General features: G+C 38.8%; 1 protein-coding gene across 1 annotated transcript; it reads right to left on the bottom strand.

Moving 5' to 3' along the window:
* Positions 1-24,754: 24,754 nt before the first annotated feature.
* PCSK1 (proprotein convertase subtilisin/kexin type 1) lies at positions 24,755-66,999 on the bottom strand. The gene is made up of 14 exons (XM_084802656.1): positions 66,586-66,999; positions 63,417-63,521; positions 59,796-59,906; positions 57,323-57,469; positions 56,151-56,227; positions 51,489-51,577; positions 47,728-47,900; positions 46,196-46,408; positions 43,433-43,533; positions 35,505-35,738; positions 34,400-34,557; positions 33,245-33,378; positions 30,487-30,648; positions 24,755-28,003 (listed from the first exon to the last, which is right to left on the bottom strand). The coding sequence occupies exons 1-14, from the start codon at positions 66,763-66,765 to the stop codon at positions 27,626-27,628; spliced, it is 2,262 nt and encodes a 753-aa protein (XP_084658782.1). The 5' UTR covers positions 66,766-66,999; the 3' UTR covers positions 24,755-27,625.
* Between the last annotated feature and the right edge of the window lie 5,090 nt (positions 67,000-72,089).

Below are 72,089 nucleotides of genomic sequence, written 5' to 3'. Positions count from 1 at the left end.
AATAGGATCATTAGGAGTAAGCGAGATGGCTTAATGGTTAAGAACATAAGTTGGTCTTGCTGGGGATCTGAGTTCAGTTCCCAGCACCCACATCAGGTAGATCACAGCAACCTGTAACTCCAGCTCCAAGGGATCTGTTGTTCTGTTCTGGCCTCTGCAGTGACTGCACACTCATCTTGAAAATCAAGCCAAAATATTTCATTAATTATTTCTTCTCAGTTTTTTTTGAGATTAATATAATTACACCATTTATTTATCCCTTTTCTTTCTTTTCGCCAAACTCTCCCATATTCCTTTCCTGGCTCTCTTTCTTCAACTCATGGCCTCTTTTCTTTAATTGTTGTCATTCATATATATATATGAATATATATATTTATATATAATATACATATGGATACATACAGACAGATATACACACACATCTATTTCCCCTAAATACGTAAGTACAACCTGTTCGATCTGTATAATGTTAATTGTATGTGTGTTTTCAGGGCTGACTGTTTGATATTGGATAACCAGTTAGCGTGCTCTTCCCTGGGAAAGATGAATTCACTCACTCTCAGCATCACTTATTTGCCTATATGCAAGGTTGAGGCTTCCTGGGCTTGCCAGGTTCACAAAAGCATTGTCTACTGTTGTCTATGTTCAGCCTGTGTATAGGAAGCCATGTGGATGACTTTATGGGTATAGCTTCTGCCATTCCTAGTAGACACGATGTCACAGCACATTTCCTGTTCCTCTGGCTCTTGTAATCTTTCTACCCATCTGTTCTACAATGTTTCCTGAGCCTTAGATGCAGAAGTTATACTATAAGTATAATCCCATGGGCCTGGGCTCCACAATTCTGCATTTTAATTGGTTTCACCTTTCCATCAATTAAAAAAGTAGGTATGAACTGAATGGGATATTATTTATCCTTAAAATGAAGAAAATTCTGGCTTTTGTAACAGCACGGGTGAATGCGTAGATAGAATGCTAAGTCAAAGAAGTAGGGTACAGAAATACAAACAGTGTGCAGCCTCCCTTTTGTGTAGAATGTCACAGGTGTAGGGAATAGAAAATGGTTCCCAGAGACCAGAAGAAAAAATGTGAGGCGGGGATGTGTGTCAAAGGGTACAAAGTTTCAGTTATTTACAAGAAATAAATTATTTATAGGGGTCTCTTTACTCTCTCATCTTTCTTCTTTCAGTATCCCTTTCTTTTCTCATTTCTTCACCTTTTCATTCTTTCATCCTCCTTTCTCTCAGTCTCTCCTCTATGTGTGTCATTTACAAATGTAACCGAGACATTTGAAATGAACTTTAATAAGCTCATTCACTGTGAAAAAGACATTTCCTACTTTCTTATTTTGCATTAATGTATATGGTGGCAAAGGGCAAACATCTATCAATAAGAGAGTCGATCAAGCAATACACTTTAAATAGTAATTGTTCATGAATTATAAATGTGCAATTAGGAACAACTTACAAGTATCCATGGCATTGATTTTGGAGATAAATGTACTATGACCAGTTATTCACCCTGCATGGCTCAATGGGAAGAAGTAGATTAGCAGCCACGGCTGAGCAGCTAAAAATAAACAGAACCAAAGAACAGCTACCACAGAAACTGGCCTGCATACTAATTCTCGAGGAGAGGATTGAGGGTTAACAGAAAAACCACAACGAGTTAGACTTTGCTGTGCTGTTTTTATTTGATATTTCATTTGCTTATTTTTATTATTTTGAGATAGGCTTTTACACTCAAAATCTTCTTGCCCTGACCTCCCAAAGGTAGGGGTAATAGTAATGTCTACACCCTCCCTATATTGAAGATTTAACTTATTTTTAAATGAACATTCTTTTGTCTTCTGGGGAACATATTTACATTTAGATGTTGGATTCTGTGGTTTAAGTTAAATTTTTTTTTTTTCTTAATCAATCTTGGGAGTTTCTATCTGGGTGTCAGGATTAACAGATGGCTCTTAAAACAGTCTGGCCCTCCTGCTAACCACTTCTTAAACAGGATCATCTCTGATAAGTGTCACCTCTTGGTTTTTATCTAATAATAATAACATGAATTTTATCGAAAGAAAACACAATATTGCTCAATACTGAAAACTTCCCAATATAGCAGTAATCAAAAAACATCAGTGACCCTGGAAATCCCAGCATCTTGTGTCTACAAAGCCAAAGCTACTTTTTATTTAATTTATTTTCAGGTACTAAAAGAAGCCTTTATTAAAATATTAAATGAAGGTACAATTGAATAACGAACTGACGCTTCCAGTGGTGGCTGTTCTTCTGGCTTCCTAACAGCACTCCCTACCCCTTTTCAATTGTAAATGGAGGGTATCTTTTGTCATCAACAAAAGTTGCAAAGTATAATGAAGAGTGGGAAAAAATGTCATAAAAGCAAATGGAAGAAAGCACAGAGGTGGACAATTCAGCTACAACATTCTTGAAGAGATGCCAAAAATCTTTATCGACTAAGGGGAGCTACAGAAGGGAATGTGAAATCTCTTATCACAGAAAGGAAGGCTTCGTATTTTCCCGTGGAGATGTCACTGGTCCAGAGTAGCCATCACCAGAGGAAGGTAAAGAATAGAGTTTACTAGAAGGAGGCCTGGGTGAAAGCCGAGACAGTTATGAGTGAGATGAAGGGAAACGATTGTTTGCTGTTCTGCAGTAGCCTCCTAAGGCAAGACAAGGCTGGTTGCAGACTGGACACCTGAAGGTCCCTGAGGGCTCCACAGGAGACACCACCAGTACATAAAAGATTGACACCTATGTGCTGACTCAGATAACAAATGGAGGACCAACCTCTTACCATTGCAGTCATTTGTGTACTGTTCACATGTAGTGAACATGCAGGACACATTGTGCACTGTTCACAAATCAGAGGAAATGTTCACCTCACAATACCAGATTGTATGCTCTGCTCCTAACCCTGTGCTAGAAACAGACAAAGGCAGAGAGAGGGCTTAACATTATTTCTTCAAAATGCAGTCATCAATTGCTGGTTAAGCAAACTGATTTAAAAGTTAGAAAGCTCAGGGTTTGAATGCCCATTCTCCTAATTACCAGTGTTATACACATTAAAAAAATTTATCCATATTACGTCCCGATTGACAGCCCTTGGCTCACATCTTCCCGATACCACACTTCCTTTTTCTGCCATAGTCCCCTCTCCTAGATCTCAAATAGGGAGGCCTCCCCCTGTAGTCTGACCATACCCTATCAGGTCTCATAGCATAGCCTGCATCCCCTTCCTCTGCATGTACACTGTGCCTACCTGTCAAGGGCAACTGATGAAATTGCAGGCACCAGAGTTCTTGTCAGAGGCAGTCCCCACTTTTCTTCTCCCCCATGGTGAATGAGCTGTCCATCCACTGCATCTAAAGAGGGTGTCTAGGTTCCCCCCATGCATTGTCCTTGATTGGTGCATCAGTCTCTGCAGCCCCACCCTGGGTCCAGATCCACATGCCTTGATGGTCTCCTTGTGGAACTCCGGGTCCTTTTACCCCCCAATCCTCCATGCCCACCCTACACTCTTCCCTACCACTGGCACTGCTCCATCTGTCCCTATGCCCCCTGGGTGGAGTCTCTCAGAGAACATCTATGTTGGGCTAATATCCACTTATAAGTGAGTCCATACCATTTGTCTCTTTCTAGGTCTGTGTTACCTCACTCAGGATGAGTGTCTCTAGTTCCATTCATTTGCCTACAAATTTCATGATTTCCTTGTTTTTGATAGCTGAGTAATATTCCATTATGTAAAGGTACCAGAATTTCTGTATCCATTGGTTGAGGAACATCTAGGTTGTTTCCAGATTCTGACTAGTTGAGCAAATGTCTTTGTGTGGTGGAACATCTTTCGGGTATATGCCCAGGAGTGGTATTGCTGGGTCTTGAGATAAAGCTATTGCCAGTTTTCTGAGAAAGGGCCAGATTGATTTCCAAAGTGGTTCTACAATTTTGCACTCCCACCGGGAATGCAAGAGTGTTCCCCTTTAGCATGTGCTACCACTTGAGTGTTTGATCTTTGCCTTTCTGATAGGGTAAGATGGAATCTCAAACACCTTTTCATTTGCATTTCACTGATGACTAGGGACATTGAGCATTTCTTTAAGTGTTTCTCTGCCATTCAGTATTCCTCTGGTGACAATTCTCTGTATAGTTCTATAGCTCATTTTTTTTTTAAATTGGATCATTTGGTTTGTTAGTGTCTAATTTCTTGAGTTCTCTATATATTTTGGATATTAGCTCTCTGTCAGATATAGGGCTGGTGATAATCTTTCCCAATCTGTGGGCTGTTGTTTTGCTTTGTTGACTGTGTCCTTTGCCTTAAAGAAGATTTTAAGTTTCATGGGGTCCTATTTATTAATTGTTGATCTTAGAACCGGAGCTATTGGTGTTATATTCAGGAAGTTGTCTCCTGTGCCAATGAGTTCACGGCTCTTCCCCCCTTTTCTTCTAATAGATTTAGTGTGTTTGGTTTTATGTTGAGGTCTTTAATCCACTTGGACTTGAGTTCTGTGCAGAGTGATTAATATGGATCTATTTGCATTTTGCTACATGTAGACATCCAGTTAGACAAGCACCATTTGTCAAAGATGTTGTTTTGGCTTCTTTGTTGAAGATCAAGTGTCCTTAGATATATGGATTTATTTCTGGGTCTTCAATTTGATTCCATTGACCCACCAGCCTGTTTCTATGTCAGAACCAAATAGTTTTTATTACTGTTGCTATATATAAAAACTTGACATCAGAGATCAAGATACCTCCACAAAATCTTTTATTGCACACGATTGTCTTAGCTATTCAGGGTTTTCTGTTTTTCCATATGAAGTTGAGAATTAATCTGTCAAAGTACATAAAGAATTGTATTGATATTTTGATTGGAATTGCATTGAATCTTTAGATTACTTTTGGTAAGATGGCCATTTTTACTATATTGATCCTCTCACTCCAGGAGTATGAGCTATCTTTTCATCTTCTGATTTCTTTTTCAATTTCTTTCTTCAGACACTTGAAGTTTTTTTTCATACAATCTTTTACTGGTTTGGTTAGAGTGACAGCAAGATAATTTGGTTTTTGTTTTTCTGTGACTACTGTGATTTCTTAGATGTTTTGTGTTAGGAATATTTTAGATTTGACATTTTCTTTGATGGTCACATTAAATTCTTCCATTGTATCTTCCATGCCTGAGAATCTTTCCTCCATCTCTTGTACTCTCATAACAATGCTTAACTTTGTAATTCCTGTCTTCTTCCCTAAGTCTCTCTAGGATTTCCTTAGTTTGTGATTTTTTTTTCATTACCTTCATTTCCATCTTCAGATCTTAAACCATTTTATTGTTTTCTTTCATCTGATTTTTTGCATTTTCCTGAATTTTATTCAATGATTTATTCATTTCTTCTCTATAGGTCTCTGTCATGGATTCTTTAAGGGCCTCAATCTGTTTGACTCTATCTTCTTGTTTTCCTTTATGGATTTTTATTCATTTCCTCTGTTATCATTTTTCATGAGGATATATTTGAGATCATCTTCTTGTGCTTTTGTTATATTAGAGAGTCTAGGGCTGATTGCTATAGGCTAACTGGGATCTGAAGATGCTATATTATTTTGGATTTTGTTGTGTTTTTACGCTGACCTTTAGCCAGCTGGCTGTCTCTGGCATTGTGTGGTATTTTCTGGTGCCCTTCACTGGCCTTTGAGGATAGTTCATAGGACAATAGTATGAGACCCAGTGTCTACAGGAAGCAGGGGAACATTTCCATTGATCAGCCAGACCTGAGGTCAGATCCACCTGTGTCCCACACTACGTGGTCCTCTTTGGGCTAGGAGATCCATACACTGGAGTTTTGTGGCCAACAGCTCAGTCTGAGACACTAAGGACAGTGAGTTGCTTGATGGCATGTGGCTACGTGCTGGAGACAGTGCGCAGGCCTGCAGGGGCCGGGGAACTTTCCTGTGGATTAGTCAGGTGAACTGAGGCCAGACCCAACCGTGTTCCAGACCATGTGGTCCCCTGTCACCTGGGAAACACCAGCACTAGTTTTCTGGAGCCCATAGACGTTTGGTACTTCAGTACCTGTGAGGTTACCGCTGTCCTGTTCATCAGACACAGTCTGCGACTGGTGCTGCCATCTTGGATCTCCCAAAGCTGCTTTTCAATGACTCCTGACATGATCTGCCTTTCACACCACAGGTGAAAAAGCTGTCATTCTGCCATGAGCAAGGGCCAGGGCTGTGACTCTAAGCTTTTGTAGTGTTCACTGGAAAAGTCCATGCTGCATTGGTAGCTAGGAAATAGCTTGATAACTTTTAAGAACCTTTAGTAAAACAATAAAGATAAAAATTTAGCTGTGAATCTGTGCTTTTTAAATTAGGTGAAAAAAAAATGAGAAGCTTGCATAATGCACTTTTCCTGCAAGCCAAATGACATGGTTGTCTTTGGGAAAAGCATTTGTAGTTACTTGACATGAAGATTGGGGGCTTTCTTCATGACACACAACTTTACTATTATGAAATGGGTGAACTATGATTACTCTCCCTGGGTATTTAGCAGAAATATTTTTGAAAACGAATAAAATGTGCCTGCCACCTTAAAGAAAAAAAAAAAGAATTTGTTGCTAATGGTAGAATTTAGAATTTCAGATTTGATCTTTTAAGTAAAGTAAATATTTAGAAATTCATTTCTATTTCTACGTTTATGAGCTTGAATTTCACGACTTTTAACGACCTTTTAAGAATTTGGGGATGGAACTGACTAATATGATTAAAAGACTTTCTGTGGTGGATTGTGTAAATATATCTGGTAATATGTGTAACTCAGTGTCTGAGTGTTCTCTAAGTAACAGTGTGTGATGCTACAAAACAATGAATGGATATCTTCTCTAAGACAGGCCAACGGGCTGTGGTAAAAGAGAGCACAGATGTTCCTCGTTTTGGTCTTAGAATCTATTTTGTACCTTTGAAGACATAGAACTTGACTCCTAGTGTGGGGTCAAAGAATACCTAGACTATATTTCTTCCTTTTTCAACTATACTTATGTTTGATATATATATATATATATATATATATATATATATATATATATATATATATACACACACCAAAATATTGCTATGTAGCAGGCAGATGGCTGAATTGTGTAGCAGAGCCCAGATTTATTTTGCTAACCCAAAACTAAAAGAGATTTTCAAAGTACGTAAAAACAATATTTTTCTCACTAACATTTTATTTGAGAAATAAAGTTATTTTTACATAATTATTTTGATATAAACTTGATTGATTACAGTAATCAAATAATTGTTTAACAAATAAATATTTAGTGTTTTCAATTCTACTTTAATCACAAAATTCAAATAAACAAAGCCTGCTTGTAAAAAAGGCTTGTTATCCTAAATAGTTACATTGAGTATGAAGAGATCATAGGTCCAAACATTTTAGGAACTATTGTCTTAGCAAATTACTTTTAGGTAATTTTACATGTGGACATTATAGGCCATGCCATGCAAGTTAAAGCATTTAATAATAGATTAGAGTGCCTTACAGATTTTAATGTAAAGCTTAGTTATATAAATAAATAATGGGTTAAGAGATTGCAGAGAAAATAGTTTTAGGCACTTCCTGGACACTTGATTCATGCACTTGGCAATGCACTTGGTTGCTAATATGAAACAGTGACCACAGCTCTCAGTATCTCAGGGAGGTTGTTTATTTTGCCTTATGACATAGGCTTTTGATCTCAAATACTAGTCATCTATCTGGCTTCCTTATGTTTAATACATCTGGCATATGGCTTGTTTTTCATTCAACCTTTTATTATGTTACTTTATCAAGTCACTTTGAAATCAGCCTGAGGAAAAAAAAAATCAGCAGGCTACAATTGTTTTAAGTGCATCTTTGTCAAAGACCATAAAATTATATAATATTCTATGAGTCAGGGCTTCATCTGATGATATCTAATGTAGATGTCATAAAATTATAGTGGGGCATAGCTGAATCTATTAGTAGCTGACATCCAACATAAAGGCAGGTAAGGGGAAACGGATACTATGTCTCCACTAGATAATAAACAATTGGATGACAATAGAGAAAGAAACTTTCATGCCTCTTTGTTGATGTTGCTCATTTCCTCTTCTGAGCTTTTAATCTCTCTCCTCATTTTATTCTTCCTCCCTGGCACTCAGGTCTCTCAGCTGGAATTTGATAAGATTTAAGGGTCCTGTCCTTGCTTTGAAAGTATCTGTCTCATGTCTCATGCACTCTCACCTACTGACTGTATGACTTTGACCAAGTGAATCCAACATTTTCCTTGCTATAAAATGGGGGCAGTAGTAAGTAGATCTACATGACTAATGGAGAATAAGTGACACACTTCACATGCTGGTTCTGCATTCTGCTTACTCCCTATAAACCTTCTATTAAAATCACCGTTGATATTTATACACATTAACCACGGGAAATATATATATTAATTAATTCAATAAACACAATTACAAATTATAAATCAAAGCCCACCTTGGCTTGCCTCTGGAATGTATGCTCAGAGCCAATACCTGTATTGAATCGCTGGGAAGAAATGTTCAAATTACTGACTCATGCTACTTGAAAAGGGTGAATTTCGCTTTTCAGTTTCTAACTTAGAGAGCAAATTGTAGCTTTCTGTGTTAAGCTACCCAAGGGCTAAGCAAACATTTTATAAAGGTTTGTTGTGGATTCACCTTTTTATAAAAGATACTTTGTTTTTCCTTATGATATAGTAATTAACTTGAGATATATTACTAGAGGTGCTTGCCATCCACAGAGACAAGTATCAAATAGTGGTGTGTATGTGTGTGATTGAACCTCTAATAAATAATAGATGGTAATATAAATCATAGGTTCTCACCTAATCTCATCCAGTGGTCAGAAAGGCTTTTGCAAACAATGGTTTGTAAGCTGAGTTGTCAAAGACACATAAAAAAGAATTAACTAGGAGAATATAGAGTAAGAGCATGTAGGAAGAACAGTATGTCCCCAATTTTAGAGTTCCCTACTTAGAGTAGCTAGAAAATATTAATGTGCTAACCCCAAAATGAGTGAGTCAGCAAAAAGGCATGAACTGCAGCCAGAATTAGGGGTAAATTCTCCAGGGCTTCTAACTCAGGTGAATCATTTTGGTCTGACTCTAAGTTCAGTGGATTTTCAAAAAAAGAGTGATATCATGAGATATACAGTTTGATGACATCAGAGGATGAAAGGCGATCCGTCCACAGTAGTGATGCAGAAGACACAGTGTGAGCCAAATGATAGCTTTGATGATGGAGAAGTTGGCAGGCTTGAGTTCATCACTGAGGACAGAGAAGAGAAGGAGAAAGTTACAGGTTTTGTGGTCCCTGAAACATGAAATTAGGGATCTCTTTCAGAAGTGGTTGTTTTATTCAGTGAATTCCCCTTATAGCTGTCAAAATTCTTGACATCACATATAGTCACATGGTGACAGAGACAGGGAGAAGAATTGTTTTCCTGTCTGTACCTCACACTGAATGAGCAGCATCTCTTTTGGGTGTGAGGAACTTGGGGGAAAAAAAGGCAATCTTTTGTAATTCTGTGTCTCAATGACTGTAGTACTGACAAAACATTTCAAGAAGTGTTTCATTATCTGCAAGACAAGAGACCCTCTAATCCTTGTTCTAGTTAATTCTTGTCAGACGAGATACATCTGAAATCATAATTATGCTAATGTAACAGCAATAAATCAAGGCTGTCCTAAACAAATTGGGACGATAGCCACTGTGCTATGAATTTGTGATAGTGTTGCCTCTCTCCCTCTCCCCCCACCCCTCACTCACTCAGAAAATGAGGTCCTTCTCGCTTCTTCGTTCCTGGTGACTCTGGCTCACTTTCCTTGTTGACTACAGCTGGCACCTGCTTTCTGTCAACTGGTGCTGCACCATTTCTTATTGAGGCAAAGGATTGGCAGAAGCAGCAATATTCCAGAAATAATCAGGCGTGTGGTGATTGGAAGCCATACTCACTCTTTAGGATATAGACTCAAGGCAGGGAGTGAGTAGCTGCAGATAATGTCTCAGGATGAGAGAATGTTTGCCCAAGCAGATGGAAAAATAATGCTGTGTAGAGACATTCTTAGAGAGGAACTCTCATCTCAAATATTCGTAGTGAACACCAGTTTATGAAATGCACTTCTGAGAACTTCCATGATGGAATCAAAACAAGCAAGCACAACACAAGCAAGAGACCCAAAACAACAACACAAAACAGCAAAAACAAAATCAAAGATTTTTTTCCCATTGCACAAGACCATAAAATACGTTATGCACTTAAAGATAAGTCACATGCTCATTACTGGACAATATTGAAGAATAGCCTTTGGAAAAAAATATCAAGCATCAAGGCAGAAAGTTCAAAGAATGAGAAAGTAATCCTCAAGGAGTTCGTATGACTTGGCAGTCCTGGGTATGGGCTGCACACAAATTCAGAGTGAAATTGTTCTGGTTTACTTCTCTGCTGCTGTGGCAAGCATCATCATGAAAAGCAACTTGGGGAGAAAAAGTTTATTTTGGCTTACAGGTCATTATAGTTCATTATGAAATGATGCAAAGACATGAACTCAAGGCAGGAGCTTGACGAAGAAATCAAGAAGGAATGCAGCTGACTGGCCCATGCCCACTAGCTTGCTCAGGTAGCTTTTGTATATATCCCGGGACCATCCACTTGGCATATATCACCCACAGTGGGCAGTATCCTCCTAAGTCAGCAGTCAAGAAAACGCTTTAGCGGTACACCCACAGGCCACTCTGATGGAAGTTACAGGACATATGCTTTTCTTTCAGTTTTACTGGAATTTATAACTTTTGAATTAACGAAACAGGACAGTCTACCTAGTTGTTTTGAAAACATGAGATTTTTTTTTTATTAAGACAAAATGGAGAGATAAAGTTCAAAAGCAAAAAGATGGAGTCAGAGAGCTGTGTGGTCCATTCTAGATGAGTTAATCTTCCTCAGTTTCTGTACTTATAAAACACTTGCAAAATAATAAAAACATTTTAAATGTTATAACTTATTCTCAGGAGATAATGTACAATCATTATGAAAATGTGAAATTTGCATGTTTAGAACATGGCAAATATTTTATAGTAAAAGTTATTTTATTATGATTTTAAATGGTAGAAAAGAATGATAACTTTAAATTGCCTTATTCTAACTTGACTGTCATTATATAAATGTCTTCTAAATTACACGTGAGACCCCATGCCTTGCTACTGAGAGGCATATCCTGGGGGATGGGTGGGGAAGGCAGTTAGAACTACTGACAGCCACATTAAAATCACAGCTTACCATCCCTGTGGCCTTGAACTGACCAGAATACTTCCCACACCATAATTTTATACTGTACAGACTAGGAATGATGCTGCTTGTCTCATACTTGTTTTACACTTCTTGTTTGAACTCAACATAGTTAAGAACCTGTTGCTCTCTATGTTTATTAATGATCTATAATCTTTAATGTTTGAAAATGGTATTGTGACTCTTCCACAAAAGTAATCAAGCATAATATAAAATTAAGCAGATTATTTCCTTTCTTTGTTATCTTCTTTCTCCTCACTGGTTGCTTCTAGCTTTCCTTGGTCTTGGGAATTTAGCTGTACCTTCCCACACCTTTCATTACTTATAATTAAACAGTTTCCAGGTAGTCCTGGGGCCACAGTGGAATAACAATTTCTAAGACAATATCATACTAGTCGCCAGAAATATTTTACAGTATTTACATTTTCCAATTGATTCTGACATTTATTTTTGAGTTTGAAAAGGGATTGACCAGTTTATTAATGAGCAATTTCAGGAAATATGACTGAACTCTCCAATAACTAGAGAGACAAGATAGGTAATGTAAATAAATAATGCAATTTTGGTCCAGCTGCGGAGGATTGTATGTGAGAACAGTGATCATTCCAATAGCATTTGTTACTTACATATGGAATTATCAATTTCTCAGTTGCAGTGAATTTTCCACACAGAATAGCAAGACTGTCATTTCCCAAAGATGTCATAAATTTCTATTCTTATTTTTTCATTAAGTATTTTTATTTTTCACACATAGATTTATATTATTACACACATACATACGATAAACTACCTACAGCAAGAAAAACCATAACACAATCAGGAATGATATAAATGTCATATTCTTAGTGTTTTGGCTATTCGTATTTGGCAACCTTGAACAAAGCATCTTTCCTATCTTCGTGAGTCTAAAATTCTGAATGTAAATCAATATCTATCATATTTCATTATTATCAACTTAAAATATTTGTTGATGACCAATCTCTGCCAACACAGGGTAATAAGTCCTGAATAGTTTCTGCCTCACAAATATACTGTCTGATATATTGGGCCCAAAGGCTGAAGATGATGCTCTAACGTTACAGAGTTTGAGTGACTGTTCAGGCAGCAAACTGTCTCTGTCATCTTCTCATTTGGAAATCTACTAACTTGCTCTCCCAGTATACCTATGAATCAAGTTTATTCAATACTTCTCAAGTCTCTGAAGGGGTTGAAGACCAGATAGTTTAGTTTACAATTAAGCTTAGTTAAGATGTTTTTAGGTCCAGATAGATGTTTTAAGTTAATAATGATGAGATATGACAGATATTGATTCTGACATTTTATCCTTTGTTGGATTTAGAGAATGGAATTATCACTCTATTAGTGAGTCAACCAAAACAATGCGTGTATGAAAATGCCACAGTGAAACCTATTTATTTATGTGCTGATAAAAAACAAATAGAAAGCATGTTAAACTTTTATATGTTGGCTTATTTTTAGCCCTCTAAGTCCAGTTAGTGCTGCCCACATCAGTGCGAGATCATCAGCAGGAGTATGGGATGCCTCCCCATGGTTCTAATGAAGGAAACAGTCTCTTCCCAAGCAGCCAACATTACCACAGCTCTGCAGCTAGGGGTTGGAGCTTATGCATTTTTAACTGGCTTCTTTGTGTACAGATCTTGTCTCAGTGACCACATGTGTTATGATTACATGTATTCAATAAACATGACACGTTCAAACAAAAGCACTTTAGAGCACTCTTTTCTATGCTCTGGTTCATTCTTGCTGCCCCTGCTCCCATGATGTTCTCTGAGCCTGAGGAGGAGGATATTGATAGAGATGTTCCACCTGTGGCAGAGCACTCATAGTCAATTCTTTTCAGTACTTTGAACAGTAACACATCTTTACATTAACCACTATCTGCTATGATTAACTACTTCTCTGTCTGAGGTTAGTAGCAGCACAAATCTATGCATGTCAACACAAACATTTAGAGGGCAGTTTGACAACATGATTGTTTAGAAAGACAAGATTAATAACTACTCCCTTAGGGTCTATGACTTCGCTAGTATGGGTTTTGACCATATTTGTAGTATGAGAAATGAGTTACCCAGTGGAGTATGCTTTAAATCTAATCAAGAAAATAGTTGACTACACTATACATCAATACTGTAGCATGTTGAGTCAAGCACTTGATGAGACCATTGATGTCTTTCTTCTCTAGTAGCCTGCCCAAAGTACCTCCTAGCACAATGAAAACTACCCAACCGGGAGAGTTTTCTAGTCAGTTCAACATTAATCTTTGGTGATCTGCACCCAAAATATGTGATATCTTCAGAATCATCTAGTTATGGTGGGAAACCAAAAGCAACTGCAATAGTTTATATTGCTTTAGGTGCCAATGGAGCTTCTCTGAGCAATAACTCAAAGGGAGGTGATCCATGCTTGGCACCTAGATTTTCTTTTAATAACTTATATTTTCTAGGAGGTGGAGTTCAGCAAATGGGGGATACTTCTACTCAAACTCAATTTTAAAACTTTATACTTTTAATTAGATTATAAACTGGTGCAGTTTCACAAGCCTTCTTCATGCATCATTAATTTTGGGTAACTTATGCTTTATCCTGTCCCTTCTTGAACCTTTAGCTCCCATTATTCTCTCTTTATTCCCCCATGGTTTTTATATCACATCTGTTCTACTATCCGTTCCTATATTTTTTTCAACTTGGCTTGCAAGAGTTGTCAAATAACTTCCTTGTGTACATTTCATTTTCTTTTAAAGAAAGATTTGTTTATGTTGTTTGAGTGGGTGTGCACTCACACATGTGTGTGCAGGGGCCATGTGAGGTCATAAGGAGAGTCAGATTCCTTGGAAGTTTGTGAGCTACCTGATGTAGGTGCTGGGTTAAATTCTCATGCCCTTATTTAACAGTGAAAACTCAAATGTTGAGCCATCTCTTCAACCCCGTACCTTATGAAACTTCAGTTTCACATCCCTGTTTACTACTCTACTACCTGCTGGAACCCTTCTGCCCCATATTCCTGGTCTCTACCTTTACTTTACTTATGTTCTACTCTCCTGTTATGCCAAATGCATCACTCTGCCAATACCTGTTTCTAGTTTCCTACCTTCCACATTTACTCTATGTTAAATACATAAAACGAAATATTTGAAGCCAGACTTTCATATGAGAAAGAACATGAGGCACTTAATTTCAGGGGCCTTGGTGACCTCACTCAGTATATTTTTTTCCAATTCTACCTGAAAATGCCATGATTTCAGTTTTCATTTCAGTTGGTTAACATCCCATTGTCTATATGTATGATATTTTCACTATCCATTTATGAGTTAACAGACATCTAAGTTGATGGAAAATAAAATTCTAAAGAGTAAGGAACATGCTTGCATACTTTATTTCATTTTTACACAGAATCTTGTGTACTGCAATTTTATTTTGATACTTATTATAGAGAAATTTTATTTAAGCTGTGAGAAATATTTTGACTAGGTCTGTGTGTGCGTGAGTGGATGATCTTTTTAAAGCCCTGTCAATTTTTTTATTGTACAGACTTCTGTATTGTAAAGTTTGTATGATAATAATGTGTTCATGCATAATTTCTTTAGCTTTATAAAATCAAGTCATCACTTAAAAGGATAGGTATCCTTTTGGATAGAATAGTGGCCCAAATGTTAGGGATATAACCACACACTTTATGTTGGATCAAGGCCCATCTCATGGGAGAAATATACATCTGGTACTGAAAATATTATCAAGAACCCAAGATTGGGGATCTTCCAATGAAGCATCTACGTCATTTCCTTACCCTCAAGATTCAGAACCATTGTGGAAAAGAGGGTATAAAGATTATAAGATCCAGATGTTGCATGAGAGTAGAGTGAAACAGAACATCACAGAAACTCTGTACCTGTGAACTCACAGCCTTGGAAGTAAACCTACCATTGTTTTGCTAGATAGGCATAATAGTATCAGACATCCTTTAAGTTCATATTTCTCTACTGAAATGAAGTGCAACTCTTAGACATCATCAGAAAAGTTTCTTTATGGAGTAGATTTGACTAATTAGAAACTCACAAATGGCTGATGTGCACAGAGTAAGTTTGTACATTGCTTGGCCATAAATGAAACATCTACCACCAAACCAAATAACCCAATTGAAAAATGGGGCTTAGAACTAAACAGAGCATTCTCAACAGAGGAATATCAAATGGCTGAGAAACACTTAAAGAAATGCTCAACCTCCTTAGTCATCAGGGAAATGCAAATCAAAACAACTCTGAGATTCCATCTTACACCCATCAGAATGGCTAAGATCAAAAATTCAAGTGACACCACATGCTGGCGAGGATGTGGGGAGAGAGGAACACTCCTTCATTGCTGGTGGGAATGCAAACTAGTACAGCCACTTTGGAAATCTATCTGGTGCTATCTCAGAAAAATGGGAATAGGGCTTCCTCAAGACCCAGGTATTGTACTCCTTGGAATATACCCAGAAGATGCTCCAGCACACAGCAAGAAAATTTGCTTAACCATGTTCATAGCAGCCTTATTCATAATAGCCAGAACATGGAAACAGCCTAAGTGTCCCTCAATAGAAGAATGGATAAAGAAACTGTGGTACATATACACTATGGAATACTATTCAGCTATTAAAAACAAGGAATTCCCGAAATTTGTGGATAAATGGATTGAGCTAGAAATGATCATAATAAGTGAGTTAACCCAGAAGCAGAAAGACTCAAATGGTATATACTCACTTATATCTGCATATTAGCCCAAGGGGCATGTCCCACGAACGCCTTCACTTACCAGGAAACTGAGACAGAGGGGAGGACATTCTGTTGGGACTCTAGATGAGAGAAGCATGGGAGAATGGCAAAGTAGAAGGATCCAGAGGGTCCTAGAAACCTACAAGTAGAACATTATGATAGGCAGATTTGGGCTCAGGGGTCCCGCTCAAACTAAGGCACCAGCCAAGGACAATACAGGCAGTAAACCTTAAACCCCTACCCAGATCTAGCCAATGGACAGAACACTCTCCACAGTAGAATGGGATATTACTTTCTCACATACTCTGGTGCCTCACCTTTGACCATGTCCCCTGGACGGGGAGACCTGGTGGCACTCAGAGGAAGGACAGCAGGTTACCAAGAAGAGACTTGATACCCTATGAACATATACAGGGGGAGGTAATCCCCCTCAGGAACAGTCATAGGGGAGGGGAATAAGGGGAAAATGGGAGGGAGGGAAGAATGGGAGGATACAAGGGATGCCAATATGTTCCAGGCTCTTCCCCACTTTTTCTTGTAAGTGACTTAGTGTCTCTGGTTTTATGTTGAGGTCTTTAATCCACTTGGATTTGAGTTTTGTACAAGGTGACAAATATGGGTCCAGTTGCATTTTTTTACACATAGACATCCAGTTAGACCAGCACCATTTGTTGAATAGGCTATCTCTTTTCCATTGAGTGGATTTGGCTTCTTTGTCAAAAATCAAGTGACCATATGTGTGTGGATTCATATCTGGGTCTTCGATTCGATTCCACTGATCAACCAGCCTGTTGCTGTGCCAGTACCATGCTGTTTTAATTACTATGGCTTTATAGTACAGTTTGAGATCAGGTATGGAGACTCCTCCGGAGCACCTTTTATTGTACAAGATTGTTTTAGCTATTCTGGGTTTTTTGTTTTTCCGTATGAAGTTCAGAATTGAACTTTCAATGTCTTTAAAAAATTGTGTAGGTATTTTGATAGGGATGGCATTGAATCTGTAGATTGCTTTTGGTAGGACGGCCATTTTTATTATGTTAATTCTCCTGATCCATGAGCAAGGCAGATCATTCCATCTTTTCATGTCATCTTCAATCTCTTTCTTTAGAGTTTTGAAATTTTTTTCAAACAAGTCCTTCACTTGCTTAGTTAGAGTGACTCCTAAGTACTTTATATTGCTTGTGGCTAATGTGAAGGGTGTAGTTTTCCTAATTTCTTTCTTTGCAAGCTTGTCATTTGTGTATAGGAAAGCTACAGGCTGTTTTTAGTTAATTTTGTATCCAGCCAATTTGCTAAAGGTGTTTATCAGCTGTAGGAGTTCTCTGTTGAAATTTTGAGGGTCATTTATGTAGACTATCATATCTTCTGCAAATAGGGATAATTTGACTTCCTCCTTTCCCATTTGAATACCCTTGATCTCCTTTTGTTGTCTTAATGCTCTGGCTAGAACTTCGAGTACTATATTGAAGAGATATGGAGAGAGTGGGCAGCCTTGCCTTGTTCCTGATTTTAGAGGAATTTCCTTGAGTATCTCACCATTTACTTTGATTTTGACTATTGGTTTCCTATATATAGCCTTTATTATGTTGAGGAAAGTGCCTTGTATTCCCGATCTCTCTAAAACTTTAAACATGAATGGGTGTTGGATTTTATCAAATGCTTTCTCTGCATCTAAAGAGATGATCATGTGGTTTTTTATTTTCAGTTTGTTTATGTGGTGGATTGCATTGATGGATTTTTGTATATTAAACCATCCCTGCATGCCTGGAATGAAGCCTACTTGGTCATGATGAATGATATCTTTGATGTGCTCTTGTATTCATTTTGCAAGTATTTTATTTAGTATTTTTGCATCGATGTTCATCAGAGAAATTGGTCTGAAATTCTCTTTCTTTGTTGAGTCTTTGTTAGGTTTAGGTATCAATGAGACTATGGCCTCATAGAATGAGTTTGGTAATGTTTCATCCCTTTCTATCTTTTGGAGTAGCTTGAAGAGTATCGGTATTAGCTCGCCCTTGAAGGTCTGGTAGAATTCTGCACGGAAACCATCTGGACCTGGGCTTTTTTTGGTTGGGAGACTATCAATGATTACTTCAATTTCTGTAGGGGAAATGGGACTATTTAGCTTGTTTATCTGTTCTTCACTCAACTTTGGCAAGTGAAACTGATCAAGAAAATCGTCCATTTCCCTTAGATTTTCAAATTTTGTGGCATATATGCCTTCAAAGTAGGATCTTATGATTCTTTGTATTTCTTCAGTGTCTGTTGTTATGTCTCCCTTTTCATTTCTGATTTTGTTGATTTCAATACTGTCTCTCTGCCTTTTAGTTAGTTTGGCTAATGGTCTGTCTATCTTTGTTGACTTTCTCAAAGAACCAGCTCTTGGTTTTGTTGATTCTTTGGACTGTTTTCTTAGTTTCTAATTTGTTAATTTCACCCCTGAGTTTGATTATTTCCAGACGTCTACTCCTTTTGGGTGTTTCTGCTTCTTTTTTTTCTAGGGCTTCTAGTTGTGTCATTAAGGTGCTTATTTGCGATGCTTCCAATTTTTTTTTTAAAGGCACTTAGTGCTATGAATTATCCTCTTAGCACTGCTTTCAATGTATCCCACAAATTTGGGTATGTTGTTCCTTCATTTTCATTGAATTTCAGAAACTCCTTGATTTCTTTCTTTATTTCTTCCCTGACCCAGGTGTCATTTAGCAGAGAGTTGTTTAGTTTCCACATACGTGTAGGCTTTTTGTTATTTCCATTGTTGTTGAATTGCAGCCTAAGCCCATGATGATCTGATAGGATACAAGGTATTATTTCAATCCTCTTGTATCTGTTGAGGCTTTCTTTGTGAACTACAATGTGATGTGATCAATTTTGGAGAAGGTTCCATGGGGTGCAGAGAAGAAGGTATATTCTTTCTTGTTTGGGTGAAAGGTTCTATAGATATCTGTTAGATCCATTTGACCCATGGCATTGGTTAATGATGTTATTTCTCGGCTTAGTTTCTGTTTCAATGACTTGTCCTTCAGTGAGAGTGGGGTGTTGAAGTCTCCCACTATTATTGTGTGGGGATCGATGTGTGGTTTAAGCCTTTTTAGCAGATCTTTTACAAATGCGGGTGCCCTTGTATTGAGAGCATAGATGTTCAGAATTGTGATATCATCTTGGTTGACTTTACCTTTGATGAGTATGAAGTGTCCATCCTCATCCCTTTTGATTAATCTTGGTTGAAAGTCTATTTTGTTCGATATTAAAATGGCTACGCCTGCTTGCTTCTTGTGACCATTTGCTTGGAATATTTTTTTCCAACCTTTTATCCTGAGGTAATGCCTATCATTATGGATGAGATGTGTTTCTTGAATGCAGAAGAATGTTGGATCCTGTTTATGTACCCATTCAGTTAGTCTGTGTCTTTTTATTGGAGAATTGAGACCATTGATGTTGAAAGATATTAATGACCAGTTACTATTAAGAGTCTTAATTTTGATGTTGGTTCCAGTCGAGCGTTTGTGTAGTTGTGCTTTTGCCATGGTATAGTTATCTATTTTCTGAGTAGTTTTGATTGTAGCTTGACCCTTTGGGATGGATTTTTCCTTCTAGTAGCTTCTGTAAAGCTGGATTTGTGGATAGGTACTGTTTGAATTTGGTTTTGTCATGGAATATTTTGTTTTCTCCATCAATGGTTATTGATAGTTTTGCTGGGTAAAGTAGTCTGGCCTGGCATCTGTGGTCTCTTAGGATTTGCAGGATCTCTGTCCAGGCCCTTCTGGCTTTGATGGTCTCTGCTGAGAAGTTGGGTGTAATTCTGATAGGTTTGCCATTAAATGTTATTTGGCCCTTTTCCCTTGCAGCTTTTAATATTTTTTCTTTGTTCTGCATGTTTTGTGTTTTGATTATTATGTGACGGGCAGTTTTTCTTTTCTGGTCAATTCTATTTGGTGTTCTGTATGCCTCTTGTATGTTTATAGGCATCTCTTTCTTTAGATTGGGGAAATTCTCTTCTATGATTTTGTTGAGAATAGTTTCTGGGCCTTGGAGTCTGATATCTTCTCTTTCTTCAATGCCTATTATCCTCAGATTTCTTCTTTTCATGGTGTCCTTAATTTCTTGGATGTTTTGTGTCAGGAGTTTTCCAGATTTGGCATTTTCTTTAATGGTTGCTTCAAGATATGTTATTGTATCTTCTAGACTTGAGATCCGTTCTTCCATCTCTTGGATTCTGTTAGAAAATCTCAGCACTGTGTCATTCGCCTTCTTCTCTGAGGCCTCACGTTCTCGTTTTTCTTTTGTCTGTGTGTTTATCATTGAATTCATTTTCATCTTCATATCTTGAACAGATTTTTTTATTTCTTTCATCTGGTTGTTTACATTTTCCTGAAAATTTTCCAGTTCCACTCTATGTGTTTCTTTTATGTCTCGCACCTGCTTCGCTGCTTCTTCCTGCATCTGATTTCGAATTTTATTTGTTTCCTCCATTATCATCCTCATTACCAGGGATTTGAAGTCATTTTATTGTGTTTCCATTGTATTTGAGTTCTCTGGGTTGTTTTCTTTGGGATAGCGGGAAACTGGAGACGCCATGTTGTTTTGGGGTTTTTTGCGTATGCTTTTACGCTGTCCTTTAGACATCTTGCCGTCTCTGTTTTTGTTGAGTAACTTCCAGAGTTGGGTGGAGGGAGTCTGATGATAGATTCACTTGTTTTCTCACGATTTCCGTAGGCTTGAAGCCCTGATACTTCACTGGTGTGGATGTCAGGAGGTTAGCCCTGTCGTTTTGGGCTCTCACAGCCAGTCATCCTCAGCTCCCCTTTGCTGTGGGTCTTGCAATCGTTCTGGGTCTCTGAATGAGTGTTTGATCAGGCCAAGGTATCCACAGCCTTTTGGGTTCCCTGCCAAGTCCAGCCAGGGATACTGGGCCTGAACCATGTGTCGAGCTCAGCTAGTTTCTCAGGACCTGAACCGTCTGCCACAGCAGGAGAACTGTGACTGCACTGAGCAAGCGCCTAGGGTGGAAGTGAGCGCTCCACCCAGCCTGTGTCACAGCAGGGAAACTGCGACTGCACTGAGCAAGCGCCTAAGGTGGAACTGAGCGCTCCACCCAGCCTGCGTCACAGCAGGGAAACTGCGACTGCAGTGAGCAAGCACCTAGGGTGGAACTGAATGCTCCGCCCAGCTTGTGTCACAGCAGGAGAACTGCGTCTGCGCTGAGCAAGCACCTAGGGTGGAACTGAGCGCTCTGCCCAGCTTGCATCACAGCAGGGAAACCGTAGGTCAATCTCACTCCAGTGGATGGCCCTACACTCAGAAGTACAAAAACAATACAAATTAAAGTTGATGAATTACTAAATTAAAAAACAATGAGGATACAAATTTGAAAGACTAGAAAATAGAGGCAGATCTAAGAGGAATGAATAAAAATATTTTAATTACATCCTAAGTAAAGTGTACTTATGTGAACTTACTACTTTTATTTAGTTAAGTTGGCGTAATGTCAAACTGTCTTTGTAAATATCTATTATACTCATAAGCAAATACTACTTTCAGCCTTAATGAGAATCCTCTTTCTGCAGTGAATACAAAGACTCATTCAATGAGTTGAGCAATAAGGGACAGCTGAGTTCTCAGTCACAGGTATCACCCAACATAAGGCTCAGGGAATGTTTAGGACAGAAACAATGTGAGAGCTAAAAATAGAGAGGAACGTCATCTCCTACGCATGATACAGCCGATGGGATGTTGAACTTACAGCAGCTGCCATTAGTGTCACTGGGTATGCACAAGACTGGCCTTGCCAGAAATCAGTTATCAGCTCATGAGGTCCTATCCATCCCTGAGGAATTACTGGTTACTGAAAAATTCTGGAGAGGGGAAGGCATTACCTTCACCAAGCTCCAATAGATAATTTAAAAAAAAATGGTCACAGACATCCCTGGTTAAATTCAGTCGACAATGAAACAAAACAAAAAGTTATGAAAGTCAAGAATTTAAGGGGAGGAAGGAACATTGATGGAGATGGGAGATAAACATCAAATAATGAATTCAATTAATAAAAATAACCTAAAAACTTCTTTTAAGCTATAGTTCATATTCAGATCACTGTTCAATACCCTGCTGGGCACGTAAGGAAAAACAAAATGTTTTGTGGCATTCCAGAAAAATTGTCTAGGAGTTGTATATGTGGTAGAGAAACAATGTAAGTAGTCTCTACCTGGAAAAAGGCATGAATTGATTCATATAAAGTATATACAGTCACTTCACTTCCTTGTCTATGCATTGATAAAGAATAATGCTTACATATTGTCTTTAGATAACAACATATGGAAAATATGTACAATTCCAAGCAAAACCTCAAGGTTAGCACACATTACTTGAAAATTTTTACACCAGAATTTTCTCCCTGCCAAAGCTTGTGTTTCCTGTAAATGTTGGGATCTTGGTCTCTGTCAATCACAGTTTATCCCTTTACCCTAAGATTGTAGCAAAATTCTGACAGAAGTTAATGGAAATGCTAAGGCATTGGATAACAGGGTGGTTGGGCCTGAGTTTGTTCTGAGTTTTGCCACTGCCAGCATCAGCTGAAATATCTGTTCCAGCCTTCCATGTGTTCTATGTGTCTACACGCCTTCTAATCACATTTCCATGTTACTTTGAAGTATGTGTGAGTCACCTCTGCTATATGCTATTACATTATAAGTAAACAGCTTATACAGACCATTACCTGGAGTTCTATTTCATGAAAAACCTAGCTAGGATTTGTCTCTCTTTTTTTTAAATTTATTTTTTTATTGATAGTATTTTCATCTTTATTGTAGTAATTAAAATCACTTTCTATTTTCCCGTCAGTTATTTTCTGTGAACAAGATTTATTTTCAAATTGGATATCAATAAAAATATATAGAAATCTAAAACACAAAATACACTTGACTTTATCTTTCACTTTACATTCCACAGAAGCGACACCACATGCTGGTGAGGATGTAGGGAGAGAGGAACACTCCTTCATTGCTGGTGGGAATGCAAACTAGTACAGCCACTTTGGAAATCTATCTGGTGCTATCTCAGAAAAATGGGAATAGGGCTTCCTCAAGACCCAGCTATTCCACTCCTTGGAATATACCCAGAAGATGCTCCAGCACACAACAAGGATTTGTCTCTTTTAATGATAACATTAAAGTAGTGTTGGAGTCTCTGTTTAGCCATGATATCAGCATGGAAGGACAGGCATATAATTTAATATCGGCTTTTTTCACGTCTCAGGATATGGATTCAACTTGACATGGCTGCAGCCTTCTGAATGTTAATGATCATACTGGAGTAATTTGACCTGTTTTCCTGAATAGTTTTCCTCAAATTATAAATATCTGAGACCACTAAAATGGTATGGGGTGCTTCACATATTTGCTCCAGGGATATGTTTGATGTTTTCTTATTAATCTAAGATAAATCAGGTACTTTCAAGCTAGGACAAAGCAACATCTTTCTTAGGCGCTACAGTCTTCACAAGGTTAATTCAATAGTTGTGAAATTGACATTCAAAAAGGAACAAAGATTATTAACAGATGAAAATAAGAAAATCATGTAGTATAAGTTATTTATCATCTATATAATGTGATATATATATATATATATATATATATATATAATATGAAATACACAAAGGTAATATTAAAGACATCCATAAGAGCAGCACTTAGGAGGATGAGGCAGCTGGATTATTATTTCCAGGCCATATTGAAGTATGTAGATTGACAGACTCTGTGGAGAGTACAGAATACATTGATAGTTGAAACAACACATTTCAAAACAGAGAGCATCATGGGAAGTGAAATAACTAAAATAGAAAGACATATTGCAATGACCTCATTTATAAGCAGAATGTTTACAAAGAGTGCAGCAGTGGGTATAAGAGAAGAAAGGGGATTGGAAACAAGGAGATGGAAACAGATGAAAGGGAACCGAGTTGCAGCCATGGAGGACGACCAACTGAACAAGTGCTGTCACATAATGAACAGCATGAGGGCTACAGCCAGCATCACCCTACCTCCTGCTGCTAATTTGATCCTGTAATAAACCATGAGGTGATGACTAACTGATTGAGCTGATAGTTAATTTATTTCACCATAGTAGTAATTTTTTTTCTGTATTTGTATGTGTTAGAACATCATGTTAGTATCATAAATAGAAAACACACAGGCCTTTTGCCCACCCTAGTCTGGAGTAGGAGGACAAAGCCCAGTTAGAAAAGTCCTGATGGAATAATTGAAATATTATTTTAGTTCAAATAATGATCTCTTAGGAACAGAAAGTTGGTCGTCAGGGAAAATGCATCCTAAGGGACACTGGAGGCTCCATAAAGACACAGCTTAGAAGAAGTTGCCACCCACTGTTTGGCTGCTTGACTTTGGCCTATATACTGAACTGTCACAAATGATTTCTCTAAGGCTGTGGGTCTTTTTTATTTTTGCCTGAAATATTCCTGTTCACATAGGTACTTAATTGGCCTCTAGGAAAGCCCAGGTTTCCTAAAAAAATGAGTTAATCAACATTTTAATACAAACCTTCTATTTTTCTAAAGTCCATTTGAAAAATACACTGAAAGAAAGGGAGAACCTGATTTGGTTGGAAACATGAGCTTTTCTTTTTTGACTTAGCGAGGAACCATTTATTCTTCTGATTTTATTTACATAATCTCGTTAATACATCAAGTGTGTAATATACGTGTTCCATTAAGAATTCTAAGACCACATTAAAACTTTAGATTCAGGTCAACATTGTATTGAGATATTAGATAAACAGAACTTTTAGTATCACAACATATATATAACTATATATATCTAACTATATATATATATATGCACTTTTCCATTCACACAAGGACATGTCTTTCAAAACTATTTTATTGGCTGAAACATTGTTATTCTCATGAAAGCTTTTGGTTCTTTAATATAATTTATTATGCATTTTAAAATTCTGTTTGATAAAAGCATTGGTACATTATAAATACCTGTAAAGAAAATATAGCTTAAAATTCCAAGGGAAATATTATATAATTATCTTTTTTTTAAACATTTTCACAAAAATCCACATAGGCACTAAGAAAGACTGACAAAAATATTTTTTTTATGTCTAGACAATATATACTCCAGGTTGGGAATATTCAAGCATGGTATTGTCTAAATATTAAAGCTTATCCAAGTGAACCTTTGGCTGGTTGGGGTTGGTTGGGGTTCTTATACTATTAGAAAGGGCTGAAGAAAATCTCCGTAACTTAGTATAAGGACTAGGAAAGGATAGGGTTGGCCTCTTTCCTTTTTTAATCACTGACTATCAATTATTAATCTCATTATCTCGATCTTTTTTAATTAGCTGAAATTTAAGGTAATAACTCTTATGTCCTTCCAGTTATAATGTGCTACAACAGAAATTTTTCATTTAAATCTTACAGCCAATTCAATGAAAAAACCTTCAAGGATAGAGGGCTACTACATACCTTCAAGTTATCATGGGCAAAAACTCTAGAGAGATCTTGTTATATAAAGATCCAAATGAGGAAACAGGAGGTGAAAATTTGGCCTACTCACCACATTCAAATCAAAAGAAAGTGAGCTGCTTTCTGAACTGGTTCAATGCTAGCAGTGGCTGTAGGGTGCTCAGACAAATTTGAAAACAGAAACTAAGTTAAAGAACGCAGGCAAACAGTTAACTAGAGTCTATATTGGCATATTAAGAGAAGGAAGGAAGCAGGGGTCTCCAGTTAATGAGTAGTACAAATGTTCATCCAGGTGAGATAAGATTAAGTGCTCATGTTAAGTGAGACTTCAGAGATATTTTTAGGGTCAGAAGTACCCGTTTTACTTATAAATGCAACAAACTAACTAGGTCTTAGCAAACTCAATTATCAGTGGCAGAGCCTGCCTGGAAATAATTGCGGGAAATCATTTTTTTCCTAATGCATTTACACTTTATACAGACTCATTTTGTACGGGAGTGGGAAAATTACATGCATAGAAAGACAAACATCACATTTTCCCTTATATATGGAATCTGGATTAAATGAAACGACATGCAATTGGAAGCAGGAGCTCCTGTGAAGAGCCAGAAGACAAGCAGGGAGAGACAGAAAAGAGGCTAATGCTGAGTGGACATTGCATCAGTCCATGAAATACATTCATGAGAATGTCAATATAAAACCTTACCTTCTACAACTAACGGATATAAATTAAAAAGGCACAAATGCCTATTGGATGCTGAGTAATAACAGATAGGATGGCTATTGTTAAAAACAAAAAACAAAAAAAACAAAAAAACAGGCCAAGGAAGGCTGGACTGTGAATGTTACTTGGAAGGTGTTACCTGTAGCTAGCTGTTGTGATGTAGATGGGTCTGAAAAATCAGATTTTATGTGAGTTCTCACATTTTTTCAACAGTTCTTAACAAGTTTTATACATTTTGCATAACTTACGAAAAGGACAGATAGGACTCGAGTGCTGCCCACCTTTTTTTTCTGATTTGAAACATGGACGCAATTGGTAAGAATTTGAATACTGTACCTCTGAGACTAGAGGAGACCCTGTGGTGTCCAGAGATGAACACTCATTTACAGAGAGCGAGAAGAATCTGGCCTAGAAACCGGACTTGCGAAAAGTATTGCTGCTTCTCTCCTTCATGAACATTTCCTCTGTTTTACATTTTGTTCTCTGTATTTTGAGTGGCTGCTTGTTACTAAACAAAACCATGACTAGGGATTTGCCAAACCTCAAGCATAATTTTGTTCTGAGAAAATGGTATGAATTGGTTCTTTGGGTTTGGAGTTTGTAGCCCAGAAAGGAAATATACAAAGCAAAAGAGGAAATAGAAGTCCAAGACATATGTAGCACGAGCCACCAGCCACCTTTGGATTCCCAGAGACCTTTACAAGGTACACCAATCAAAATGACTATTCTATGACTATTCTAGCTAATATAAGATCTGTTTCTAGATTTAAATAATGCATTTTATTCCAGCCCCTCCAAAATGGTCAGATTATCAGGCTCAGCGTGAACAATACATGGTTCAGAAAGGCCTAAGCCTTGTGAACTTTTTCATTAGATAACGTTATAAATGCTTCCTTGTGATCAAAATTCAAAGAAGTCCACTGCAAACATAGGTAAGACCAAAACCACTTTTGTAGATTACTTTTCTAAATTAAGATGGATCTCACATTCTTCTGCTGTTCTTATGAAGTATGAAATGAGGAGGCTGAAGGAGCCATTTTATTGGGACAAAAGGCCGTATGCCAGCAGTGATTTTGGAAAGTAATTGCTTCGCTTGTAAAGACAAGGAAGACATATTCTCAAACACAAAGACCCATTCTTGAAGTTGGCTTGCCTTTTGGGACTCACCCAAAGGGAATGGTTTGAGGAGAGAACAGAGAAGTACATGAAGGACATTATAAGCATAGGAACCAGTGACACAAGTTCAGACCTAGGAACATCTAAGGGAAGGAAGGGCATAAAGATTTCCAACTCGGGCCACACACCTATTTTAATTTTCCTCATTCAGGATGTCCACAAGAGCTTGCAGCAGCCTGTCATCTCTATGCTTATAAGGTTTTGTATTATAGAAAACATCAACATAATCGCTGTACAGACTGTCCTCAGAGTTTTCCAGCTGGGAGGGTTTGTTGAGCTTTTCCAGTGCTTCGTAGAAACTTTGGTAAGGGATGCTGAGCTTTGCACTTGTAGACTTCTTTGGTGGTTGCTTTGAAGGTGCGCTCTTGCTGAAAGCACTCTGTAGGAGCCGTAGCATGGCTTCGGAAGGTGCTCCGTGTACCTTCTCATCCATTCTGCCCTCTACCCTGCTGCTGCTGGAGCTTTGGGGCAGCAGGGGATTGTCATCCGGGCTCTTTTGTGTGGGCTGCTCCTGAAATACAAAATGCCACCGACAAAGGGAGAAAGCTCATTATTTATTGCTTAGGAAAGCTGTTTCAGCTCTAATACCGTCCTACTACAGGTCCCTTGAGAAGCAATTGGAAGAGGAGAGAAAACACGAGGCTTGGGGTTATAAGGGTTTGTATTTCCCGTATAACTATCCCACCTTCGGATTCACTTTTGGCAGCTTTTTTAGTTTCTCAGAATTCCAGCTATCATGAAGAAATCTGAACACTTCCGTTTCTGGTGGTTTTGAAGACGGAGACTATGCAAGTATGGATTCAGTGTGCTGTTCTCCTTTGCTTTAAAGCCTGACACAACGGAATCCACTTGGAGAAGTGAAATTAAATATTTAACCACTCACTCATAAGGCATCATTTGGTTTCTGTGTGCAAAAGCTGCTGACTAGAGGATCCTTGCTCCGATTAAAAGCTTAATTCTGAAAAGCCCCTAGGGGAAAGAGGTCATGGGCCAAGGACTGGAGGACCTGAGAAGTGGCTCATTGTTAACCCGTATGGAAATATAGTTGTTCTCTAGAATTTTCTGTGATACCAAGTTCTACGGATGCTCAAGTCCTTTGCATGGAATGGAAGGCATTACTGAATGACCTACACACTTCCTCTAGGATACAATATCGTCTATAGACCATCTATAGTACTTAACACAATTTCAATACTTGCTATAGTACATAATTTAAGGGGGTAGTATATTTGTTTATTAGGTACAGGGAATATAGAATAGGTACATGAAAGTAAGTCTGTACATGTTCAGTACAGAGGCAGTTATTTCAAATATTCTTGATCCATTCTTAGTTGACTACAAGGATTTAGAACCCACCATATGGTAATGATCATATTTGAATACTTTAACAAAGAAAAGTTCTGTTAATACCTTTTGAAAGGAACCTTGAAGAAACATTCACAATATGAACTCTACTCAGGTACTATAGAGAAATGGCTCGACTCTGGCTAGTAGAATACAAACAAAACTAATTTATAAGTTCTTCATGTAAATATCATGTTTTGAAATTTCGTAAAACATCTAGCATTGAGATTTCCCACTAAGGACAGATCATTACAGACATCCTAAAATCCTTCCTACAACTGAGGCACTATGCTAGATGCTGGTGTGTGGGGAGACAGATGCACTTTCTTCAGGATTTTTGAGAAGGACAAAGCCAGTAATAGCTCCTAGACCCAGGATCACAATTGGTCTATGTTGGCTACCCTTTAAACTTTCTGAAAGAAACTGATTTCATAGCTCCTCTTAATATTGACATCCACTAAGTGCCAATTACTAAACAGAAATTGGTAAGAAGAGGCATACATAATTTTACCTAACCTTGGACTCCTTTCTTTAAATATCCTCCCAATCTAGGTTATAAATATTACAGTTAAATGAGATAAAATTGAACATTCCTAAAGTATAACTGCATTACAATATAAGACCATAATATATGTGTGTGTGTGTGTGTGTGTGTGTGACTATGTAAATGACAGCTTAATTTACAATATGCTGTCATCCATAAATAAAATTCCATGTTTGGAAATTTATCAACTTTAATTAATAAACTCAATATTTTAAGAACAAAAGAAAAAAAAAACCAAAAGTTCATCCAGTTGGAAGCCAATAAGATTTTCTCTCCTAAGCCCCTTGTCTTAAGCATATATGCAATCTTTCCTTCTTAAAAATTAGATGCATCTTGACTCACTCATTTCCTACTACTGTTAAAAAGAGAATATATACCTGGGTGGAATGGGGAGCGTGAGGACAGACGAGAAAAGATAAACTGTGGGCAGGAGCATCTCTGTGACAAGCTGGAGACCTAAGTCAGAGTAGGCTCCTGGAAGGATATGAGGGTGACTCTAGCTGAGACTGAAGAGGACTCCCCTTATCTAAACAAGATTCTAGTAGAGTAAGGGGAACACCAAGCCACCCACAAAAAACTTCCATCCCAAATGTACCCAGCCTACAAGATGTGAAGTGTTAAAGATAGAGCAGATATAGCAGAGATTGAGGGACGGTCCAACTAATGCCTAGGTCAACTCAAGACCCACCCCATGGGAAAGAGCCAACCCCTGACACAATTATTGATACTCTGTGATGCTTTCAGACAGGAACCTAGCAGAGTTGTCCTCTGAGAGGCTCCATCCAGCACTGCTTCAAAACAGATGCTGAGAACTGTCTCTGATATGGACTCTCTTGCCAGCTTTTTGATCACCTCCCCTTGGGAGTACTGCCTTTTCAGGCTACAGGGGGAGAGGACGTGCTCAGCCCTGATGTGACTTGATGAGCTGGGGTAGATGGGAAAGGGGGGCCTCTTTTCTGAGGGATAGGGCTGTGGCCATGGGAGGGAGGGCAGGGCTGGGAGAAGAGGAGGTGTGGGGCTATGATCAAGGATATAAAGTGAATAAACAAATAGAGAGAAAATTTCAGAAAAAGGAGAAAATGTGCCAAGAACAGAGCTACACAGACCTCTATAACATTCACCATCTTCTCCACTCCTCTCCTGTCATTCTGGACAGTATTGTAGGACGTGTACACACGAGGCTGCCTCATGTGCTCTGGCTGAGAAGAAGTCCCATGCAAAATCAACTTCCAGTTCACAATCCTTCCTTCATTTTGCATTCTTCCAGACTGGTTAAAACAAGAATAAAATATATTTTAGTTGGTGTTTCAAATATAAAACAAACTCATTAAAATTATCAAAAGACTCTCATGGTTAAAATCTAATTTTAAGGCACTATGCCTTCCCTCTTCAAAGATTTATTTTAAAAGGAATGATTAAATACACTCTTCTCATAAAAACTAGTACTATGTAAGCACAACAGCTTAAGATACTGATTTATTGCCTCACAATCAAGTGTCTAGTTTAAAAAGCAGAGTTCTGTATGTAAATGTATTTTGTCACGTTGATTCTGTTTTTGAAAAGCTGATTGTCTCCAAATCTAAAGCTGTGAAGTCAAACTGTATAGATTTGATATGAGGTGCATGTGTTTGGTAAATAGAATTGCTTAGTTTCTTGCAGCTGAAATTCGGCTAAAGAAATGAGGAAGGTCTGGAGAGGTGGCTCAGTGGGTAAGAGTGATGGCTACTCTTCCAGAGTATCCAGGTTCAAGGTCCGTCACCCACATGATAGTCCACATGGAGTCCTCTGTAACTCCAGGTCCAGGGAATCCAATGGCCTCTTATGACCTCTTATGGGTACCAAGCACAAATGTGATACACGTACATAAATACCTACATGCAGGTAGACAGAACACCCACACACATACAATACCTGTTTGTTTGTTTTTTTTTAAGAATTGAGGACAAGTTCAAGAATAGCATTAATACCCCTACCCAGATCTAGCCAATGGTCAGAACATTCTCCACAGTTGAGTGGAGAGTGGGATATGACTTTCTCACATACTCTGGTGCCTTACATTTGACCATGTCCCCTGAAGGGGGAGACCTGGTGGCACTCATAGGAAGGACAACAGGTTACCAAGAAGAGACTTGATACCCTATGAGCATATACAGGGGGAGGTAATCCCCCTCAGGAACAGTCTTAGGGGAGGGGAATAAGGGGAAAATGGGAGGGAGGGAAGAATGGAAGGATATAAGGGATGAGATAACCATTGAGATGTAACAAGAATAAATTAATAAAAAAGAAAAAGAAAAAAAGAATAGCATTAATATGTAAAAAATGCTACTTTCTTCCTATTTCAACAGGACTCACTTCAGTCTTCATTTTCTAAAGTGTAATCACTCTGTCAGCCAATCAGTCAATTAATCAATCAGTTATTTTTGTGTGTACATGTGAGCATGCACATGTGTGGAGGGCAGGCATAAGTCGTGTGAGTTGATTCTTTCCTTCTACCATGTGGTGTCCAGGGATCAAACTCAAGTAGTCAGGCTCAGGTTGAAGGCAAGTGTTCTTACTCACTGAGCCACCTTACTGACCCTAGTTCAATGGTCTGTAGAGGCAAGCTATTCTTAGAAAAAAAGTAGAAGATATATAATTTGCATTAATTGGCATCTTTAGAAGTTTAAAGTCATTTATTTTTAAATTTTATCTAGAAAGCTGGGAGGTGGTGGTGTATGATTTTAATCCTAGCACTCAGGAGGCAGAGCTAGACAGATCTCTTGATTTTCAGGCCAGCCTTGTCTCCAGCAATGCTACACAGAGAAACCCTGTCTCAAAACAACAGTGACAAAAATTATCTAAGCAACAAGATCTGCACTGCTGGTCCTTACACTTTTCTCTCAGAACTCAGAGGTGGAGCACCATTCACCTACATCCCAGCCCTCAGAGAAAGCAGGGATAAGTTGCACAAACAAAGAACTCAGCTACTTGGCTTCATGTCATATACAATCCTGCCACTTTGTCCTTGTGACATTGTTATTTAAAGCATGTAAAGAGTGTTAGAACAGATGCATTGTCTGAAATACTGGGAACCAGAACCACTTTACACTTCTAAATGCTTCTGGCCTTAAGAATATTTATACCGGCTCTGCCGGCTGAGCAACCCTACTCTCCAAACAAGTCTGGGATGCTTTAAAATTCTAACATTTTTGAGTATCATTTGAGCTCTAGAAAAAAAATAAAAATAAAAACAGTATTTTTGTGTGACTGAAAGTAGAAAGGAGATATTAAATAAGATGTTTTGCTTACTGGGGAACCAGAATGAGAATGGTAAGTAAGGATGCTTTCCAGCGAGTCTAGTAAAGTATCTTAGCAAAGCCAGCCTCACACCTGGATGTCTTTATGAATATGGATGCTTCCAGGGATGGCAGGTCACATGGGTGGCTGCATTAGGCTTAGGGACTTTATTAGTATACCTTTCTCCTCCATTACAGCATGGCTGAATTTGCTAGTCTCCTAAAATTATTGCCTATAGAAGCAAGTATGCTGGGCAACACTATACTTTTACCTTTCTTCAGCTAAAAACGGATCAGATCAAGCTCATTAGGACACAACTAGCAGTGGAGTGTGGTGGCGCACGCCTGTAATCCCAGCACTCGGGGAGACAGAGGCAGGCTGATCTCTGTGAGTTCAAGGCCAGCCTGGTCTACAAAAGGAGTCCAGGAAATTCAAGGTTACACAGAAAAATTCTGTCTGGAAAGACAAATGAATAAACGGCAACAAAATTTAAAAAAGGGACATAACTAACAATGTCGTCAACATTTTAAAGTAGTTCCAAGAGTTTGAAAATGAACTTGGTTTCTTTGTCTTCCTATTTATGCTTACCATGTCTGCAATTTTCAGCGTCCAAGTGCCTATAGGATTCTCTCCCCATGTATGAACAGACATGAAGTCCCAATTCTTAAAGCCATTGGGGGATGTATCCCGCTCTCTTTCAGCCAACAGTACAGTGCTGGTTCCTATTGTCACACAACAAACATAAGTTAGTGAATCTCTTAACCTTGGCAGTCTGATCATTGGATTCATTCTAGCATATAATAACTGGAAATGAAAGATGATATTAAGAGAGTTATAGTCTGTCAATGGGAGGGGGTGAAAATCTCAATAGCATTTCTTTAAAAAAAAAAAAGTCCAAGGCATTGAGAAAGTATAACTCTGCAATCAACAGAACCTACTCCAAAGCTCCTAGACTTCATATGCTAGAGAGAGATTATAAAGTTAGTCAACTGAATCTTAGCAAAATATTTTGTAGGACATTTTATTATATTTATATTTACTTATTTTTGTGTGTATGGTCTTGCACTCATGTGCGTGAACATGTGTGCCCCATGGTACATGTGTGGAGTGAAGAGGACAACTTGTGAATTTGTGGGAGTCTGTTATCTCTTTCTGTCACTTGGTCCTGGGGAAGGAACTCAGGCCATCAGGCTTAACAGAAGATGTCTTTACCTGCTGCTTATCTTACCGGCCTGTCAACACACTTAAATATATTAGGACAACTTCTGGTTGGATTGTGTGGTTTATGGCTCAACAGTCCTAAATCCATCCTAACCAGGACTCTCTCAGGAAAAAGGGCAAAAGTCTCTACTAACATATATCCTTATGCACACGGCTGTGAAGATGTAATCATCATTCTCAATGTTACGGTTCACAATTTCTAAGTTTCCAATCATTTCCTTCAATGTTCCAGACATATCTATAAGTTTCGATAATTATTCAAAAACAGTTTCACCACCGTCAAAGGGAAGTGGGTGCTCAGTCTTTAACCTGAGGAAATGAACATAGTTGCAAAGTAGGTGATTTCAGAAAAGCTAATTAGTTAGCATCATTTGAGCAGGTCACAGCCTTTGTCTACCTAGGGACTAGTGGAACGAGTAGGAAAAAGAAACTATCGTCAGTGAAGAGATCATGTCTTAAAGACTTGATAATGCCTCAGAGAAGACTTAGTTTTATGATTGTTGATTGGTTGTTGGAGTTTACCGGCAGCAGAAGTGAGCGTCACATGAAGGTCTCCTCTACGAGAATATTCTATTGTTGCTTCAAATTGCACATGTTCCAGGGACTTGATAGCATTTTCTTGTCCTTCACAAGCTCTTGTTGGAATTTCAACAATCACTTCTCCATTAGCTTTCAAGGCCCTACATACATTAGAGAAGCAGAATTTAAAAAAATGTTACCTCCCCTGCCATCTGCCTGCCTGCCTGCCTGTCTGTCTATCTGTCTGTCTGTCTGTCTGTCTGTGACAGCTGCAAAGGTACATGGATATCTCAGATAGGGAGTCAGCAAGGCTTATTATGAGTAGAATTCAATTCATAATTATCTATAGATGAATTATTGCATAAGAAACAAAAATATATAAGTGTGATTCTATTTTCTGCAGAACCAAATTCAGACAGGTTTGTCTTCAATCCAACAACAGTGGTCCTTGACAAAGATGCCAATACAATCCACCTGCACAAGGCCTTCCTGAGCCATGCTCCCTGGCTTTCCAGGCTCTGGGATTTTGTGTGAGTGGGTTTTCTCATTATTATGATTGCCTTGGTAAAAACAAAATAACCATTATAGCAGATTTGGCCTCCGTGACCATGTATAATGAGCCAGAGATAATCCATAAAGGGCCCTACTCAGAAGAAAAGTCATCCATGACACAGCACTGAGGCTTGAAGTAAGGCTCCTTTGGAGGTAAGCTTTAGTTAGATAATACTAGTTAGCAAGTACTGAATTACATCAATGATGAAATGCAATTTGAAAAGAAACTCAAAATTTTTTATTTCAGAATAGATATTAAAAATAATTGTTGATAGCTCATGGTTTGAGGTCTTAGTGGTATACAAAACAATGGTTCTTCTTAGGCTTAATGTTACATTTTAGGTTGTCTGCAAGGAGGAAATGCAAAGCGAACATAACTGACAGATCTTTGTTTTTTTTTTTTTATTACTCCCCATAGATAAATAGTCAAAGAGAACACTATTAGAGTCTATCCCTATCCAAGAGCAAGTGTATAAGGAAAACTTAAGTGACAACAACACCCTAATGAAGATGTACTTTGGGCACAAAATGATTTAAAATTCTGGAAGAGACTTACCTAGGCTCAAAGTTATTGTCTTTCACAACACATTCTTTCTTCTCTGGAACACTGCTCCAGCTCCTAGGATCAGCCAAATCCACGAGAGCTTTGGCATTTAGCAAGCCAAATCCAAATCGACTGTTCACCATCAAGCCTGCTCCATTCTTTTTCCAACCTGGGTTATTGGCCAATGGGTCATACTCAGAGGTCCAGACAACCAGATGCTGCATATCTCGCCAGGTGAGATTTGGGCTAGAGGGAAAGTGACCCAAAGTATCTTTTAGGAACAAAATGAAGGATTCTTCTAAAATCAAGTGCTAAAAATAAGCATCTCCTTTTAGGGATTTTAAGTGTCCTTTGTTAACATACCTTCTATGTCTTAATGCTGTGTTCTTTGGTTTAGAACTTATAACACAACATTAAAAATTCTCACCTAAAGCATGTAAGTTAAATGCTTACTATTGGTAAAAATCAGCATCAGCACCGTGGAAGTGTGAAAGTTTGTTCCTGATTCTAATTATTTATACTTATGTAAAGCCAGTTTTTAAAACATAATAACACTTACTTTGTATCTTTAGCTCTGTTCATGCAATGCTTTAGCACCTTCAGCATTAGGAAGCTTCATTGAAGCCTTGCTTTTTTCACAGGAAGAATCAGATTTGAAAGACAGAGGCTTGCAACCTACTCAACACATCTTGCCTTCTTAAAAGTTATAGTCAGAGCTCCATAACCATAGCTTCCACATACTTAGGATTTAACTAAACATACATCGAAAATATTTTAAAATAAAATATTTGCATCTGTACTGATGTCTACATGCATTTTCTTGTCACCATTCCTCAAATAGTGAACTGTATCATAGAATTTACATTGCATTTGGTATTATAAGTAATTTGGAAATTACTTAAAATCTATAAGAAGTTTCACCTATGCTGTTTACCATTACTATACCATTCCATATCAAAACTTGAGCATCCATGGAACCTGGTCCTGGACCTGATCCTTGGCAGATATTGAGGGATGAAAAAAAGATGAAAAGTTGTCAAAAAAATTCTTGGCTTCGTGAGATTTGTCTTGAAAGGCTCTATGCTAAGTATTATTAGAATATTCAAGGAGGTGATTCCGGTTCTTAAGAAATTTACAGTGCTGTTTAAAAAAACACTTTTCTATAACTATTTATGCTGGTTGCTGCATTTGTAACTTAATGTACTGTGAAAGCCTGGAGAATGTCTTTGCTGGGAAGATGTATATGAGGTGAGTTTTGATGGGTTAACGGAAGTTCTGAAAGGGAGTACACAGCAAGCAGAGCAGCAGCAGCTTGGTGTGGAAGAATAGCTGGGGCTATATTACTATGTGTATGCTAGGGCAGGGAGAAGCAATGAGGAGAACTGAGCCAGAGGACTGAGGATGCTGAACATCATAAAGTGAGCTTCTCCTTTACCATTTGGGTAGTGGGACTTGTTCTGGATTTTTGATCAAGAAAATGATAAAAGGCAGAACCAGTTTTCTCCAATGTACTTCTAAATCTCACATCCTGCTTTGATGTTGCTCTTTTCTCCACATTATAACATACTGGGCAACAGTGTGTGTGTGTGTGTGTGTGTGTGTGTGTGTGTGTGTGTGTGTGTGTGTGTGTGTTTCACTTTTTGCTTCTCAAGCTAGAATTTAGCTACAAGGAGCGAAAACTTATTATCTCATTCCCTGGTGCTTAGCAAACGCACAGAAGAATGTGATCTAATGGCTGTCTTGACTAGCTTCTTGGTAGAAGGAGAGAACTGACCCTGAAAGGTATCCTCTTACCTCCGCATGTGTGTCCTTTGTGGCACATACATGTGCCCATGCACAAATACCTTCCAGGTGAAACAATATACGTGTCTTCTAAGCTGCACTCATAATGTCTCACCAACATGGCTGCCTAAGTGTGAACTGAACCAGGACAACAGTAGACATGTCAAACTGGACCAAAAAAAAAGTCCATTAAGGGCTCAATCCTACACAAAGAACTACAGCTACTAAGGAATACTGAGAATGGGTGAAATAATCTTACCCAGAAAAGAGTACACCAACTGGTTATCTAATACTAAAATTTCAGCCTTGAAAACATGTGTGCAAGTGATATATACAGACCGAACAGATTATAACGAATCAGATTATATTTAGAAATATATATACATATGCAACAGCAAAATTAATAAGAAGAAGGTCATGAGTTTGAAAGAGCAAGGAGGGTATATGGGAGGGTTTGAAGGGAGGAAATAAAAGGAGAAAAATCATGTAATAATATAATCTCAAAAATAGAAGAAATAACGAAGAAGAATATATGCAAATTGAGTTAATGAATGATTGAAAGTGCACATGTTAAATATTATGGTATAATTTTGAAGCTTGCTGTTAATCATTAGATTGTTTGAATATTTTGGGTTTTATATTGCTTTTTTGCAACCTGCATTGTTTATTCCAAGGTCCTGTCTTACCATGAGGCTTTAGAATGATGGAAACATGGTTCAATTTGGTGCCTTGTTCCCAGATCCAATAATGTATCAGTTAATCAATGCCCTGGGTATATATTAAAGACCTGTGTGTGATCTTTCAGGCATGACCATAGTTTCATTAATGAAACTTCGAGGGAAAATTACCTATGTTTGAACCAACCCTGGTACAGAGCCAGTGTGCTGCTGCCTCTGAAGGGAGCTGCAGTGAAGTCTTCAGCTGTTTGGCCCTCCCACAGTTTCCACATGTACATTCTTAGCCCTGAGGGCAAGCGCCTTTATTCCCAAATCCCTCTTTTGAAGACCTTGTTCAGAAGTCTTCTTTAGGTGCTTCTGTCAAGATTTCCTATGGAAGAAGTGGGCAGAAACCCTGTAGGCACTTTTCTAATCTTATTCTCTATCAAAGCACCAGTACATATGTAACTCCAAGGCTCACAAAACTGGTGGGACTGTTGTTTCAACTCTCCCAGAAATTATAAAAGCCCCATGTCAATGCTGGTCAATTTGACTGGTGAGATTAGAAAAACCACTAGGAGGTAGTCCATTGGGTGATTAAAAGCTTAACAGTTTCATTTGACTTGTTGTTTTAATGGACTACCCCAACACTGGACTCCAGTCGCTCTCATGCAGCTGACCTGATTCTCATAAGATATACATACTGTTAAATGCCAGAGTGACTGATGGAGGCTTGAAAAGAAGTCCAGTCTAGTGATTCCCAGTGAATACCAGACTGCTTGCATCACAATCTCCCACTACACTTACAAATAGTGAAGATACCCAACATACCCAACTCTACCTATGCAGTTCGATGTTGCACTAAAATAATAGGAATTGGTAGGAACATTATGAGCATATCAACAGCTACTTTGATTCATGGCATCAAAGTAGGGAGCAATAGGAAACTCATAAAACAATATTATGCTCCAATGAATGGTTTGGCCTCAGTCTGACTACTTTCTTTCTCTGGGCCTGAGTTATCTCATCCGTAGTTTGAGAAGGATGGATGTGACACTCTCCAGAGTGTCTTACTAGTCAGATCTTCTGTATGTTTAACATTAGAAATGTCTCTTTGTACCTAGTATTGTTCGTTTGTTTGTTTGTTTTTGTGACCAACATGCATTCAGGAAGCATTAGCCAGGTGAGGAGGCTCAGCTGTGTTCTCAAGGTACAAAAAAACTTCTGTCCCTAAAACACATTATTAAAATATTTGTTTCATTCTGGTCTTTAAAATAAGACACCATTTTAAAGTAAAAACATCCTAGGAAGGTGGCCAATGGGCAATAGGCAACTTTACTATTTGATTGAACAGTGTTTGCAGGTGTCTAGAAGTATGAAGATGGAAAATAATAGGCATAAGGAATGATTGTGAAGTAGTCACATTCAAAATATATATTCTATAAAAGAACATTTATTAACTGCTTTGTGTGTTTTCAAATTTATATGTAATCTTTGGGAAATATTTAAGGAATTTCATTGTCAAGCAATTAGGAAAGTTAAGTCTTGTTTCTTAACAATTATTCCTCAGTTGTGTGCTCACAGCTTACAAATGAAAAGGAGATGCTAACAATAGAATTGATTCTAGACAGCCTTCCTTTGCTAATTAGTGCGCAGCAGCATCTGCAATAATTAAAAATATCAAGGCTGCATTGTGTTACTAACAAGAGAAATGCTATTGAAAATAAGTAAGCATTGAAATTAAGCACTCTTTAATTAGAAGAGATACAGATAAAAAATGTCTGGGTACAAAATTATACAGTGAAAATTCTTGGAGGTCTACCTGGTTCAGTCTCTAGCTACACCTACTTGAATTCAGATATAAGAGTTCTAACTTAAATTTTCAAAAAATAAATTTAAGAATTTTGTGGGGGTTTGTTTTCCTGAGGACTTGTGTAACACTGATGGTTTATTTCTGGCTTCCTGGACTTTATTATTGTTTGTTTAAAAGCATAAGGTTCATCTGTTTGTTGAATATTTCCAAATGTATGATTGGATCCAATGATTCGCTTGAGAAGTTTTTTTCTTTATTAAAAATTACTCCAGCCAAGTGTGGTGGTGCACACTTGTAATCCCAACACCCTGGGAGACTGAGGTGGTGGGTCTCTGTGAATTTGAGGCCTACCGGGTCTAAAAAGTGAGTGCAAGGTACCCAAGGCTACACAGAGAAACACTTATTCAAAAAACCAAAACCAAAACCCAAACAAAAAAGCCAAAACTCCAATTTTTCTGCTCTTCCTTCTGGAGACTAGATGGTTATCTGCCAGCTTTGTTAGATATACTTAATAAATACTAATCATGGTGACACAGACATTTATGCAGAGCATTTCTTTCTCCAGAATTTTCCCATTTGGCACCCTGTTGGACATCCTGACAATCACAGCTGGATGAAGCGGTAGAAAACGGTTCTTAGGAGCAATTGATTCTCAAAGTTTAATTAAAGTCCTCATAGCATTGAAATGCCTTGCACGCCTGGTTAAACCAGGGCTTCCAGGGCAGATACTTCAGAATCCCAGGCCTCAGCAGTGGGATCTGGAAACATGCTTGGAAGATCAGCTACCCTGGGAATTATGTATTTGAGTGTTATCGCCCAAGGAAAGAAAGAGCTACTTGGTAGATATTTCATCCAGAAACTTCATTCCCCTTCCCTTTGTTCTTTCCAGTGTCCTAGCTTCCTCTCTTAGAAGCACAGTAAGTAGACTGTGACTGCATCCTTTTGTGGGGGGAACTGGATGCTCTTTACATCAGCCTCAGTCTTCCTGCCTCCTCTGTTTGGTGGGATGCATGATTGGCTTCCATTCGATGCCCTACTCCCAGTCAGGGCTGTGGGAGGCAGCATAGCGCAGCAGACAGGCCTGAATTCTTACTTTTTTTTTTTTTTGTGAGACACTGGTCGCACTTCTCAACCCCTCTAATTTTCAATGTCTTCATCTATGAAATGCAATGTAGCTACTAGTTTCAATATTATAAACCTATCATAGGGATTAGATTTAATATTGTATGTGAAAGGTTAACACAGTGTCTGGCCCACAGTAAGAACATGATAAACACCGAATATCATTCTTGACATCTTGACAAGTTTAATCAAAGATCCTTCAGTCTCCCTAGCTGTTCCTCAGGTGATGGAGAATGTTTGAATCATTCAGTCTGAAGTGACTAAGGGCATGGCTTGGGTTCCTGTCTAGAAATGCTAGCATTCAGACTTCCTGATTTAGAGTCTTGGTGTAGACCATTGAATAGGGTGTAGAAAACCATCCAACTGAAAACAGCCTTCTCAATAATTACTACGTACTTTGCTAGGATGGATATAAATGTTTTGACAGATCAAATCCATTGTATTGGTAATTAGAATCAAACAGTGGGAAATTAAATTCTTTGCTCTTCACCTGGAAGATCGCAAACTACTGTGATAATCTTCCAGAAACCACAAGCCAGTCCCCCAGAAAAATTTCCTATGTACCTCCTTAAGTAAATCTTCATTTATGAGCAAAGAAATCCACAGACTACTTGGAAACTAGGCATGTGTTTCACTACAAAAGTGCCCCTCCTTTAGATAAAGCCCACTAGGACAAACAACATTATTTAGGTTACATCCTTCTTATATAATGTCCCTTCCATGAAGTTATGAAGACTCAGGAACTTTAAAATCTCAGTTCTGGGGCTGGGGAGATAACTCCATTAGTTTAGAGCACTTGATGCTCTTGCAGAGGACCTGAGTTTGTTTCCCAACACCCATACTGGGCAGCTCATAATTGCCAGTCACACTGGTTCCAGGGAATCTGACGGCCTCTTCTGACCCTCAGGTGTGTAGTGTCCATGCAAGCAGTTACACGTGCATACATAGAAATAAAACTTAAAATTTCAGTTCTTACATAACATCAACATTACACCTATAATACCTCTGATGCATTGTTTACTAAACTAACTGGCCTTGGCCTGGATCTGATATTTGTATGTGTCTCACATATATTAAGTAGAGGAGAAAAAAACACCAATCCATCCTTCAAACATCTCTCCAGTCCTTGCCAACAGGTAGACACTAGGTGAAAACCTGGACAGGGTTCATTCTTGGTTTCATTACCCAGGGAGCCCTGAGGATCCCTGTGGAAAAAGGCTCAGCAGCTCAGGACTTTTCCACATGGTACAAAGAACAACACGCTCTATTCTTTTCCAGTGAGTCTAGTCCACCAGATATGTGGGGAGATCTTATGTGCCCTTCCAGCTAGGCTAGTCTTTTGTCACCAAATATCAAAAGGCAGGAATAAAAAAAAAACATAAGCTGTGGAAGCAGGTGTGGGGTAAATAGCCTTTTTGTGTTAAGTGTTAGAATGTTGAACAACTACTATGCAGTTAAAAAAAATGCTGTTTCAATTCAATTTCCACATCATATGCTAAAATGAGAACCAGAGGGATTTAAGACTTAAGCATGGTAAAGGACCTACAATTAAAACGCAAATAATTTTAATCTAAATTTGGTGTGGGAGACTCTTTAAAGAAAGAGGTTCTAGAGAAACCGACTGGCAAATGTAGCTGTGTGCTTATTAGCTTCATTACACTAACGTTACTTGTGAGCAAAGCTGGAGGCAAATGCCAAACTGATAAAGTATGGATGGATCTTTGGAACTAGGATCATAAAACAAAGCCAGGGCCATAAGGAGGCTGTAACCGAGGGCAACTGGCCAAAAGACATAAAATTTTGAGCTTCATCCAGAATGACTGGAGTATTAAAAAAGAGGCAGTTCCTTCACACAACAAACACTTCATAAGTTAACAGTGTTAGTGTTTTAGAAACTGTCACTTTCACACATATACTCCTTGTGAGGATATAGCATGATGTGGTCTTTCAAGGGAACCAACTTGTCAATATGGATCAAAATCATTAAAACATTCCTTCCCTTTGGCTAGAACTCCCAATTCTGGGTGCTCATCCTAAGGAACATATAAAATATGCCAATGCTTATTATAGACAACATGACTCGACGACTTTACCAAAATTTCTGTTTACAGTCCAAAATAGTGCGAAAAGCTAAAGGTACTATTTTTGATGGTCATGCCCTATCTAGTTACATCAGATCCAGAATAAAGTTTTTATTATCGGAAGAAAGCACACTTGTTCTCAGTATCACACCCAGGAGACGATTTGGACAGAATTCAGGCTGATAGGACAGTCTTGGTGCTCAGGAGGAGGACTAAGGGAAAACACAAATTTAGAAAGCCAAGGATCATTGAGACATGAGCCAATACTTCTAATATAGTATAAAATATTAGAAAATAATGTGCAATAAGATGTCTATTTTTAAATCTATTTTGAAATATCAACGATGATAATTTCAAAGTGGCAGGATTTATCTGAAGCTCGTTGTTATTTTTTGCAGTTGTCCAAAATTTCTCCTATAATCGCATATTCAAAAAGCAAAGGCAAGAAGCAGCCTCAATGAAGCTGGTCAGATTTTTGGGCCTTACTTTGCTTCTAAGGCCAGAGCGAAAATGCCAGCAGCCAAGGGTGCAGAAGCTGAGGTGCCTGTGTGGGTCTCTGTGCAGTCATTGTGCAGGTCGGCACTCGTCTGGAAGGAAGGAAGGAGAGAAGGCAGAGACATCAGGAGCAGGGCAGGGACAACCAGACCAAAGTATGCATCTGCTGTGGCCAAGAGGCTCAAGATTCGAGTCTCCACTTCCTCCTCTCAAGCCCCAGCAAGCGGATGTTTGCCATCTGCTGATATTTTAGCTCACCCTTCCTCTTTGTGCAGCTTGTCTATAATTCTGGCATCAAGCTGCCTTTTCTGGGCATGAAGTACTCCCACTATGAATATTTTCTCTTCTGAGATTCCCAAACGAAATGTGTCTATAAAAAAGGAACTGTTTCTAAGTCACTGTGAATCATGCCAGCCCATTAATCATCAGGTCCATTGTGCATGGTTGGGCATATTTAGAAACTCTAACTCAAACAGCATTCCCTTTGGCCTTCAGATTGACGTCTGTCTGCCTCTGTAACACAGGAATATAATATCTTGATCAGAGCCCTTTGAACAAAGCTTACTTAGAATAGGTTTTTTTTTGCGTTAACTGTTGACTTGGTTGGAAAGCCAGGAGTTCATGTCTTCTGCCTTTAAAAAAAATGGGACAGATCAGGCTTAAAAATTAACCTATACTTAGTTCTGGGTACAAGTTATAAAACTATTATGTATCAGATATGAACCATGGTCACCTTATGTGGTTTCACGTTAGCAGAATGGGGTTTATATTTCCTGACTCATTCTGAGACATAAGTGAGAGCCTGCTTTGTGAAAGTATTTGCGAACAGTATTACTGTAGGCAGGGAACTGTACAGGTGAACTTTCAGATAATAAAGAGCTGGCTGAGATAAAGCAGAAATACAACATAGACTTCCAGTCAGTCGGCTGACTGAACAAGCCGTGGGACCAAAGGATTACTAACCAGACACCCACCCAGACTGCAGTGCCTAGTTTTAGCTAGAGATTTCAATGTGTGGGAGGGAGGTGTAAAAAAATAATTTGTTCTATTATCACCTCCTTTGGCTTCCCACTTAGCATCCTTGGATTTCTCAAGTTATGGTGGCTCTGCTTCTCAGAGAGCTGTGGAAGACAAGATGTCCTTTGTACCTGTTGACGCAAATAAGCCCCCAGAGATGACTGTGCTGAGGAAAAGTTTTACGTAAGAAAAAGCGTGATATTGCAACTGTCTCAAATAGAATCCTCCAGCTGTCTTTCCCAAGACTGGTTTACCTTAGGATGAATCTCTAAAAAGGTGAAAATTTCTTCCCTGATTTAGTGCAAAGGGTTCCAAATGAGGGGAAGTCTATGCAGTAGCAATTCTAAAATGCTTAACAGGCCATTTTCTGAAGCCAGCTCTGGATAGTAACAGCCAGGGGCTTGACACCCATGGACAGATGTCTGATGTATCCCCTTCTAAAGCTATCGAGTATGTGTACCATAAAGAACCCTTGAATAGAATATTTCAGTCTGTTATTCAAGTAACTGAACAGAGGGCATGAGAAGAAGGCCAGCACCTTTTAATGGAGACTACACAGCTTTGCTGACTAAAGTAGGAAGGAGGAAGGGAAGGTGAGAGAGAGAGAGAGAGAGAGAGAGAGAGAGAGAGAGAGAGACAGAGAGAGAGAGAGACAGAGACAGAAACAGAGACAGAGACAGAGACAGAGAGACAGAGACACACACAGAGAGACAGAGACACAGAGACAGAGACACAGAGACAGAGACAAAGACAGAGAAACTATAAACACCAGTACTGTGCAAACCAGACACTAGTGCTGCTGATCTGTTTTTAGGTTTGTTAATGGGGGTTGTTCATATATCCCAGAGCCCCCATTCCCAGAACACCAGCCAAAGATCACACCTCTCCCATAAAAGACAGAATGTATAACACTCTATCGTAATCTATTGGGGTTACTGGCAACCTTCTCCCAAACAGTGTAATTATTAACTGGGTCACAACCTGCTATTTTATTGAGATTAGGCTCTACATGCTTTTACCTAGTTGATTCTATATCCACAGTTAAATTTGAGGCTTTAAAAGTTTAAATTAAAAGTGCCCGTCTCTGTTCTCAAAGCCTCCAAACAGTTCTTCATCATTATGCCCTTGAAGGGAAATCCAATAATTGTTCATGACTCATGGAAATGAAGGCACAGGCAGGCGTGGGCTGGAGGAGATCGAAGCATATAACTCCTTGAGCTGCTTCCCCAGAGGCTGAGGAGTTCACCCCAGGCAAAATTGAGACTGTTATTTTTCATGTAGGTCATTTGTTCTTTGGAGATATTATCGGTGTATAGTCTATACTTTTATCATTTACTAACAGTCAAGTCAGACCACATCCCTATTATTAGAGGATCAGCAAGCACAGGGTGATGAAGCCCTGTGACCCTGAAATCTCCTTCCAGGCTGTTTTCCAGGGAGGCATCAGACAAGCAGAAAAGGCATTTGGAGTGTCTGCTGTATGTAATGACAGGTTTTGTGGCTTCTCAGGGATGAGTTAAAAAATGACAGGGAAAATCATCTTGGCAGAAGTGTCTTTATCCCTGGAGAGAAACTTCCCAATATATGTCAGTCTTTGAAGTGAGTAAGCCCAAGACTCCCCAACTGAGACATCAAGCTGAAGCAAATCAATTCCACCAAAGGTCAGGGAAGAGGATTATTCTGAAAGTGTCCCTTGCTCATCTACCTCAGCAAAGAGACAGAAACAAAGCAACCTACTATTCGCTGGTCCGTGTAATCACCGCTGCTGTAGGATGTGGCCAGTGTGGAGGAACACTTTTCTGCATACCAAGGCGACAGGCCTTGCTGGGAGGCGCTGCTGATAGAGATGGTGTAAATGCTGTCTGTGTAGCCATCACAGTCACAGTTATCTCCCTGGCGACCCCCATTCCCTGAAGCCCAGACAAAGATGGAGCCCTTCCCTTGTCTTCCCTAAAAGAAAAGACGAAATGCATAACAATCTGTTATCAGCTGCTGTGGTTACTAGCAAGCCCCCCAAAGGTGACAGAAAATACATGCACAGTGTTGTCAGAGACAATTCGTTGGAATCCGTCTTTAACTTCAGGGTCTCAAGGGTCAATGCCAGATTGTATAAAACAGACCAGGGGGAGAGTGTTCCTGACAGCATCCTTTTTTCGGGGCCCTCTCTGCAGTGGGATTCAGCAAGGTTTTTTCCTTTAGTCTTTATTAGTAGATTCATAGCCTGGCCTTTAGCACATGCATTATAATTTTTCACTCTTCTCTTTACTATATCACTATACATGAATTTTTGAACTTCCTCTATTTCTGCTTGAATCATCTGGCTGACTGATAGAATGACAAAAATCAGGCATTATTCAGATCTGCCTTGCAGCTGCATTTAAAAAGACTCTTGGATTGAATGGAACTCGTCAAGGCCACACTTTCTGTGATATTTCAATTGGTGCTCTCCAAATCTTCTACTTTTGTCCCATCCTGCATAGTTCAAGGTCTTAGAATCTGTCCAACAATACAGGCAGCTCAATGGAAAAAAGGGTGAAAGGAACCCAGGTACACACGTGTGATGTAGAGTGCAGGGTGTTGCTGCATTCAAGAATGCATTCGCACAGCAATTAGAAGAAGGCTAGGTTGTAGATTACCTATACAAACCTCTGAAGAAAAACGAGAAATAAGTTCAAAAGCCATATGTGTGTGCATCTCTGTGTGTGTGCATGTGCATCTGTGTGTGTGCATGTGTGCCTGTGTGTATGTGTACATGTGTGTGCATGAGCACACATGTTTGTTTGTGTGCAGGCATACACGTAAAGGTCTGGAGACTGGAGGTAAGCCTTGACTTATTCCTGAGGCATTATTGACCTAGTTTTTTTTGAAAACTCTATCTTGTTTATTTGAGGCTAGGTCTCCTCATCAAATATTGACTGGCCAATGAGCTTCACAGATTTTGCCTCTTTCTGCTGCCTCACCATTAAAAGTGCAAGCACCATCATTCCTGCCTTCATATCAAGATGCTGAGGCTCAAACCTAAGCTTTCATGTTGGGCAACCAGTACTTTTAACTGAGCCATCTGCCTAGTCCCAAGAAATATTTTAAATGTAAATATTCTAAAAGTAATGAATCTCTGTGCTGTGTTGGGCCCACATATGGAAATTACTTAATTTTGCACATTCGTCCCTCTGAAGAATCATTTATTTATTTAAATGCATTTTAAGTTGTGAAAGCCTTTTCCACAGAGTTTGTGATATCTTTCCCCTAGTCTGTGTTTAGCATCTCACCTGCTTGACACCGTATTCAAATGCCTTCTGGGCTAGTCTGCCAGGCCCCTCCACTGTTTTCCCATCATCATTAGGACCCCAGCTTGCACTGTAAATATCCACATGGCCAGGGTTGAATCCAATTGAGCTGGCCTCAATAGCGTCAGTTACAATGCCATCCAGCATTCTTATGCCTAAGAAAGCAAAGATGAAACACAACAACAATGTAACAAACACGAATGTCAGTGTGATAACAATGTAACATGAATGTCAGTGTGACAACAATGTAACACGAATGTCAGTGTGACAACAATGTAACACAAATGTCAGTGTGCCCACACAGGAAAATAGAGCACTCTTAACAACCATATTCGTAAAGGACTTTCTGGAACCAAAGCAAACCAAACCAAAACCCAACGTAGCCACTGGACGTTTTAGCACCTGTGAGGTGGTTCCTAACACGCCAGTGGGACAAATTCCCACCTCCGTATACTTTCTTGCCTGCACTTTAAAGTTACTATTACGTACTATAAAACAACTGTGGTTTGTTGCTATTGTTGGTGGTTCAAACCTGTTCCCAGTAATATTGAGATCAAAAGGAAGTAGCATCTTAGCGCAAGAGGAAATGTCACAAAAGCGTCGTTTCTCTCAAGCTGGAGATCTGAAAATGGGTAGGCTCCTGGGAGGCTATAGGATCCTGAGACTCCTAGCTGTGGGGAACACGGAGATTGAAGAGGCCTCCTGGTAGCCAGGCAGGACTTCCAGTGGAGGGAGGGGGACACCAACTTATGCACAAAAACTTTGACCCAAAATTTACCCTGCCTACAAGATGTGCAGGGATAAAGATGGAGCAGAGATTGAAGGAATGGCTAACTGATGAGGACCCCAACATGAGACCCACCTCATAGGAGAGAGTCAACTGCTAACACTATTAGTGATACTCTGCTATGCTTGCAGACAGGAATTTAGCATAACTGTCCTCTGAGAGGTTCCACCTATCAGTGGATCAAAACAGATGCTGAAACTCACAGCCAAACATTAGGCAAACTTGAGGAGTCTTGTGGAAGTGTTGGGGGGAAGTATAAAAGATCCCAGAGGGGACAAGAACTCCACAAGAAGACCAACAGAGTCAACTAACTTAGGTTTATGGGGCCTTACAGAGACTGAAACACCAACCAAAGAGCAGGCATGGACCAGACCTAGGCCTCCCACATATATGTAACTGATGAGCAGCTTGGTCTTCATGTGGGTTCCCTAGCAAGAGAAGCAGAGGTTGTCTATGACATGGGCTCTGTTGCCTGCTTTTGAATCAATTTCCCCTAACTGGGCTGCCTTGTCTGGCCTCAAGGGAAGTGGATGCCCTTGATGTTCCTGGGTGTTTGTGTTGTCCCCGCTTTTGAGGAGAGAGGAGATGGAAAGCAAAAAGAAGGTGGGACTGGGTGGAGAGGAGGGAGAGAACATCAGTCTGGATATAAAATGAATGAATGAATGAATTAATTAATTAATTAAAAGACAAGTACAAAATAAATAAAGACATTTTTAAAAAGTGTCTCCTCTCCCTCTATTATTCTAACAAAGTGACAGATGACAGGGGGCTTCCAGAAGGAAAAGTAAAACCAAATAGCCTGCCCTTGACACACCTGCTCCTAATTGTATCATGATGCCTGCAGCCCAATCTGTCATGGAAGAGCCTTGAGCAGAAACTGTGCAGCCACAAAAGACCCATCTATAATAGGAAACTAACAAAGGGAAGGAACTGTTGTTTTCAAGCTCAGATTAAAAGTAACCCAGAGGCTATTTTTTTATATGCTTGCTGAGAAAAATTATTAAGGAACACGCTTTCTTTTCTTCTAAATAATCTCAAGGATGAAGTCACAGCCACAGATTTCACTTCTGAGGGAGATCACTTTTAATCAGGCGAGAGTTCTTTGTGCTTTCCAACACCCTGTCAGTCACCATCAGACTCATGAATGCAAGAGGCAGAAAGGGAGAAGCAATTTGAACAAGATTGACAGATACCTGCTTATTCCAGGCTTTGGGCTAATAATTCAGTGTAATGCACAGTCTTACACTTTCACCCTACTGTTTACTATGAAATAGAAAGGGAAGAATATATAATTCACATTATCAGTGAGAGTCAGGTAGTTTTTAGTTTTTGATAAGCAAGGTAGTATCTGCAATTCAAGAACTTGAATGATGAAAGCAGGAGGATCTGGAATCCAAAATCCTTTCTAGGCTACACAGTGAGTTCAAGGCAGCCTGAGCTACAGACCTTGTCTGAAAACAACAAAAACAAACACAAAAATGCTTTGAAATGTGTTTGGAATAAAAACGCCTCAGCTCTAATTTTTCATAGCTGTATTCATAATTATAAAAACTATTTTGCCTCTCCAAGCCTCATTTTCATCAACTATAAAATGTACGTGATGATAACAGCTTGTAGGAATTATATGTAGCCATTCATCAACTATAAAATGTACGCGATGATAACAGCATGTAGGAATTATATGTGACCATTATCCCACACAAAAACTCATCTCTTTACAGCGACTACTTCAGACGGGTCCTGTACTTCTTGAGTTTTATAGGTGGACAGACTGAGGTCTAAGAGAAGCAGTTGCTTGTCAAAGGCCACACAGCTTGAAAGCAGGAAGCCAGGATTCAAACTCCAAAAATATAATGCCCAAATCTACCTTTCCCCCTGCAGGGGATATGTACTATAATGTGCTGTATGATATTTGGTGTACAGCAGATGCTTAATACATTAAGTTGTTGTTCAAAATGGGTCTGGACCACCGAAGGCTGGAATGATGAAAAAGTACAGTGGATCCAGGATCAGGTTTATGCTTTAGTTTGATGCTGCCGCTGGCTGTTCCCTTAAGAACCCGACTGCAATTATTCTCCAGAACATTAAGCATCAGATACTTTCTTCACAAACTGTGGCTGCTTGGTTAGTACTTAAAAGGTGAATTCTTTCTCAAGTTGATTGCGTGATCTGTACCTGCCTTCATTTTCTTAAAATTAGAACAGCATTTTGAAGATGGTAGTATCAAACAACAAACATTAGGAACACTGCTTGAAAATCTAGAGGAGTGTCCTAATTAGTGAGAAATAGACACGTATCTATGTTACAATGAATTTATTTGTTTTCTAAATTCGAACTGTTACCAGGTAGACTTTGATGTGGTTTTACTGTAATGGCATTGTTTACAAATGATTTCCTTGTGGTTATGTTTAAAAAAAAAAACAAATTAAGCTCAAAGTTTACTACACTAAACAAAGCAACTAACAAGTCTCCCTTCTGTGGCTTCAAAGGTAACATTGGCTACTTCATATAACAAGAACATATATTTTTTTAAAAAACGTTTAAAAACTATCCTTTGCTTATAAGCAAATAATATCTATAAAGTTAAAAAGCACAAAATGCCTGCTTAAATTCTACATATTCCTTCTACTCCTTTAGCAAAAAAATTCAATAACTAGCCCTCCTAAAATGGTGCGTAGAGAAAATTAGGTTTCATTCAAGTGCCATTCAACATTTCTACTATTTCTTCTGCAAGGGTGTATAGGCTATGTTCAGCTATCCGTTTTCCAGGAATCCAGATCCACTGATTTGCTTGCAAGTCACACTCAAATCCTGCAGCAAATTTTGCAAGGAATTTATTTTTCTCTTGGCTTGGAGAACCCAAGGAACTCTTCCCGCCTCTTCCCCGCCCCCATTTTATAGCAGTGAGCACAGTCTCTAATTAAAGTGCCAAACTACAGGAAGAGAGCTGCCTTACCTCCGACTTTGGAATTGTACGCCACTCCAACCCCACACTTGAGATTATTTGCTTGCATGGCAATTTCTCCTGCACATCTAGTTCCATGTCTAAAATTAAAGGAGTAAAACTTACAAAACAGAAATAAAGATAAACATTTGTGTTCTCACACGAAGTCATGATAATTAGATGTATTAACATTTTATCACCTTTCTTCTTTTGTGTTCTTCCTACTGAAGTTAAATTGTCAAGATGAAGGAAATAGTGGGGCAAAGCATGTGCCACTAACTGATGGTTTGGTCTTGGTCAGCAAGTTATCCTCATGGGATCGTTGTGAAGACCACATGAGTTGTTTGTGCCGAGCACTAAGAACACACACTAAGAACCAGCCAGTGTAGCTGCTGACATTATTGTGAGTATGTCAGCACCCAGGGACAGTGTCACGGATGTGTCTTCTGATCCTTACACACGGGCTGTGGAATTGTTCCTCACTTTCTGTTATAGGAATCACCTTGGATTAAGTGGTCCTGGTAAAATAGTTGCTCGTTTTCCATTTTAGGAGCGCCCTCTTTAATCTCTAGTAAAGTATAACGAGTACCACTTCTCTGTGCCTGGGACCAGGCATCATGCTGTGATACCAAAAGGTCTTCTGTTACTAAGAGGAGTTTGTGATTTTCTGGGAACCTACTGACTAACTAAGAAATGAGACATTCTCATAACCTGATCAAGGACTGAGCAAGACTGCTTCCCAATCAGTCAAAGAAAGCAACTGGTAATTTTGAGAGTATTTGGTGGGATATATCCATCCCTAGAGCAAACAAATTTTCATCACTGACACTCTGCAGAAAATAATTATGTTTTTCTTCTCGCAGCCTAACTCGGGAAGGCCCATAGCTGATGAGAATGTTAAGGTGACTCATGTCATGAGCTTATTTCATTGCAGAAACACCTGGCTATCGTACAAAACCTGCTAGTGACTTACAGGAGCCATGGGCAGATATGCTAACATGAAAATGAGAAGGGTTACCTTTTAGTACCTATACTAGGCAGCTACTTTTAAAAAGTACTGCACTGGCCAGAGTAATTTGTCCCAGCACAGAATATAACATTTCTGAGGTTACTGAGACAACAAAAACAGACCTGCTTTCTGTTTTCTCTGCAGTTCCACACCTCCCCTCAGTCAGCCTTCAAGCACTGATGCCGATTTGGGGGCAGAAAATACTGCCCTTCCTTATAAGCCTTGGACCTGAAGGTGCAGGGAAGTCAGGTGCATCTTGCTGCTACTCAGTTCCTTATGGAGAATGAAGCTAAGGAGGCCAGCAGCACTAAGAGTGGATGGCATTGTGGGAACACATTACACAACCTCCAAGGCTTTACAAGGTCTGAAGCTAGATCAATGGCTGGTAAATTTTAAATCCTCATTTTTTAACATTTTACCTTTGAGTTAGGATTATCTCATCTGCAAATGAAGCTGTCCTGAAACTTTCTAGAGAATATGTACAAATCAGAACACACAAAAGATACTGCCCATAGGCTATTTTGTGACCCTTTGGCCAATGACTCAACAATATGCAACCTGTACTTGTCACTGGGAGTTTTTCTTGGTGGCGTAGGTGTCTAGTTGGGGTATTCTCTTCCATATTATATGGTGACTCCTTTTAAATTCCTGTCATATGGTTCAGGAAGCTTCTACAGTAGTAAGTCTCTCTATAATTTTTCAAAAGGATTCTCAAATTAAGATGTTCCTCTTCATATTCCCTACTTAACTCGCCTTTCTTTTGCCATCCGTAATTAATCCTATTCTAGCCTCACTTTTATCTCTGCGTAGTACTATATTCTATTTCCCCTTCCTTGGAATATCTGTTCCTCCCTAACTAGGTACCTGACTTTTATAGTTATTAAGGTTGAAGTACACACATTGAAATATTAAAAGCTAATATCCACATTTAAGAGAAAGCATACAGTATTTTCCTCTTGTGGTCTAGATTACCTCACTTGGGATAACTGTTTCTAGCTCCATCCATTTGCCTGAAATTTTCAAAAATTAATTTTTCTTAACAGCTGAATAATATTCCACCATGTAAATGTAGCCATGTTGTTGTTATCCATTCACTAGTTAATAAGCATCTAGGCTGTTTCCAATTTCTGTCTATTATGAATGAAGAATCAATAAACATGGATGGACAAGTAACTCTACAGTAAGATGTAGAGGTCTTGGACTATGTGCCCAAGAGTGGTATAGTTTGATCTTGACAGAGATCTATTTTCATCTTTTGGAAGAGCCTCCACACTAATTTTTATAGTGGTTGTACCACTTTGCACTCCCACTATCAATGAATAAAGTGTTCTTTCCACCCAATGTATACTGGTGAAATATTGACTCCCATCTACTGTAAGAAGCTTTTCTGATGAAGGCTGAGTAGTGTGCTTATTGTGTGTATAGCAATACAACATGTCATTAGGAATCATTTTATGGTTATGCTCCTTTAGCAGAATAATACTATTGGATTTTCTCCTAGGCCCATAACCTATTTAGTCTTAGGCTCTTGGCTCCTTTAGCTGGGTTGGGTGTGGGTGCCATCTCATAGAGTACGCCTTAAATGTAATTGAAATGTGTTTGGTTACACAAACAAACAACTTCTACTAAGAACAGTGGTAGTAACTGGCATTTTAACAATTGATTTAAAAAGTCAAAAGGTAATGCCTTATTTTGCCTATAGCGTCCTTATCACACTAATTATTTGAGAAGAAAAGGAATCTGTAATTGATATACTGAATACAGATTCATGCCAGATTAATAGTAAGAGTTACTATAATTTTAAGACTTATTACGTGGTGATTCCTCTTTTAATTGGCTGAGGGGCATTGATATGCATCTCTAAATGATTCCCTCACACAACAATTATGAAGAGCGGTGACAGGAATGGCTTATGGAGATAGTGATCATGGAACTTGGAACTAACAGTTCTCCAGAAGCTGTACAGGCTAACAGAATGGGTCGTTTGTTTTCCAAACTTAAAGGATGTTATGTCTGGCAATGTGTTTGAAGTTGAGTATTTCTTTTTATTGTAAACGTCTGATAAATGATAGGGCAACTATCTTCCTGGCTGATAGTCATGAGTGTTCCGAAAAAATATTCTCATTGACTCATTTTCAAATACAGATTCTGAGTTGGTTGGCTGAGAAAATCAAAATGTGGTTTTCCTTCTGCCCTAATCAAATGATGCCGTTCTTATCATGCTTATTTCTTAATGAAATGCAGTCCATCTCAGTTGTCAGTGAGAAACCCTGACCACCATTGTCAACACCACTACCATCGTCCTTATCATGAAAATCATTTCAGTAAGCACTTATTTACCATTCCTTGTATCAATGACCATGCCACAAATAGGTATGTAAACATATATAAATATATATGCATATCTTGCAATCTCCATAATAATACTTATACAAAAATATTCCTTTTTGAAAGATGTTGAGATCTAAAGACACACACACACACACACACACACACACACACACATACACACACACACACACACACACATAGATGTTGAGATCTAAAGACACACACACACACACACACACACACACACACACACACACACCATACACACAAATGTACTTTATTGACTCAACTATAAGTAGAAGAGTTAAGGTTTAATCTAAATCTTCCTCTGAGATTACTCTAACTGCTGAAGTTATGGCATGTTAACTCCACAACATGTTGAAGACCCATGATGAGCAATACTTAGAAATCTAGGGTTTTTAGGATGAGCATAAGTAACACTGTATGTGACTTTAGAACTCACTATGGGGGTGGCGTAGCTACCTCTTGGAGCAAGGAAGAAGACTTGTTACATTTTGGATATGAAATTCCCCCAGATGCCCATGTGTCAAGGGCTTGCTCCTTCCCTTGGCCCATTATTAAAAGATACTGGAACTTTTAAGGGGTAGATTTTGTGTAATTAGGGACATATCCTAAAAAGTTGATTATGAAATATTGTTCTCTTCCTCTCTGGTTGCTTCTTGTTGCTGTGAGATGAGCAGTTTGTTCCATCACAGTACTGTGCCACCTCACAAGTCCAAAGAGCAGCAGAGACAACTGACAGAGGAATGAATCCTCTAAAACTGTGAGCTAAGAGAAACCTTTTTTTTTCAAGTTGATTTAATTTTATTTGTTGTAGTAATGCAAATGTGATTCATATAAGATCTGAGTCTGCTGTCTGGACATTACTTTCTGATAGAACTACATTAGAAAGCATGGTTGTTACCACAATGGAAAGTTGTTGGGTGTTGGGATTTTTTGTGGTTATTTCTTTATGTTTCTTTTTTTTATGATTAGTAGCAAATATTAATGGTAAAGAGAGTTACAAAATTCATCTATTATATTCCTAATATTTTTCCTAAAGCCACAAATGCTTAATTATACTTGAGGGGCTAATTTCGTTATATTATGAAGGACACTTTTAAGAAATAAGAAAACTAAATATCCTTCTATAAACTAAAAGGAAAATCAAAATGGGTTTTTGTTTCTGCTTTAAAAGCAATGAAATATGGCATGGAGAGTGTGTTTAAATTCATCAAGACTTAAAATTGGACCACATTTACAGCATTAGTCTCTAAAACAAGATAAAAAGCTTTGTACAGATCTTCATTCCTTCAATAGTCACATTTACTCACTTGTTTTCATTTGTGGGATCATATCGAGGAAACGGATCATGATCGTTATCATTAAAATCATAGCTAGCCTCTGGATCCTAAAGACACAAAAACAACAACATAGGGTCATAAAAGTCATCACATTCAGAGACTTTTCCATCCTGAAAGAACGCTCCAGATAGCGAATTTCAGAGCTTCTAGCTTAGCAGTCTCATGTTTCAGAAAAAAAAATTAGTGCCAGAAAAGTTGAATGACTTTCAAGGCCTTGTTGATATGGCGACACATATTATTCTTCCATAACCAAGATGCAAAAGAGATGGATGTGGGTGGGTTGATTTCTGTGATGCTTTTCCTTAGCATTTTTGGCACAGTAAAAGGTCATGGAAGTTAATTACTGAAAATTTATTGGAAATTCAAGAAAGCTTTCTTTGCTCATCTTCTTTTCAAATCTTACTGCTGCATTCAAGCACCTCTGACTTAGATACTTACTTTGTCACCACTATTACTATTCCCCTATCTTTTAATAATTTTTTTATTTCTATTCTGGGACTTTTTAAAATAAATCTCTTTTCTACTGTCCTTTTTCCTTTGCCGTTTAGCTTTGAATTATGGCTGGGGAATTTTGGATGGGTTAAAAGGATAAGAGAAAGAGAAAAGATAATTTGATAGAGGAAACATTCAGCATCCTGTTATAAAGGCAACAGATTTATTATAGAACTCATGTTCTTGCTGGAACTTCATTGACAATTATATATATATATATTTTTTTTTTCATGTGTAGTAAACTCTTCCGTTCTTGGTTTGGCATTTTTACTATGGCATTCATCTTGATTTTGCATAGTGAAAATTACAGTCTTGTAACAATATATTTTATGATGAAGGGATCTGACCTATAAAGAATTTGAGAAAATATCCAATAAAATGATTTCAGGCACCAAAATTGATTTGATTACTTTTCTGTTCTAAATGCAGAGTAGCTTCTGGTCTTACTGGTATGAAACTTTCTAACACACATTGTTATGAGTTGGCTGAACTCTTCTTATGCCCTACTAGTACAAAACAAGTTCATACAGATGGGTAGTGGGCCCAGAGACTGAGTCCAGGGCAGGCCACTTCCCTTCAAGGAAAGAAACCTCCTACGTGTCTGCAGAGATAGTTCCCTAAGTGACAGACACAGGACAGCTGAGACTCACATAATTGGCATAAATGTCTGTGTGATTCCACTCCAAGCCATCATCCAGTACAGTAATAACAACTCCTTTGCCTGTAATGCCTCTTTGCCAAACAGGTATCACATGAAGATCCAGCTTGGGCAGAGCTGCAGTCATCCTGGTGTCTTGCTAGTGAAGAAAAACAAGAGGTGTTGGGAAAATTATGATTTTTTTCCTTATTATTGGAACCTGAGACCATTTTTTTCCTTTTTCATTGGAAAATAAGAAGAAGACAATTGGGTGAAATGAAAACACAAAGTTGAGGGTACAAGCCTAATAACCCATTTATGCTGTTCTTCTAGTTGTCCTAATGAAAAAGCGTGAGAGCTGAGTTATTTTTGACCTCTTAACTACACATATTTTCTGTGTTTTTTTTCATATTTATATTAACAAGGTCAAGCTCTGTTTGTACTGAAGCTTTATTTGATCGTATCGGTTTTCATGTAGCCAACGTTCTGAGTCTTCATTGCCACACTGAGCTCTTACCATTTGTGGTTGTTGTAGAAATATTCTCCTAAAGGAGAAATAAGCATCTGGAATGGCTAGGAGAATATAATCTCACTAGAAACTGCAATTTAATAGCCTTTTTCTACGTTTATGTAATTTAGGGACTATTTTCCTTCCCTTTCAGGTAATTTTCCTGATACTTAGAGTGTGTAATACTATACAGAAGAGCCAGACAACAGGGTAACACGGATATGAACACACTTCTAAGAACATGAGGCATGCCATAAATGAGCACCAGTTACCTAGTGATGGAGTCAGCAGTCAATGATTACATAATCACAATAAATAGCACATAAATGGTTGTCACCTTTCCAGCATTCTGGATAAAAATATAGTAGTTGGGAAGGGTCACTAGGCGATTGCATGGTTGCATCAGAAGAGTAGAGAAAAGGGCCCACATGTGAGTTGCAAGAGAAATTGTAGTGTATAGTTGTTAAGAATGGGTTCTCTGGGACCATGAATTATGGCCCTGCCACTAGTGGCGATGACATTTAAATAAATTATTCATCTTGGCAGTATCTCTGTTTTAGAAATGGTTAAAATTAGAAATTCTATCTTTATAAGATAGTTGTGAGAGAAAATGAGTTAGTGATATCAACACAGAGAATGGAACTTAGATTTTTTTCTTAAATAGTTAATACACAACAGGTGCTAACGAACATATGTCTTCTACTGTAATCGGCAAATATTGCTTAATTTAAAAGAATGACATGAAAAACTCATGATCTTCCTTATTTAATATAGGAACAAAAACCCCTTGTCTGTGGCTATGAAAATTATCTTTTATGCTATTTCCAGCAATAAATCTTTCTATTAGTAGCCTATGCCCCTACTATAGAGCCTTCACATTTCATCAGAGAACACATTGAAGGCAAACAGCAACATGACCATACACCAGTCAAGGCTCAGCAAACGTCTTGAAGGACAATGATTTCAAGGCTAAGTTTTTGTAAAAAACTTTTCTAGCATTTCTTCTTTCTGCCTCATTCAGATTCTTTTCTGAAGTATGTTTAAGAACTGTCACTTTGGATTGCACATTATGATGACTGACGTGTGTGACTGACATAGGGGATTCGCCAGAGTAAATTCCACCATAGCGATCCTATCATGAGTGATGTTTCTGGAAATTCTTTCCTTCTAATACATGATTCTTCTGCACTTATGCCAGATACACTTAAGACACAAAGGCAAGAAGCATTAACACATGGATTTATTTTAAACACCCATTCATCAAAATGAAAGGTCTGTGTCAGGGAACTTCCATCAGCCTTGCTTTTTAGATAGCATAGCCTTCTGCCAAATCTGTAGTAGATATTGTGATAGCTATTGCTGGTTGTCAACTTGACTACATTTTCAATTAAATAAAACCAAAATGTCTGGGCATACTGGTGATAGATCTTTTTTCTTAATTAAATCACTTGAAGTGGAAAGACCCACTTGTAATCCAGATCTTTGGTATGGGAAGATACATTTTTAATCCAAATCTTTGAGGTGGAAAGATACATGTTTAATCTAGTCCACATGAAAGAAGGAAGCTGGTTCTCTTGTTGCCTGCTTGCTCTCCTTAGCAAGTCCATTCCTTCACTGGAGTTAATGATTCCAGCATATACAGAGTTCCAGCTGAGACATCCAGCTTCATGGAATGAATTATTACTGGGTTCTTGGAATTTCCATTAGTAGGCAGCCAAGCATTGTTGGACTAGTTGGACCACGGTCCATAAGCCATTCTAATAAATCCCCCTTTACACACACACACACACACACACACACACACACACACACACACACACACACTCATATATGTTAGATAGATATAGATAGCTGTAATTGATATGTAGATAGATTTATTCTATATGTTCTATTCTCTAGAAATCCTAATACACATACAAACACAGAAGCTGTAGCAGTATAAAGAGCCTCGATCCTACCCAGTCCTTTCAGTACTTACCAAGTACCACTGCTGATTCCACATTGGATCATTGAAGAGATGCAATGCTGAGTCTCTTTGGGCTGAACGTTTGGTTCTTTCTTTTTCGTACTGCTGCTCAGCCCATATCACCTACAAATATTTTTATAGTAAGAAAATTAAAATAATGCTTCTACCTGGATATAACCACCACCACCCTCTATCTCCAATACCCTTTCCACCAAAACTCAAGTGTCTTAGTGATGGTTTTGCCTGACTACAGCTCAAACTCCCAGCCCAGGGAGAAGAAAAGACTGCCCACTGAGGAGACAAGTGTTCCCTCCATTACAGTAAAGAGTACTCTTAGCGGGAGGAGAAGCAGTAAGTGGTGAGACCTTCAGATTATTTCCACTGTGTTTACAGTGGAAAGAGAATGCAGCCTGCTACCATCTGAAAAGAGGCCATAATACACATTTCCACATTAAAGTTCCAGGGCTCTGAGGCTGACAATTTGCCCATTTTCATAGAATGAGTCAACGAGCCAGGGGCCTCAAGGACTGCTCTTACAGCAATCTCCCTGCTTTATTTCTCTGCTCATACCCAAAGGTAAGGACTACAAGTATTATGTCAGAATGGTGTTTGTGTGCAAATTTGAAACTTTGGCTCCCCTGTGTTCTTACCTCCTGCCTAAGAGTATTTAATATGAGAAACAGATGTAAGACCTGAGGTGACAAGTGAGCATTACTGATCAGGCACACATGTCATTAATTCAGCCTCATGCATTATGCCAGCAGATCTGACAATACAAAAATTACCTGGCCCTCATCTCTGGTACAACACAATTATACGTGAGGACTGGAGAAAATGCAGGGCTGTCTTGTAGCTAGTATCATTGGGAGATAATACTATATTCTTACTTCGCTGGGAAACATGACTGTTTTCTGCTTCAAACACAGCTTTTCTGTTGTGTATGTGGTGACAGTCCACTGTGAGGTGGGGTTTAGCTTCCCTTTTTGGCTCCTTGATGCGTCTTCTCTTAACTGTCTCCTACAAATATCTTCTCTGTCTCAACTCAGTTTCTCTTTTCTCTCCTATAATCTTCCATTTTGCATCAGGGGCCTTCTCTTCTCTAACCCTACTCAATCTCCCTTAGCCTCTGCTGGCTTTTTATGTCCTCTCCTGTTCCCGTAAGAGGCACCTGACACTAAAGGTCATGGGGTCAAGCAGTTCAAAGGCTTGCCAAAGGGCTTCAACATTCTCAAAGGGCCAGTTGACTAACAACTGGGGATCCTTTAAAGGGTCAGACACAGAAAAAAATCACACTGCAGTGGGATATGTTTAACATGAGAGTTTCCAGGAGTCAAATCCAAATATAAAAACTGAAGCATAATTTCCACCTGAAGGCCAAAGAAATCCACCAGGAGTGTCTTGAGTTTTCAATTAGAAAGTATATTGGAAGCCTATCATAAATACTGGGAGGGACTGGAGAGCCCAGCAATAATTAGTCACTATAATTTATTTTAAAATGCCTGTATTTTTAAACAATCATTTTGGCTTAATATACGACACTCCTTGAAATACATTTCCTGTTGTCTAGCTTGGCCTTTGGAAGCTGGCTGCTAGAAGACATATATAAATCTTTGTGGGAGGGGACCATTTAAATCTGGAAATTTCTTCAGTCTGTAAAGATAAACTTTCTGATGCATCTCATGAGGTTTATTTTAAAGACCATTTTCTCCCATTATAAAAGAGCAGCAAAGTGAAAATCAAGAGCAATTTTTAAAAATAGCGTATCAGAAGTGGCTCTCTGCCATTTGATCAGATAAACATCCAATTGTAACAAACCAAGCTATGATTAATGTCATTAACTAGAATTGCATATTAATCTCTAGAAGAGCAGACTAAATGGAACGGAGAAAATTGTCAGTGCCGTCTGATTATGCGCATAATAGGTATCGTGCACTCTATTGTAAATAATACTTTTGATCTACAAAAAGTACTAAATACCATCTTATCCACTGCAAGCTTCTAGGACTCCAAGGTATTTCCTAAGGTAAAATTATGCTGAGGTTAATTTTTCATAGTATTATATAAACACCTCTGTAATAAACTTTTATCAATGAGTAATTACTAGCCTTTTGTTATATCTTGGTATTTCTCCAAATTTTACTGAGATAACTGGAGAAGAGAATTAAACCATCTGTTCATTTGCATGGGATACTTTGGGTAAGAATAACTGACACACTCCACTCTGCCCAGCTTCTACCATGAAAATGAGAAGGGAATTCAGTTTGACTTCCTCACACATTAATGTTGGCCATGTATTTAGGCAAAGAAGAAAATTTTTTCTGCCTCATCTAAGGATTAAGCCTGCTTTTTTAGGGCCCACTTGCCAGGAGACTTTTACTTTGGTGGGGGACATAAGACTCGCTAGAAAATCTTTTAAAAAACTTTAAGAATAAGGTTGTTGGCTGACTACAGTGTCAGTTATTTCATTGATCTGCTACATCTAGCCAGAGGTTGACACAAGGAGCTAACAATGGGCCAGTGTGATCTGTATGACTGTGGTCCTTGGTCCTGATAAAGCAGCATCAATGTGGTAGGTTCTACTTTTTTGAACCTTGCAGCCCAAGGCCTAACAATGTCTTCTCTTCACAATTTGTTTTCTTATTTAAAAAAAAATAAGTTAAGGAGCAAGCCAAGCCACAAAGTAATTAATAAGATTCTTATATTCCATATACATTTAACTGTTGTGTTGTCATCACCTTTCTGTCATTATCTTCTCCTCTTCCCCCCTCTCCCAATTGAGATGATAATTTGTATTTCTCATTGTACTTCTCAGGGTGTCCTAAGCAACATTAGTCATGTACACAGACATTAGGCCAACCAGCATGCACTTCTCCAGGACTGCCATGGTCAGAAGAGAAGACAACACTGTGCATATGGTATTTCAACACTCTTAATGTATTCATTAAGTCTTTCCTATTAGTAGAACTGAAGACCTTGGAAATTGACCTCCAAATGGATATATTAAATATATATTTCAAATTGCCTTTACCTTATTCATCTATATTTACCCTAGACACTTCATATTGTTGCCCAGTAATTATGACTTGGTATACAAACAAGGATGGAAAGAGCTAATACTGACACAGTTTAAGTCAAAACAACATAACACGTTTAAATAAACACTTCATAAGGAAATGAATTAGAAGTTTCTCATAAACACTAATTTTTTTATCAGTGAAAATGGTAAAAAGCTTTTATTGAAATCCAGGACCACACACTTCTTAGGCATCACTGGGCTTGTATTAAAATGATCATTACATTTTCTGAGTTCAAGGAACATTTTTGTATGTACCAATAACATATAAAAGGCTGTTGACTGAATACAGTGTCAATTATTTCATTGATGCTTCCCCTTGATTTTCAGCACTCAAAGCTTGACTTTAGATGTCAAGCTATAAATTATACTATTTATAGTTAATCATATGTATAAAATTAATGTCTATTAGCTTAATCCACTCTAAGCATACTACGAGCAGCTATAATTCCACAGAAAGAAATAATATGCAATATAGATAAGCAATCATGATCACAATGCAAAAGAGTCATAGAAAGCAGTTGGCGAGGCCATGAGTTTGCTGTCAGATGCACACTTACACGGTCATCATCAGATAACCTCTTAGTAATATGCAGAGCACTTCTCCGGGACCTTCGAGGATGGTTTTTGTGTTTGAATAAGTAGTGATTTTCAAGTGATCCAATCTATAAAAAAATCAAAATAACAATCTACTTTCTTCAGAATATATATATATACAGACTACTTCAAAAATTGACTAAACAGTTAGTTGGGTTTTTTTACTAATAAAGGTACATTTCAATAAATCCAGTGAAGTTAACTATTTTTATCATTATTTAAGTAACTTATTCAGATTACATCTCAGTTGTTATACCCTCACTTGTGCCTTGCCATTCCCCCTTCCCTCCCTCTTTTTTTCAGGAGGAAGGCAGAGAAGTTTCTAGGTGGCCTGTGGTATCGCTCTTTGGCTTCACCCTTGAGAATGCAGATGCACCTGTTTCATATATTTTAGAGGAAGTATCTTGGTATTTTCTTGCATAAAGAAAATGTATATGTAGATATTTCTCAAAGCATGCCAATTTAAACAAATATATTTTGTCAGAAAACAACTATTTGTAGAATGCAAGAAAATCCCTTTTGGGATTACTGTCACATTCAGATAAAGCAAGATATTATAGGCATAAAGCATTTGAATCAATTGTGATGTCACCAGCCATTATTAGTTATTCTGCTTTTCATTAGTTCAATGCTTTCAGGAAGTGCGCTATATTTAAAACAGGTGCCCCACCTCAGGATATGTGCACTTCTTTGGTGGTTACCATTGCCCTCTGGTTCATTTAGAATGATGTTTAATTTTTTGAGCTAAAGCCTTTTTACATAAAGCACTACAAAGTGTGAATTGACTAAAACCTTTAGATGTTTGGTTTTTTAAAATTAATAAATAAACATTTGTGTTGTTTTAGAAGAAGGATGCTCTTTAAGTTGTTAGTTCTCACCACCCCACTCAGAGAATTGATTTTAGTAGAAATGCTGGGGCTTAGCTCCAAAGCAGAGCCTTAGGCAGAGAATCTACTGCATGCTACAGACGGAACTGGGCTGAGACATCAAAATCCTGAAGAACAGGTCAGGGTTGGTGCGTTCTGTTTCTACTGTTGCTAGCTTTGCTCCTTGTCTCTGTCCTCTTCCTAGCTTTGTCCTGAGTCCATAATGCTAGGATACGTGTCATACATTAGTATGGTTGTAGAAATGCCAGGGGGGAAAAGTGGGGAGCGGGAGTAAGCGGAGCTAGTAAAGCATCATTAGTCTGTTACGGTTATTATTTCTGAAAAAAAAGTTTTATTGAATTTTAACCGAAAATGACTAGAAAGAAGCTAGTTTATTTTGAAGAATAATTCTCATACAGAGTAGTCTAGGTATGTCTTGAGGCCGGTGTGTGTATGTGGGAGAGAGATTTATATGTTTTCTTTCTTTTCCAGTCACAGATACCAAGCTGCTGACTAAATACCACCTCCCCAAACTCCAGAACATACAAATTTCTACGGTATTTGTAGGACCCACCAGGATATTTCCATCTGCTACTCTCTCTTTTGGTCCCCAAGTGCTCAAGAGTTGCACGCAATAACCGAACTTATTAAGCCGCATTGTGTCTGTGTCCCCTGAAAGCTATTCTCTGTGCCTGGAGTGCCCTCTCCAGTCTCACCATGCTCTTCTGTCAGTCTCTGACTCTTCTTCTCAACTCCTGTGTAGTATATATTTTCAGACATCTTTCATGTCTCCCAGATTCCTTTCTATCCTTTCCCTCTTCTATAAAAAAAAATGTTGTATTATACCATCAAGTACAACTTCTCTTACACAAATTGCATTCAGGTGTCATTTATTTCTAGTCCACAACCCTCTAGATCTGAATTCATTGAGAGCATGTCTTTTCCTCCTTTTAGTATTCAGTCCAGAAAGCACTGCCTGGAACTGTTAAAAAAAAAAAAAAAAAAAAAAAAAAAAAAAAGCTCTGGGAATTTTATTGAGTTTCATGCTGGGCCTCTCAAAGACCATTTGGCTCACAACGTTAGAGAACGGAGCCTCTGGCTAGAGGAGGCGTATTTCCTAGTGGATTTGATGTATGGAATCGACACACCGCCTACGCTGATTACTCATTCGTGACTTCAGAGTCTCAATCACCACCTCCAGAATAGAAAACGCGCCAAAATGTTTTACAACTCACTCCCTTCTTCCTCCCCATCCCCCTCCCCCTTAACTGTGGACAATTTGCCTGGCAAGGGTACAGGGTTTAACCCTATTTCAAGGAAAAATAAATGTTCTGATTAGAATGATTTCACACCCTCTGGATTTCCCTTTGGGATCGCTCTGCCAAGCAAGCTCCCACTTAATTCTTCTGCCTGTCCCTAATGACCTGTCTGTTAACTCAGCCCACACTTGGACAGCCATGAGTTAAACTCATAACCCGAACACACCCGGAAAATGCTTATGCCCTTGGCTGAGAAACAAGACAGAAAGAGATCTTTTCCCCACAGTCATTTCTACAGATAGACCCTGCCCAGACATTGGCCATGCAAAGTTAGGAAGCTTGGACTTTACAACTTAGTGACGAAAACCTTGAGCTCCTCCATAGTTAATGTTCTGAAGTCTTTCCCCCACCTTAGTTCCCTTCCAGCTCCCACCACCACTGTAAATCACCACCACCACCACCCATGCTTGGAGTCACTAGCCCTAGCAGCTGTGAGCTCTGGGCGCTCCCCTACACTCCAATCTTCCCTGGCCCCTGAACTGGGAGCTGGTGCTGCCATATTGAAAAGAAGGAAAGCGCTGGCTCAAGACACAAGCCGGCTGCGTCCCACGGGGACCAGGAGCACTTGCCTCTCCGAAGGTAGGCGAGAGCCCGTGTGTACTTCAAGTTCCCCTAACAAACGTGGAGGATTTTTATTTTATTTTCCAAAACCTCGAGGGAGCGGATTTCAAGTCTTGATCCGACAACAGCGAGAACAGGGTCGGCTGAGCTGCGGCAGGCAGCTTCCTCCAGCTTGCCAGAGCCCAGCCCAAACAATAAATAATGCAAGCATTTTATCCTCTGAAAGCGCGCGCGCGCGCGAGCAGTGGGGTGAGGGGAATGCTTCTAGCTGCTTGCGACACTGAGCGCCCGGGAGTGCAATCTGCTGCTCTCACTCGGGAAATTACACTCCAGCCCCACCAGCGTCCTCAAGCCCTAGAAAGTTTCTCGGAAGTGGAAACTCTTACCTGGCCCAGGAGGTCATAGCCCAGCTCTTCAGCAATGGCAGAGGCCGCCTCCGGTCCTCCGGGGATCTCTGCCGCCCATTCATTGACAAACTGCTTCTTGCCTTTTACGCCGTATAGTGCACACCAAGCGCAAAAGAGGGCGAAAGCAGTACACTGCAGAGTCCAGCCTCTTTGCTCCATGGCTCACACCCTTGCTCTCACACAAGTAGGAATGGCTGAGAGAAAAGAAGCCAGAGAAACACTGGCTAGACTGGTCCTTTCCACTCCGCCGCTCTGAACCACTCCTGGCTCTGTGTTGCTCTACTAGGGCTGGGAGACGCGCTAGGAGAGGCTGGGCGGCGGCGAGCGCTCACTGAGGCGCTTCAGTCTCTCGGCTGAGTAGAGCCCCAGCCTTCCCAGCCAGAATAGAAATGAGTGTTTACACGTCAAATCGACGAAAGCCATCTCTTGACGTCAGATCTACCTGGACTGAGAACTGGATGGTATTCCCGGCGGGGTGGAGAAGCGACTAAAATAGGCAGGGAAGGATTAAGAAAAGGAAAGGACTGTAAGGTGGGATCAGTCAGTTCTGCTGTCTGCCCATAAATACTGTAGCTATGAGGAACATCTCCATTCTTCAACGAGAAGCGCCTCACTCGAATATAACTACCAACATCCCAAGGCAGGAAGCGCATCCCCCTACCCCCACCCCACCCCTCGTGCCTTCCATCTATTTTCTCTGTGTTACTTTATTGTCTCCTATGAATGTGCCTGGGGGTGGGGAGTGAGGACAGGATTCTTGTAATGGCTCTTGAGTATCAGCAGGACTTGTGCTTAGATCTTGCTGGGAGCAGAGGAGGGAAGCTACCTGCTGCATTGGTTCAGATAAACTAGTGCTTCCTCAAAATGGTGAGAAAACAACGTTTTCCCAGTATGTTTTCAATAACTCACAGTTCCTGCTCTCGTTTCTGAGCCAAGCTAAAACAATATTTAAAATCCTACCCCAGAGCATTTGCAGCCCAGCGCCACCATCACTGCAGTGTTTACATTAAAAAGGGAAAAGAAGGAAGGATTGATTAATTGCTTGATTAGCAGCATGAGTTTTAAAATAGAAAAAAAATGTTTCAAGTTTTCAATAAAGAAGTTCGTATCCCCAAAGGCTTTTGAATTGACTTAGGGAAGAGAGGAGCAAGTTGCATTTACCCGGAACTTTCTATTTTTTCCCCACTGATTTCAGTGTTGGCGCTGACCTGAAGCTGTGCCACTACTTTCACATTAAATACACTATGTATCCTTGTGGAAGACAAATTTCCCTTAGAGAGAGAATAAGAGAACGTCTCCACGCCCATCTGCGAGACAGCGTTCAGGTTGCCTTGATGGAATCTATTTGGATTCAAAGGGGTTGAACAAGCAAGAGCAAGCTCAGCCTTTAATATTCAGCACTGAAGTCTGGACAGCGACAGTCGCTCTGCCTCTGAGGAAATGCTACGCCTTCTGAACAGACTGGCTCTGTGCTCTGCTGTCCAGGCCCGCTCTCAAGCAGCTTCCTGTTTGACTTAGGTCTTTCCAACCTTTGAACATCAAAATAGGAAGCTGGCCTAAGTGGGAGTGTGATGAGGTTCAAGACAGTTAACATGTGCATCTTGTTCACCAGAATGCTTTGGACTTTGCCAAAGATAAAATTGCAAGGAAGAGAATACGAGGGTTGTACTTCTTGTAAAATAAATTGTTCAACCTCCTAAGCAGTGTGGGAGTGGAATGGCATAAAGAAAGAAAGACAAGCTACTGGGGAAAGACATTAGAAGACGCAGAAAAAAGAAGAAAGAGATCTTCTGCACTATAAACAAATGAGGCAAGATGTGATGGAGGATGAGGTTCAATAATGCTAAGGTGTATGTGGGGTGTGGGTGTGTGGATGTGTGTGAGCACACGCATGTGTGTGTTTGTCCATATGTGTATGTGCTCAGAGGCCAGAACATCATGTCAGGTGTCCTGGTCTGCTATTTTTGCCTTATTTCCCTTGAGACAAGGTCTTTCACTGAACCTGGAGCTAGGCTGGCAGTCAGCAAGCCCCAGTGATCCACTGTCTCTGCCTTCATTGTGCTGCTGAGGTTAAACTTGGCTTGAAAAGAAAAAAAGTTGCTGGGATCTAAACTCCGGTTCTTATTTGGGCTGCAGCCATCTCGCTAGCCCTTGAGTTGCTTTTAGTAACATTTTGATTTTACTAGTTTTTATAGGGAAGGGAATAATTCAGAGGCTGAACAAAATGGTGTTTCTATTATGGCATGCCTATTGTGACTGCTCCCAACGACCACTGATTCAGTTAATGGCTTGTTTGATGTTTGGGAAAGTGAGGAGTGTAAAGGTACTGTGAAAGAAGGAACAGGCTCCTAGGGATCATCAGATCTTCCTGGCCTTAGAAAGAAAAGTTATAAAAGCTTATGATACTACAAAATCAAATGTGTACCCTGACATGTTTAATAAAAAGAAAATAAATTCTAATAATAATTTAGTAAAAGTAAAATGAAAATTTACTGATAATTGAAGACTCAAAAAGAATATTTCTAGCCTCCATATAATATTATTCCAAGGTTTACAGAAAGAATTAAGAAGGCTCAGGAGGGAGGATTGATTTAATTCTTCATCCTGGGTAACAAAGTAAAATGGAATTTACAAATAAAAAGAGATGGCAATGGGATAACTTAGTTTAATATTTCCTAGTCATTGTGTAGACTTAAAAATTTGCTATGGACTCAGCTATAGGAATTAAAGAACAGAATATATATTGGAAGAAATATTTACTCTTTTTTTTTTTCTGAGACAGGGTTTCTCTGTGTAGCATTGCCTGTCCTGGACTTGCTTTGTAGACCAGGCTGGCATTGAACTGACAGCAATCCACCTGCCTCTGCCTCCCAAGTAATGCCCGACTTGGAAGCAGCATTTTATTAGTGGGGTTTTCAACCCAGAAAATAATATTTATGTGGCACATTGGGACATACTGTTGGAAATTTGGGTACTTGGTGTATATAACGTATGGAAGACAATTGTTTACATGATACAGTTATAAGAATATAAAATGAACTATTTTAACAGTATTAAAATTGAGTGTAGATAAATTTAAATCAATAAATATGATTATAGTCCCATAAAAACAACTTATCTTGAATTTTCTGTTTGAAGTTAATATGACATTTCTCATCAAAATGCTTTAGTAATATCTTTTTAAAAATAATATCTCGATCTTATTAGTTTATATAGAAAAGTGAACAACTCAAGCACTATACAAAACCATGTTCCCACTATGACTAACATGCTTTAATAAAAAATAATGTTTTTAAACCTTCAATGATGCCAACAATGAAATTAGTGAATGAAATTACTACAGTATTCTAAAAGTCAGCAAAAAATTGTAGCCTTTAGTTATTTGATTTAAAATAACATAATGTTTCCTTGTTAAATTAACTATCATAATTTCATGTGAGAAAATTTATAGATTTAGAATCCACCTGATTTTATAGAGTATGTTAAAATAATATTGAATGTATACATTGGAAAACAGGCATCTTAGAGAGATTACCATACACCACCTTTATAAAAAAAATAGGTGTAAGTATTTATCATATGAGAAGACTGATATTGGAGACACCAAGTGATGCTGTATCTACTGGGATTGTCTCTCAAGTATCTTGAGAGACACTGATGACTCAGCCAGTTAGAAAACACAAGTCTGTATAAATGGTAGAATAAAAAAAAAGCAGAGCTTGTGCATAAAAGGTTGTGGGAGATGAATAATTCTGAAGAACTTTTGTTGAACAAATTAGACCAGCACTTAAACTCTTGAATTTAATATAGAATTATTAAAATGGAACTAGTAAGTACTATTAAGTTCAATTGTTGAAAATAATTGGCCTTTTCTAATGAAAATGGATAATTCTATCTACTTTATATGAAACATGTAGTGAGAAGCTTTTCTTTCTTTAGAACATATTCTTCAAAGACAAGCATTTGCCGAGTGGACTTGTAATGTAACCCATTGCTTCCAGGAAATGTTCCTGACACCTGTCTTGTCAAGCACCAGTGTGTGCATGTAAAACTCTTACCTGTCTGTTTCCTCTTCTCCTCTCAGAGAATTATTGACTATTATCTCTGAGTGTCAGTTAACAGGCTCTGTGCTTCCCAAAGTAGTGTGGTCTATATATCAACATTATAAGTATCACTTCGGAGCTAATTAGACATTCAGGCTTTTACTCCAACTTCATAAACTATTGTATTTTTATCCAGCTCTTGATAACTCAAAAGTGATTGAAGTTTGAAAAGTGCTGGTAATAGTTAACAAACCTTTGTGCAGATGACCTTCCTGTTGGTAGATAATCAGTAGTCTCCCAAGGCAGCTGCCTTTAGTTTGAATGGGTGCAAATGGTTACAGAGTCCTTCATTGTGGAGACAGGAGTTTTAATTTTGCCTTGTATGGCCAGACTAACAAGTTCACTCAGACAGATCCCAGCTCTTCATTGTTTAAAGAGATATTATTATGTCTTGACAAGTTATTTTCTACTCTATATTGAATAGTCCTTATCTTTTTATTCTTCTTACATCCCTGTTAATCAGGACCGGGCTCCTTCTGACATAATTTTTAAAGGATACATCACCAGAATGATCTATCGCATGCATAGCTGGCCGAATTTTGTGCTGGTCAAGAGCAGGAATTTTGCCCTTACTCTATTTTTGTCACAAGAATTTAAATAGAATTAGTTTTATTTTTATTTTTTTTCTTACTCAACTAATTGTTGACTAGACTCTATGTTCCTTGTGCTGATTTCAAATTACAATCTGTGTGTATGGGAGAAGGGATAAGAATGAAATTAAGATTTTTTCCCCTCCCTTGCTGAGTTTCAACCTTATAATATACTTGAAAACTTTGACTTATTACCAAGTGATTTGCTCTTAGCTTTGTGTTGTACTTAAATGCCCGTTGGCATATTCACCCCAGTCTAGATTCTTCTCTGTGACTGTGATAAAACATTTGCCAAAAGCAGCTTGGAGGGGGAAAGAGTTTATTTGGCCTCCGAGTTACAGTCCAGTATCAATAGACATCAAGGCAGGATCTGAAGCAGAGACCACAGACATGACGTCAGTGTGTCCCCTTGCTCTCACTTTGGCTCCCACTCTCCATAATTCTTTTTTTTTTCTCAATTTCTTTCTCTCCAACCCCCATCTCCCAAATCCTATACTTTTACATCTCAGTTTTCAAGCTCTTCTAGAGAGTGAAATATATACATATCTAGTATTTTGAGGGCCACAGTGTTTGGCTTCATGGTATAGGATAAAAGGAGGAAACCCTCCTTCCACTTTCAACACTACAGACTGAGACAAAATGCCAAGTCTGTTCTTGAGTGGGGCATTTTAGAATTGTTACTTGTCAGGTATGGATCATGTGGCCAGCACTGATTTTTGAATGGGAGGAAAGTATTCCTTACTGACTTGCAGATACCTCATTAAGTAAGGTAGCGTCAGTCCCCCAGAGG

Source organism: Acomys minous, assembly GCF_964271855.1.
Source record: "Acomys minous genome assembly, chromosome: 11".
Lineage (NCBI taxonomy): Eukaryota > Metazoa > Chordata > Mammalia > Rodentia > Muridae > Acomys > Acomys minous.
This window is presented reverse-complemented; position numbering and strand designations above follow the sequence as displayed.

Bases quoted from the DNA above. Each gene is read 5' to 3' on its own strand.
- PCSK1 (XM_084802656.1), bottom strand. From the start codon at position 66,765: ATGGAGCAAAGAGGCTGGACTCTGCAGTGTACTGCTTTCGCCCTCTTT. The intron at 57,470-59,795 runs GTAAGTACTGAA...TTTCTTCACTAG, and splicing joins GGAATCAGCAGTGGTACTTG to CAAGACACCAGGATGACTGC. The intron at 34,558-35,504 runs GTAAGTCTCTTC...TAATGTATGTAG, and splicing joins GACAATAACTTTGAGCCTAG to GGCCTTGAAAGCTAATGGAG.